Genomic DNA, 72,089 nt, shown 5'->3' with positions numbered 1-72,089 from the left:
ATTTTGTCAAAAAACGCACTAAAAGCTCTTCATTCCAAATTTTCAGTTATTTGTTACATTTTTTGATCCAAAACCTCCCATATCTGACACAGAGGATCTATAGCATGTCTACAATCAATCGGAAAGGGAAAAAAATGCTCAAATTGATGAAAATGTAAATAATCACGATTATTTATATTTTTGTCCAAATGAGCCCAAATCTTATCTTTGACCTCATGGGACCAAAATAGACTATGTGACAAGGGGATTTAACATTTGAGAGTTTTTCATTTCATGTTTTTTTGACAATTTTAGTAATCTTTAGAGTTTTTTTAACCAAACATGTATCATAGCATAAAGTATCTATTTAATGTAATTTTCAATCATCATAAGACTCCATATATGTGTGGTTGACGGAGAGAGATAGTATCTGTGCACGTTACCATTGGAAGAAGAGATCATAAATCCTCTTTTAAAATCTTAAGAGAGACAAAGTAAAATTCTAGAGTTGTATATCACTATGCAAAGAGAGAGAGAGAGCAAGAGGGCATAACGATGTGAAAATGTAAACCAAAAAAATCACCATTTCACAACTCATGCCATTAGAGTTAAATATGTTCGCAGTACATGTCATCAGAGTCAAATAATCCACAGCATATATACATGCGATAAAGTCAAAAAACATGCCAAATAGAGACAATACTATTTTCAGAGTCAAATAATCCACATCATATATACATGCGATAAAGTTAAAAATCATGCCAAATAGAGACAATACAATTTTTCTCAAGCTTGAGCTTTTTGAAATAACGTAAGTTTGAGGATGTAAGTACATTTGTTAAACTACCACAGAATAAGATCAAAATTAGAGTACAAAAAAGGCATAAATTCCATAAATATAATGGTCACTCTAAAAGGCAAGTAATTTTCTCCCAAATAGCTTGCAAATTGCTTCTAGCTTTTGCTTGAAATTTGAAATCTTGTGCTGCATAAATATTGTTTTTCCAAGATAAATAATCACAAGTGAAATAAACTAAAATAAATGTAGAAAAACACTTTAATATCATAGAACAATATTCTAGTTTAGTGAAAGATGCATATCAAACCAGTTGTAATTAAATGGAGAGAGAAATCCTCCTTGGTTGTCTAAGAATAAAGGTGATGTCCATTGGTGAGAGGGTTGGCTGATGAATAATCATGTGTTCCTTAGGTTCAAGTCCAAGCACTTTCGTGTACACATAATACATATGTTTGCATGCCAAAAAGGATTTGTTGGTCTTCTCTCGCTTTTGAAAATTCGGACACATGCATGTTGGACTCCCTTTTATATGAATCTCATAACTATTTTCAGTGAGAACTCAGAAAACTACATGCTCTTGAGACCTTTTCACTTCATCCAAAAATATAATTGTCATACAATTACATGCTTCCAATTTCTTCATGGCCTCTTTAGAGATTCCATGCCTCCACTTTTTCTTCCGCAAGCTTCCACCACCTTCTTCACAGTCTCCAGCCGAAGGTTGCGCATTTGCCATTGAATTCTCTGTCCTAAATCCACTCTGATGCAGCGCTGCAAGTTCCTGTGTGGAGATATCTGTTCCTCTTGCTACTAGCCAAACATTCGGAGCAGGAGGTAAATCTTTGACTTGTCTTTTGATTGATCGAGTATGCAAAATATCATGATTACAAAACCATAACCATTGCTCAATTGTTTTACCCTTGAACATTCTTTCGGACCATATACATGGAGTAACAAGACCAATAGAGCGATATGCAAGATATTGTCATAATTTTTTCTCCCTACTATTCCAAAACACTTTCTTTGACTTCAAATGGGCATTCTCCTCAGGGCCCACTGAGTGCGTGGCACATCACTCTCAAACACATTGTTTCTTTGAGATGACAAAGGTGTGGTTGTTTCTTTTTGAGATCCAATATCATCATCAATGTCACTAATTTGCAGAGGAATGTTAGAAATACCTAGTCCTTGGGTATCAAACCTGATTTTTTTGGGTCAACCGCGATGGTTTCATTGCTTAGATTCCATGACATATTCCGGCCAATGGGAGCTACTTGTTCCTGTTCTACCCCTCTTTTTGCATTGTATTGTTTCTTTGTGTCCATGCAAAATTGGTTGCACATACATTGGAGTCCCTGCAACAGCCTCGTGTAATAGATGGGCCACGTTGGTTAAAGTTGGACTTTGTTGAGATTCAACTCAAGAAAGAAAGGTCTCCATTGTGGGACTCGTTCCTCTATAACGTCCATTAGTATATCCCAAACGCTTTGCACATTGAATATATGAGTTTATAACATCTGTTACACACGCATCATACAAGGATATTTTTCTCTTTCCACCTTCACCCGCTAACCAACTGGCATGCACACTTTCTGGTAGATTAACATTGGGAATTTGTGCCCGCTCCCATGGACTTAGACCAGCCTATGAAATTCAAACAAACATGAATTAAAATTTATAAATTTCATCTATGCAAAGTTTTTAAATTTTGCATAGATGAAATTTATAAATTTCATCTATGCAAAGTTTTTAAATTTTTGCTAAAAATATAAATTGTGATAAAGGTACTTACATCTGTTCCAATTCCTTCCCATTGTGAAATTTGTTGCTCCCACCAATTAAACCATCTGCTCATTCTTGTGATGCTCTCTGTAGATAGATGTTGTCTCCACCATTTTTTAATTGAAAGTGCCTTTTGAGATACAAGCACAATGGTCTTACAAGCTCTCCATTCCTCACACATATCAATGTGTTGATTTGTTAGATGTTGAGGTATCCACTTTTTAGCATATTTGTGGAGACTCTGCTCCCAATGAAATAGGCATGACCATTCACGTCCCTCCATGATATTATCTAGCCCGCCATTGAAGACTGTTCGAATAACATTCCAATTTGCACCAGCCTCATCAGACATAAAACCTGCAAAGTCAGTTGCACCATGTCCGTACTTTTCCATTGTTGAATTAAGGTTCTCCCAATAAACAACTTGAGTCTTTTCATCCTCCTCTTTAGTTTCACATATAGCAATAATTTGCAGTGATCGTATACGTATGCTGCAAGATATTCAACATAAATATTTTCACACATCTTCTCTTATTAATGATGAAAAAAATACGAGATATTTAAATACTTAAATATTACCTTGGATCATAACCTGAGCATGGCATTGTTGCCCACCCATCTACTCTATGGGTAAAATCAAAATGTATCCACGCATTTCTTAAGTCACCAGTTTCAGCCCCTTTAATCCGATTTACTAGATCAATCCTAGAACCTGGTCCCCTAGTGGACATTTTAAATAGGAAGTACTTGTCATCCTCTTCACCTTGTCCAGGAAATCTACTCCCATGGATAAAAGAAAACATGCACCTTTTTTGAAGCAATAAAATACTATCATATCCATCCGCAATAACAACACCTTGACTCTTCCTCTCATTAGAAACAATTGAAGAAAATCTACATGATGCATCACAAGAAAGTTAAATCCATAATAGTTAAAAAAATAACAAATTCAAGAAACAAAATTGAGTTTCTCATACACTTTGGTTTGAACAAGTGGCATCATTTCTTCCAAAAGATCATTGAATTGTACATCGGATGTAACTTCAACTTCCTCACCAATCAAGGAGTGGAGCAAAAGTTGTTGAGCCACCAACATTTGAATTTTTCTTGGGCCACCCTTTTCATTTTTTAGTACTGCACCTACCAGTTTCCGCACTCTTGAAATAGCAGCCCTGGAGGTTCCTGCCTTAACATTATGACAATGTTTACCAACATGTATTGCCAGTCCTGGCGACATTGTACCATCTCTAGGCAAAACATAATAGATTTTACAAGGACAAGCAGCAACACAAGTAGCAACCTTCTGCAATAATGACAAGTTATTGTTGTTTTCTCTTCCATTGCAAGGTAGTCCTTCTTGACCTGTCTGTCCAAATATCCATGAAAATCTCTATTATTAAATTCTTATGCTTTAATATAATGAGGACATGTTGAATAATTGCATTGCATGCATCCCGAACAGTGGCTTAGATGAATTGTGCATGATATCGCCATGGTTGTAACAGATGGGCGAGTCCACAAGTGACCATCAAAGCGTTGTTCCATCCCTGACATTTGTTTCGTTTTATCCTGAGTCGCAGGCAACTCAAAGCACAAATTTCCATCATAATGTTGTGAAAGTTCAGCAACTTGCAAAGGAGCTCCACATAATGTTAATAGATCATTTAACTTTTTTGCCCCTGGATTTTGTTGAATCCAAATGACGATTGACTGAGTTTTGAGTTGTCCAATATCATCACCGCTACTTTCAAGATGCAAATGCTTAAAACATCTTTAGATATCTCTTTATCATTTTCTTTCTCACTGTCAGATACTTGTATAAATGTGTCTGAAAAATGAAGCATCTCAAACAAGCTCGACAAAGATCCATCTATTAAGAAATGGTGATGACCTTCAATATCCCACTATGGTTACAATAAGACTTTTGTTAGGCCACAATCACTTTCAATAAGAGCAGATAGTGATTGAAAATGGCAAGATGGAGGCAGCAAAGTCTACAAATAGTAAGCACTAAGCAACAATGAGTTTCCCTTCAACTGAATGTCGTGGTTGACTATCTAACCACCAACCTTCCAAGTTATTGTCACTTTCATGTTGGACATATTATCTCAAGCAAAAGATTACAGGGTGGAGATGTGAGAAAATTGTGGTGGATTAATTGAAGGTGGTGAAGGTTAATGAAAGTTAAAGATGAACTGAAGGTTAATGAAAGTGGTGAAGGTCAATGAAAGTGAAAGATTGGTAGGTAGACGAAAAGACCCATGGATTTTTTTGTATAAGACAGTTGCATAAGATCTTGTGACGGCTCAAAGAATAATTGAAATCATAATTGAAGAAGTGCATTTAAACTGGCTCGTACGCCATTATATATATGACGGTTGTGAATGTATGTGCATTCAAACTAGTAAGTTATAATTTTTAAATATGTACCAATGGAATATGTCATCAAATTTGGAGGGCCATTTAGTTTCTAAATGGTGGTTCAATGACTGCATTTAATGCAGTCTAATAGTGCCTCCATCTTTTGCGTGTGTGTGTGTATATATATATATATATATATATATATATATGTATATATATATTTATATATATGTGTGTGTGTGTGTGTGTGTGTGTGTGTGTGTGTGTGTGTGTGTGTGTGTATATATATATATATGATTGTGTGTGTATGTGTGTGTGTGTGACTGACTTTGTATAAAAAACGTAGCATTTTTTTTAGTCAAGTGATATATATGCCTCCATCTTCTGTGTATGTGTGTGTGTGTGTGTGTGTGTGTGTGTGTGTGTGTGTGTGTGTGTGTGTGTGTGTGTGTGTGTGTGTGATTTTGTGGGTGTGTGTGTGTATATATATAATTTTCTTAGTTAAGTTATATATATGACTCTGTGTGTGTGTGTGTGTGTGTGTGTGTGTGTGTGTATGATTTTGTGGGTATGTGTAAACAACGTAGAATATTTAAAGTTAATATATATATATAATTGTCTCTATTGTGTGCGTGTGTATTATATATATATATATATATGTATGTATGTATGTATGTATGTATGACTGTGCACCTAGTTTTTCTGCCTAGTTGCTAATTCTCACCATCTTGTGTGTGTGTGTGTGTAACTTAAATAAAAAAATTGCCAAGTGAATAAGAGTACTCACAATTTTAGGGGGCTTTTATACATTGCTGAAGCGAATCGGGAGTAGATCTGCGACTGTCACGGTCCTGCTACAGAGTTAGACGCCACCCATACGGGCCAGATACTCAGGGATAATCCCCGCTGAAGATCCGGTATGACCTTACATCGGTATTTGCGACTATACTCACAAGCCACCTCAACCCTAGCGCAGGCAAAAAATGTGTTGCAGGCAGCCCGACACAACAGAGAGGCAGTAAAAATACACTACAGAGTGTAAATGGAGAGAGAGATTCTATTTACCTTAAAGCAATGTCACATCATAAAATATCTAGTCTTATAATGTATACCTACTAGACACACCAAAGCCGTCGATACCCGGTTCAATTCGACCCTCGAGATTTTTTAACCTGGCTCAGGTTTAGCCACACATCCCAATCCAAAATCCACACACCATAATCCTCGGCACATGTCATGCATCAGCAACTGGGTATAGTAAATAGAGATGTTTATTTACCTTAAAGCAAGGTCACATCAAATATAAATCTAGTCATATACAAAATACCAACTAGAAACCCCAATGCAGTCAATACTTGGTTTGAATCGAATATCGAGTTTTTTTTTTAAAAACCAGGCTCAGGTTTATCCCACACATCCCAGCTATCCACAAACCATTATACTCGGCCTAAGTCAAGCATCCAATAACTGGGGTACAGTATCCAGCAAGGAACTAAACAGTGTACGATATGCTGCATATTAACAACACATTTTTTTTTATTAATTCATACTTCCAATTTTGATTCAAAGTCAGAAAGTGAGTCTATTAAAGCCAGAAGACACTAATATATAAACCAATCAAAGGTAGCAGTAAGGAGTAACTGTACAAGGGTAATATACATATCCGCATGTTTGCATATCAGGAGTGCTAAAAAAATGGCCTACAATCAAGAACTGGTTTTTTCCATAGCAAAAGCACACCTTTATCAATCAGGTGACTCTACACGGAGAGCAACATTACTCCGTTATGAACTATATCTATTCCCACAATGAGGAACCTCTGTTTCCCAGACTAAATGGTGGTCATACAAAGATCGAGTGACTCGTGTAACCCTTTGGGGTTGTGAACATTTTAGGAACAATATCAGATTGGCTATGGTTACAGAGGCACTGGACCTAGGGCCACAGAATTATTACGTAGAACATTCAATGAAGCCAGGTTTTTCAGAGCGGTTATACCTGCTAGCCCAATTCCTTCCATCTCAAAAGATCTATTTGTATCGAAGTTATGGTCATCAATTAAGAGGTTATTTTAACAGTACTCCACGCACACGGGAGTATGGGTTGGTCTTGGCAACTCGTATTTTGCCTTTAACAGAGCGCCCAAACACCTTCTATTACTGCGATAGCTGTTTGTGTGATCACGTAATGGGTGGTTTAATAGAGATGTAGATGAGGAGCCACAAAAATACTTATCAGCCCTGCTTCTTTTTGTCCCTTGTGAGTCAGAAGAAAGAACTCAAGCTATTTTGTGTGTGTGTGTGTGTGTGTGTGTGTATTAATTTAAAAAAATGCTACGTTTTTACACACACATGCACACATACAGTCATATGTATGACTATGTGTGTGAGTGTTTAAAAACGTAGTATTTTTTTAATATATGATTGTGTTTGTGTGTGTGTGTGTAAAAAACGTAGCTTTTTCTTAGTAAAATTATATATATGCATCCATTTTGTGTATATCTGTGTGTGTGTGTGTGTGTGTGTGTGTGTGTGTGTGTGTGTGTGTGTGTGTGTGTGTGTAAATACACAACGTATATTTTTTACTCTATATTTATTCTATTATTTCATTTAGTAACTTGGTATAGAATTGTTTATGTGTTGGTTTAATGTACATATTTTATAAATATCTCACATTTTAATTGAGATGAAAGTGGAGTTTTGATGTGAAGAAGGAGGAATGGAAGAAGAGAAGGTACTGTGTGTGTGTGTGTGTGGGAGTGTGTGCACGTTTTCTACTCACGTGTGTGCGTGTGTGTGTGTGTCAGTGTGTGTGTGTGTTTGTGTGTGTGTTTTTACCTACGCTCGCCCAATCCGCCTGAGGAACTCCAATGGAGCTCCTAGTGGAGCTCCTCAGGCGGATCGGGCGAGCACACACACACACACACACCCTTGCATTCACACACAACCATGCACACACACACACACACACACACAGTGACACTCATGCATATACACACACATTGCACTTGCATACACACACACATTACACTTGCATACACACACACTCAGTAACAATCACACACACACATATACACACTTGCATTCACACACATCAACACACTTGCACACATAGCACAAACACACACACAATCATGCATACACACACACATTACACTTGCATACACACACACATATACACACTTGCATTCACACACATCAACACACTTGCATACATGACACAAACACACACACAATCATGCATACACACACACACATTACACTTGCATACACACACATACATTAACAATCATGCATTCACACACATCAACACACTTACAATGATGCATTTGCATATTGCACAACTCGTTGTAGTACTTGTTGTACAGCATAGCTATACAAATGTCGAAGTGGATTTGTATTGACACATATTAAAGTGGAGTTGTATTTTTTCTTGCCGTGAGCAAGTTGAGAATGGGATTTTTTTTTAATTTGTATTTTACGCTGTTATGCTGCCAAAATTTTGAAGTTTATATTTGTATTGTCGTTGCTAAGAAGATTTTTGTTGTTTATGGTTGATAGATTATGGTTCGTACACCATCTAAACGTGGCAAGACAGGTATCTCTCAAAGTAAGTTCAACTACATTAAGCTATTTGTGTTCTTTTTTTGTGTCTCCACATACTCACTAAACTAGTTGTGTTCTTATTGTTTATTGCTTTTAGGAGTAGGATACACATTAAGGTATGGCACTACAGCGCATAGGGCCAATGCACGATTCCATTGATTCCTCCAATGTCCGTCAGAAGGAGGATATTTTGGGTGACATGCATGAAGAAGAGGATATATTGAGTGATGTGCATGAAGAAGAGGAGCTCATAGATATTCATGCTACACAAAGTGAATTGGTGGCCCAAAGCGTGTTTGAAGCAACGACAATTGTTGCTAAACCTGTCGATCATCCAACAGTGTTTGGAAAGGATGTTCATGGTCGCATATTGGAGGAGATTGTAGAGGGTTTTATTGTAAAGAGAGGTGGGGAACCTCCTCACATTCCTCTCTGCAGATTGATGGAAAATGAAGCCATTAGAGCGGTGGGTCCAAGCACTGAGGGCTTGGTGAAAAGGTTTGAGATGTCTGGATATAGTGTGCTTGGAGCTCCATTTCTTGTGTCATTTAAAAAGCAAGGCCATGATCAACATTATGTTTTCGACTTAGACAAAGATGAATGGGGGCCTATTTGGCGATAAATAAGCGATGATTTTGATAATTCCCTTCCCCTTGAGTGGAAAGACTTAAGGGGAAAAAAAATTATTGTTTGGGATGGCAATCACCGCTTGAAAACTTGGATGTGCTTAATAAAAACACGTAAGTGATTTGTTGTTTGTTTAATATAAAGCTGTCTTGTATTACTCCATGCTTTCTAATTTTCCTTTTTGTTGTTGTAGAATTTTCAATGATAAAGTGGAGACATTGTTCTGTCAAGTGTCAATTTGTCTATGTTAATAGAAGTGCAGAGGGGGAGCTTATGCTAGCTTTGCGCTCTCAAAATGAGTAGGCTCATTTGTTGTTTTTAAAGATATTGCTATTACTTTATCTTGCCATTTAATTTAACATATTGTGGTTTAGGATTGGTAAAACCACTGTGAGCACAAAGTTTGGACAGGAAATTTTCTTGTTCCAAAAACTGACTGTGGCAAGCAAAGATTCTTTAATGAAAGACTTTCCCCAAGATTGGGTTCGATGGATAGAGATAGAGCTTGCTTGCAAGAAGAAGGCATCTAAAGGGAGTTGGTACAACGCTCCTGCTCTTTTATTGGCAATGCTCATATGGAAGGTATATTTTTTGGCCTTAAAGTATACTTTTTATGTAATTTCTAAAGCTTGGCATAATTTTGTAAAATCTTACTCTCTTTTTTTCACTTGCTCTACAAAAGGAAGAGTTTGACTTGTCTCTTATCAAAGAGATGCAAGAGATCAATGATCCCTCGATTTCATTGCCAGAAAAGGAAATGGTTGCTCGAGGAAGAGTAGAAAAAATATGCAAAGAAAGAGTTTATAAGGTAAAAACTTTCTCTTCTCACCATTCATGTTTGAATTTCTACAAAATTATAAGTTGACATCTCATTTGGTTTTGATTTATTGGATTGAAAATTTGATTTGATTTTGTTTCATGCTAATGCAACATAGATGTTGGCCATTGCCAACCCCGCCAATGGCCAGGGGTTCTTCTCTTTGTTATTTAACTTCAATTGGATAAGAGAAAAGGATCAGGTGGGCCTTACGAGAGACAAGGTCCACTCTTTGGCAACTTCTAAAATATCATCGGAGAGGTAATAATCTTTGGATAAAAAATACACATGAAATCATCAAATGAATCTTTATGGTTTGTTTATTGTTTTCTCTATAGGAAAAAGGAAATATTTCACTCTTTGATGCATTGTCGTGTAGATGATGTTACTTCTAAGTGTTATATTAGTGCAACGAAATTTAGAATGTACTTGCATAAAGAGTGGTATTGGGGAAGTATCTTGAAGCAATGCTTGAGGATCAAAGGGAAAATGATTGAAGCAAATGCCCGAGGGCTTTGAAGCATGGTTTCATCATTGGTTGAGGGAGCACATTGATAAAGCTTTTGTGGAGCTTTGGAGTAAGCTCAACACAAAAGAGTCGGATGAAAAAATTCTAGAGCTTATGGAATCTTCGAGGAGAGTATTATTCAGGTAATACAATTGATATCTTTATGGTTGTTATTCTATTTTGCACTTAGAGTTTGTAGAATAAATAAATCACTCGGTAAAGGAGCTCAAATAAAGTTAACTGCATTTTATGTCGATGGCTAATTCAGCTTTACGAACAAACTTTGTTGGAGAAGTTGCCAGTTGTTGTTGAAAGTTGGAGGGACCTCTCTTGGGAGGAGTGTATGTATCCACTATGGATGAGAGATTATGGTTTGATTGCTTTGGAAATTGAGTATTGCCCTTGGTGGCTAGATTACACTCGAGGCATCTACCCACGTGACAAAGGGAACTTATATAAAGGTTATTTTTTGGCATTTATAAAAACTACAATATTGTTAAAGTGCTCATACTAGTTAGACTATGTTTGTGAGAAACATATTTTTGTTTTCTTTAGAGCACGTTCTTGAAAGAAATGAAAATGGTATTGAGGAGATTGGCTCGGCTTCCAAGAAAGCCACCTCTCGAAAAGAGTAAACAATAGTACAATCTCCTTTATAAAGAAACAATTGGAGTTTGTTAAATCCAAGAAGCCCAAGAAGTCTCCCAAAAAGAACAAAAAAGGTGCTCAAGGCTCCACAGGTAAACTTGCTTGTAAAGATATCTAGCTATCACTTTCTGTCCACTCAACAATTTTGATGAAATATTTTATTTTCTGATTATGCAATGCCTTCCATAGATTATGATGTGACTGTTATTGGCAACATGCTAGATGTTTACAAAATTTCTCTCGATGATAAGAAATAGTAAATACATGTGAGATTAAAGACTGACTATGTGTGGTGTGTGTTGTGAATGTTTGAAATACATGTATTTGATCGTATGTAGGATCTTGGATTTTTTTCATTCAGCCCATGTTGATGAGGAAAAGAGCAATGAAGTGGCCTCTCTTTTGTTTGCAGATTTTCCAGCAAATTTTAAAGTTGAAAATTTTCGGATAACGAGGTATGCATTCGTCAAAACCTCAATGGGCAGTCTATGATAGTTTTGGAACTTTAATTAAATTAACAATGTGTGATATGCAGGTCCCTCACCCATGGAATCAATTCTCTCAAAAATTAAGTAAGAAGGTGCCATAACAGCTTCCAAGTATGTGGCAGACAAATGGTGGTACATCACCTTAAGCTCCACTGATCACTTTGGCATTGTGTCTAGCCATGCCATCGAGATGGGATTAAAAATGATGTGCACCATCCTTATTTTGATCCCCGATGGTTATGTGCGAAAGGCCGTTGAGATTGAGAGAGTAAGTAAATTTATTTGTTGATTGAAAGGCATGCTCGTAGTTTTCTTCAATTAGATCACATTCTAATTGTAATTTGTAGGTGGAAACACTATTGCTAGGATTTTTTTATCATAAGGGTCAACGTTCTATCTACGATCGATGAGATGGAGAGAGCGTGGACAATAGCTCTTTCTATGCCAAGTTCGGAATACTGGTGGAGCGTGCCGACGGAGAGTACATTGGAGGACGCGCTCTTAGAGGTGCCGCCAAGCATAGCCTTGACTTCTTTTGGTAAGAAGATATGCTTCCTAGTATGCGTTATTAGGCTATGTTACATAAAGTGAAAATACGCATGTCTTTTTTCTTTTTTTAGCTAGCTTGTGCGGACATTTACTACGGAGCACACCTACATTATTGATATGTTTTCTGGATGTGGTGGCTTGGGCCATGCTTCCACTCAGTTTTCTAGACACTACCTCTGCATAGATAGTGATCCAGAGGTCTTTCAGCAACATCTTTCACGCTTCAAGGCTCCATGTGCACGTGTTATTCCAGCAGTTGATGCAGATAGCAATGAGGAGACTGACTGGCAACAATATGAGCCCGGATCACGCTACCCTTGATTGACATCAACATTGGTATTATCTATGGTGTTTTCTAGTTTGTGATTTGTATGGGACGACATGTGACCATGGTGTTTGGGTGCCACTTTTTTGGTATTATTGAAGACATGTTGTTGGTGTTGACCGTCCTTATCAATTCAGCCATGATTTCATATTTATTATGCTAGATAGAAGTTAGTTGAGAGCTTTGGATTTACCAAAGTAATATACCAACTCATGTTTTTTTGCGTATGTAATTTCTTCTTCCCATGAGCATTAGGCTACTGCACAGAAGCAAGTATGGAATGGGGATTTTTTTTGTATGAATTTTCATACCGTTACGCTGCCAAAATTTTAATTGCTTGTGAATATAATCATGCTTTTTGTTCATGTTTGGAAACATAATCATGGTTTCATGTATACAAAGCTTAACGAAAGTTAGGCAAGCTTTCACGAAAGCAAGTATGGAATGGGGATTTTTTTTGTTTGAATTTTCACGCCGGTATGCTGCCAAAATTTTGATTTCTTCTTAATACAATCATGCTTTTTGTTCATGTTTGGAAACATAATCATGGTTTCATGTATACAAAGCTTAACGAAAGTTAGGCAAGCTTTCACGCAAGCAAGTATGGAATGGGGATTTTTTTTTGAATTTTCATGCTGTTATGTTGTTGAAATTTTGATTGCTTATCAGTATCTCTTTACACTGTCGGTCTAAGAATATATATAATATATTTATATATTTATATATATATATCTATCTATTTATTTATTTATTTATATGCGTGTGTTTATGTACGTAAGCAATTCTTCAACTCGGTAAGTGTTTTTAAGTACTCGTTTATATACTATATATATTTATATATATGTGTGTGTGTTTATGTACGTAAGCATTTCTTCAACTCAGTAAAGTGTTTTTAATTACTATTTTATCTGCAAGAGTCTATGCGTGTATCATTACTTTGAGGTCTCTTCCCAAACAAGTACAACCATCAATATTTTTTAGATTCCTACTTTCAAATTGTCTTATTAGGCATTCATCCTTACTTGCAACAACACCTACATGGACAAGAAACAACATTCTACTAAAAGTAGGGTCAATACTAAAGACATGCTTATCTTTTACTTGATATATATAGAAAACTCACATAGATTTGCACAATATATAGTACATTACGTTGTGGCTTTCAAATAGCTTGTAGTTACATTTGGCGGTTCAGTTTAGCTACAAGATATCAACAATACTCTAAGCTATGACAGATCTTGAAGATGTGTTAGTAGACCAGCTATTTCAATAATATTAAGTCAGACAGAGAGAGGGGGCGGTCCCAAACCTTGACATATGAATTATTCTCACCAAGGCACAGAAGAGTGGAACACCATCATATAATTAAAATAAGTTGTTTACATGATTAGGTAGGGAATCAAACCTACAGACACACACACACACAGTACAACTTGCATCACACTAGTACAAGTTATTATGTGCTAGTGCATATTTATTTAAATAAATTAACTAGTGCATAATTATTTAAATCTTGCCTCAATCTTTTACCAGATTCGAGCCAAAGATGTCGACCAGGTTGATTGTACGTTTGCAGACAAGCAAATGGTCAATCTCCGCCTGCAAAGCGGCCCTTCAAGAGCTGTCTATGTACCCCTATGTCTCCCACTTGCCCAGAGCTTCTCGCATTGTTTCAAAGCCTTCATTGAGTTCCTGGTCTTCGGTGTTGCGAGCGCGATTAAGGTGGTTGAACATCCGGATCGCCTTGTTTGTGTCACGCTCTCTCTGCGTAAACATCTTCTTTTCTTCAAGGGGTGCGTTGGAGGGGGAGTTTGTGAAGCTCTTCATGGATTTTACCAATGACCTCATTATCAGTAGTTGCATATCCTACAGGCATTGTATAAGTACACGAAAAATAAAAAAATCTCTCTTGATTGGCACCTTCGATTCACTTATGTTGCATATGGTGCTTGCCTCGTAACCTTTATATAGGCTGAAGCAGCATGGTCTCAAAAAGCATTTAATAGTGATAGATAAGTGGCATGTGTTAGTGATATGAGGGGTCCCACTTCTCAAAAAGCATATGCTAACTGCTAAAGTGGAGCGTGCAATAATATATGCATGATTTGTCAATATGACTATTATGCCCCTATGAATATTATAATCATCTACTAGTCCACCACTAACTTTTAAAGTGGAGCGTGCAATAAAATATGCATGATTTGTCACTATGATTATTATTCCCCTATGAATATTATAAGCATCTACTAGTGCAATGAGTAACCACCACTAACTGCTAAAGTGGAGCGTGTAATAATATATGCATGATTTGTCTTTTCCCAAACCCTACCTCTCTCAGGGCTCGGGAAACATTATTTGTGGACCCGGCTTTAGAACCTTTTCACACGCATATGAACAAGCTAACTCTAAATTTGAGAGGGATAATCACACTAAATATCTCATATTATAACTAAAAATCTCATAATTTGAACCGGCTTGAGAACCTTCTTGCCCAAACTTGAGTCGGACATTTTTCATTTTGAACCTATCTTTTCTCTAGCCCTACCCTGCCCTCTCTCTCTCTCTCTCTCTCTCTCTCTCTCTCTCTCTCTCTTGCTCTCTTGTTGTTGGTACTCTCACACCCCTATCCTATCTCTATTTCACAAGTATGTTTTTCTCTCTCTGTCTAATCCTTCTTCTCTCTCCTTCCCTCGGTACTTATTTCACATACCACAACGCCACCTTAGAGAGCATACATATGAGAGAAATCCATGCTTATATAAACTCGTAAAAGCATCACTTTAGCCAAAAAAACACGAATTGATTAACTCACAAATAGTCCATGATGTAGCAGCTAAGCCAGCTACAAAAGAAGCCAACAGGAGGTTGGGACTTCGAGCATTTTATGATCAAGAACCATGTGGAGTAGACTTCGAAAGGGCTTACAAACTACTGTCGATGAATAAAGAGGATGGATCTGATGGGGAGGAGCTGGGAGCACAACGGAAGAAGAATACGCACGCACACACTCACGCACACACCACCATAGCCACACACAGGTTGAAGGGGGAGAGCCAACGTATTGTATGCCCCCTTTCTTTCTTCTCTTATCTTATGCACTAAGGCACAATACACATTGTACTTAGTGTTAGTGGCTCACACAAGTGTATAGCTGTATACTTAGGGTTAGTGGCAGTTAGTGATGGGCGGTCAGCCAAGTCAATAGCACTTTGACTGTCACAATGAAGAACTGGTGTACACTGCTCTAATTCAAGATCTTTTACTAGGCAAGCAAGCCAAATAGCTTCTTTGCATGCTTCACTCAATGCAACATATTGTGCCTCTACGGTAGAAATGGATGTACAATCTTGAAGAACAGATCTCCAAGAAATAGCAAAACCAGCAAATGTGTAAATCCAACCTGTTGTTGATTTACGATTGTCAACACAGCCTGCATAGTCACTGTGTACAAATCCCTGAATGGATGACTCTCCACGACCATAGCATAATTGTCTATCTGCAGTGCCACTCAAGTATCTGAGAATCGACTTGACAGCATCCCAATGCTTTTTACCAGGGTTAGACATAAATCTGCTGACAACTCCCACTGCATGTGCAATGTCAGGTCTTGTAGCCACCATGGCATACATGAGACTACCACAAGCTGAAGCATAAGGAATTTTAGCCATTGTAGCTTTTTCCTCAACAGATTTGGGACAATCGTTCTTGCTAAGTTTCAAATATGCAGGCAATGAAGTACTCAAGGCCTTCCCCTTCTACATGTTGAAACGATCAAGAACCTTGTGCACATACTCTTTTTGAGAAAGGTACAACAACATCTTCTTACGATCACGAGTAATGCGCATACCCAAAATGTGATGGGCTTCACCCAAATCTTTCATGTCGAATTGACTTTTCAGCTTGGTTTTCAAGTCAGCAATGTCCTTCTTAGAATGACCAGCAATAAGCATGTCATCTACATAAAGGATAAGCATAATAAGCTGTCCATTTGGTTGTCTTTTCATGTAAAGACATGGATCCTCATTACTGCGCTTATAGCCTAGGGAACGCATAAATGCATCAAACTTTTGATACCATTGTCTGGACGATTGCTTCAAGCCATAGAGACTTTTCAGAGGCTTACAGACCAAATGTTCCTTTCCCTTGAACACAAACCCTTCAGGTTGCTGCATATAAATCTCTTCCTCAAGATCACCATGTAAGAAAGCTGTAATGACATCCATTTGATCAAGCTCCATATATTCAGTGGCAACCAAAGCAGTTCTTTGCAATACTGGATAGCTCCCTCTTCATAGCATGTTCCCATTGAACCTTGTCATTGGCTAGTATAGCCTCTTTGTAACAAGAAGGCTCACCACTATCTGCCAGCAACACAAAGTCCACGCCTGGAACAAACCGTTCTGGCGGATGTGAGACTCTTTGAGGTCTCCTCGGCTGATCAGAGCTTGTACTAGCATGTGTAGTAATTGGCTGTGGAGCTATCTGTGCAGGAGGTGATACATCGAAAAACGTCACTTTTCGGAATTCAACCTCTTTCGTTGGTTGCCTATGCATCTTGGTCTCATTGAAGACAACATCACTGCTACGGATTACTAATCGACTTTCCGGATCCCATAAACGATAGCCAAATTGACCATCTACACCATATCCAATAAAGATGCATTTCCTGGACTTAGGGCCAAGCTTAGCACGCAACTACTTGGGTACATGTGCATAAGCTTCGCAGCCAAATGTACGGAGTTTTTCATTAGACAACTTATGTCCTAACCATAACTCCAAAGGTACACGAAACTATAATGAAGCATGTGGTGATCTATTGATCAAATACACAGCAGTGTATAATGCTTCAGCCCAAAACGCTTGCGGTAAATTAGCCTGTGATAGCATAGACATAATCCTCTCTTGGATGGTCCTATTCATTCGTTCGGCAACACCATTTTGTGCAGGGGTATAAGGAGCTGTAAACTCGCGTTTAATTCCCCTACTTGAACAGAAGTCTGCAAACTCTTTGGAGGCATATTCTCCACCATTGTCTGAGCGTAAAGCTTCCAACTTATGTTCAGACTGAGTTTCCACACTAGATAAGAACTTTTTGAAACAAGAAAAAGTCTCATCTTTAGACTTCATGGCATAAACGCAAACATGTCGTGTTGCACCATCAATGAATGTAACATAATAAGACACACCACCATGGGATTTAGAAGGCATAGGCCCACATAAATCACTATGCACAAGCTCTAAGGGCTTTCGTTCTCTGTCAAAAGACTGTGTACGATGTGCTCGTGTTTGCTTACCATATTGACAGTGTTCACAAAAGGGAAAATCAAAAAATGATAAAGACGGTAAGTAGCCGAAACGAGAAAGAGTTTCCATTCCCTTCTTTGACATATGACCTAACCGGCTATGCCACAAAGCAACAGTTGGCAGCTCGGTTACAGAAAGAACACTGTTCTTGTCAGATATATAAAGAGGATAAAGTGGACCAACTTTAGAACCATGGGCTAAAATAAGATGACCTTTCGCAATATGCCAAGACTGTTGATGAAAAGTGACTTTGTAACCCAAGTCATCAAGACGTCCAACCGAAATCAATTTCGTGTCAAAGCTGGAACATGACGCACATTATGTATGGTAAACCTCACCCCATTTGCCATAACCATAGCAATATCACCTATGCCCACAATGTCAAAAGAGTAGCTGTCACCTAGCGTAACAGTGCCAATGGTTTCCTCATATGTAGTAAACCAATGCCTATGAGGTGTGACATGCAATGAAGCACAAGAATCAAGAATCCATGTATGGGACACTTCACCACTAACAAGTAGCTCTGCTGGCATAGAATTTTGCAAAGATAGAGTTTCTTGTGCATCATAAAATACATCATTATTTTCAGTCAACATATTGATGTCTTGTGCATCACAATCATCTTGCACTATGTTCAGTTCTTCAATCTTAACCGAACTCTTTGGTTTCTCCTCTTTATCATCATTGTCTTTGCCTTTGCCTTTACCTTTGTCACGCTTCCAAGCATAACAATCCTTCTTTATGTGACCAAACTTATCACAATAATGGCATTGAACATTGCGACGACCAGAAGACTTTGATCTACCCTTTGAAGCATCTCTATTGCCCTCTTTCTTAGATTCACGATTCCAAGAACGACCTTTACAATGTTTTCCATCCTTTTGCACATAATGAGCTTCGCCATGATGCGAGCTATCCATAGCCTTGCGACGCATTTCTTCTGACAAAAGAGAACTAGTGACATCAATGTACACTAGCGTACCATTAGGAGCAGAGTTACTGACAGCTGTGCAAAAGATATCCCATGAGGGTGGCAACGAACAAAGTAAGAAGATTGCTTTCATCTCGTCATCAATATTGATCCGTTGTGCACAAATCTCGGCAAATAGAGAATCAAAGTCATTAATATGACTAGCAACACTGGCTGACTCCTTCATGCGAAGGTTAAACAGTTTTAGCATCATGAAAACCTTATTACTTGTCGTATCCTTCTCATAAGTGTTGCATAAATTTTGCCATAAAGCATAGACCGACAGTGTAAAGAGATACTGATAAGCAATCAAAATTTCAACAACATAACAGCATGAAAATTCAAAAAAAAATCCCCATTCCATACTTGCTTGCATGAAAGCTTGCCTAACTTTCGTTAAGCTTTGTACACTAACTCAGCAAGGTGCAATCTAATAGTAGATCTGCATAGCTCATCAAGCTCCTCCCACTGAACTGAGTCAAATTCATCTCTTCAGTCCGTGTCGCATAAATAATAGGCAATTTCTGTTTCTTTTGGATAAGCACATCTTGCATCTGATTCTTCCAAAGCTGAAAATTAGTGACATTAAACTTCTTTGTGTCATAAACGTCACGGTCTTTGCTAGTAGACATGGTGACAAAACTACCAAAAGATTCTGGAAAAATTTCGGTAGAGTCTCCTTTGTATTTGGGACTATGTCAACCAAAATACAAGACAAAATGACCAAGTATATCACTCACAAAGCATAGAAGAGAGCAATGCCTCTCAAAAGCACACTGTATAGAGACCAACTGAGACGCATAAACAGTCAAACTGACCATAGACCGCCAACTCGGCGTCAAAAGCACCTATACCACTCTATACATATCCTATGGCGAGGCCTCGTAAGGGATGCTCCAGCTACCTGTATCACTGAAGGTATCTCCACATTTGAGAATACCCCAGCTCAATGAAAACCTCACGCTATCGACCCTCAACAATGTAGGTTATGCAGCAAAAAACATATAGCCAAGTCTCAGAAATGGCTATCTTTCAGACCAAGTCTCAGAAGTGGCCGGGACTGCCGTACTAGCCAAAAGATGGCTCCACAAAAGCGTACAATGGCAGTATCCACGAAGACGTACAAGTCTGTTAAGACGCTCAAACAGGCGTCAAAAGCATGTGCCTGCAACTAAACATCCCTTCGGGGAGTCAATCCGCTCTCAAAAGAGCTCAAACACTGTCAAAAGTGTCAACATATGCATGTACGCATAAACAACTACTCCCACTAGAACCATAATATCGCAAGCACTGAAACATGTAGCATGTACCTGTACCTATACATATACCTGTAGTCGAAGAAGACAATGTTGTCAAGCTCCCACTCTATGTGTGTGTATGAGGCCACTCCGAAAGCGGCTACACACTCCCGAATGAGCCGTGGTCTCTCATAGATGAAAGAGACTGCAACAAAGGTACCTGTAACTAGCTATGGAAGCACTGCAGCACAAACTACCACAAGAGGGCTGAAAATTTCAGCTCTTGAACCGTAGCTCGAATGGGGTTTCTGATGGCTCGAATGGCTCCGAAAGGGGGGTAAAACCTCCCGAAATCTAGTGGAAACGCTCTTGGGAAGTTGAACTTGCCAATGGCGAAATCGGAATCCTGTTTGCACTCTTGAAAGTGCGCGCGCACGCACGAAAACGGTTTCGGGAATGAAACCTGGCTCTAATACCAGATGATGGGGAGGAGCTGGGAGCACAACGGAAGAAGAATACGCACGCGCACACTCACGCACACACCACCATAGCCACACACAGGTTGAAGGGGGAGAGCCAACGTACTATATGCCCCCTTTCTTTCTTCTCTTATCTTATGCACTAAGGCATAATACACATTGTACTTAGTGTTAGTGGCTCACACAAGTGTATAGCTGTACACTTAGGGTTAGTGGCAGTTAGTGATGGGCGATCGGCCACATGGCCATTAAACCTAACAGGATCTGTCCAGATCACAGATCAACAAGGACAAAAAGTCAAGGTAGTCATTGTTGGAATTAGGGTTGCAGAGAAATGCACACAGCTTGGAGAAGATGAAGGAAGCTCAAGGCACACAATAGAGAGTGTGTTACTTAGTGTGCAATTGAAAGATAGATAGCCCTAGAGTGATGGGCGTATATACAATGCACGGGGAAAAAAACCTCCTAAAGAGGGAAAAAATTCCCCGGTGGTCCTAGTGTGTTCACACACATCACTACCACATGTATATGGTAACAAATCACCCATGGAGTGATACGATGAATGAGAGCTGGCACATGAGTAAAGGGAAGTACCATGCCCTGAGTACATGATCAGTCCATAAAGGGGAGTAAGCCCAAAGTTTTGCGGAAAGCTTAAAACTTCTCATGAGGCAATGCCTTTGTGAAAAGATCTGCAAGGTTATCCTATGTTGGCACATAAGCCAAGCTGATCTAACCTACTGAGAGCCTCTCCCTAACATAGTGGTAATGCACCTCAATGTGCTTTGTGCGATCATGAAAAATTGGGTTCCTCGCAACTGCTAATGCGCTCTGACTGTCAGTGTAGATAGTGTTGGCAGTGTCCTGTCCAACACCCAAATTAGTCATAAGGCGTCTGAGCCATACACACTCAACCGTAGCTGTGAAGACTGCCCTGTACTCATCCTCACAACTCGAAGTGGCCACAGGAGGTTGCTTCTTGCTCAACCATGATATACATGAACTGCCAAGCATGAAACAAAAACCACTTGTGGATATACACATATACACAATTAGTCTTGTGAATTGGGCCTGCAATCCTTTAACCGGCAAAGTCAGAGACTATAACAATCGTGAGCAAGTAACAAAAAAATTAGTCTATGAGGGACCTCCTAACACCAGCCAACCAATCAAGGGATTACAGATTGTGGGTCCAGGTTAGAATTAAGATTCAAACTAGTTTCTAAAGCCAGTGTCCTGGTTTATCCAAAAAGTATGGAAAAACCTTATGTATAGGACATGTGTGTAGCTGTTTTTACTTAAATAATAAGACATAATTGAACTTTAATATTCAAAACACAACTGGCTTTAGAGAAAAGGCAATGATAAGTACAAAACAAACTCAGTCTTAGAATTATATTTGTACAAAGCTTATTAGAATGAAGCCTCGTTCCAGTATAAATTTATATTAAAAGTACTTCCCAAGCAGTAGTAGCAAGTGTAATCATGAACAGAGATTTCTTTAGGCCAAAAAAATTCCAAGAAAGGATAGAGTCCTTACCTGCATCCATCCAAACAAGACAACACATATGTTAGTCTTGGATGTGTTTAACAGGTGTAAATGGACTACATCAGTTGTTATCATGTCCAACTTACAACTTTTTAAATTAAAACCAATGTGCAGAATTTTTTTGGGTGTTCTAGATTAGTTTGTAAGAAAGTTTTTATAGGTTTAGTTCCTATCTATTAGTTAAACATAACATATTTCCAGGAGGTTACGAACCTTTTCAATCCAAGCAATTTATTTTAATGTCAAATTTTGCCACATTTGTCAAGCACTAATTCCTTTAGTTTTTTTTTAAGTATTTATGAAGCTATGAAGTAAACCAAAAAAAAAGATCTTTTAAATGCCTCTTATCAACCCAAACTTCTAGTCCGCCGAAAAAAGTTAACTGACTCAGCCATGTTCAAAACCTCAAAAATATAAGTCCGCTTGGGCTAACTTGAATTATTCTTCTCAAGTTTAGTATGTCCAAAAATTATACCAATCTTTTCATCAAGTACATTGTATCAACCTATTGAACGAGGTGTCAATCCCTTCAACAACACCGGCTCCAATACCACCACTTTCTATGTCAAAAACGAGCTAGAGTTTTTTTAAAGAACAGAAAACACCTAATTAAAGCTTGTCCAAAAAAAAGTACCTTGTATTGTCAGCGTATCTTCCAACTGTTACGCTATATGAAACAGTAAGTGAGTTTTTTTTGTATATACAATAATCTCAAAGTGGCACAAACCTTTAAACCACGCATTAGTATGTAACTTTATCCTCGTTGTGAGATACAGAGTTCAGAATTTAGACAGAAAAATGTATCATTAGTGTAGGAGGTTCTACTAAATACCCAGTACCCAAGCCGTGTGTAGTATTGTCAGAGTTCAAGCCATACAAAGAGTTCCCTTCTAAAGTATAGGCAGATTGTATCAGTTGCGAGTAATGAAACATTCCTCCACCATGTGTGGTTCCTCCATTGGGGTAGGAAGGTTACCTAATCAAGCAAGGAATATGCAGTTCATTTGTTTTACACAGGGCCACTTAATAAGCCATTTTATGCATGGCTTGGTTCAAAGTACATAACAATGTCAAAAAAAGTGGGTTAGGAACAAAACAATGCTACCAAATTGTTCCTTCATCTCAACGCCTTTTACGACAAGGAATCGACCCAAACACTTGTTAAATTAGCCATTAACAATCAACCATACCAAGTGTTAACAGATAGCCTTTAATTGCATTCACTATCGAAATTTTTTGTTTGGCCACACACACAGTGGGCCTTACCAAGCCATGCCATTATCAAAGATGTTACATAAATGTATACAAGTAGAGGTGCTTACATCACCTTAGGCCCACCCTTTCAAAAAGAGAGATAACCATACTATAAAGAGATCTTTTGAGTCAATTACCGACCTGCGTGGGCTACACTGTGAGCTCCATACCACCACAGAAAATAGTAATACACACAGTCCTCTCTTTCAATTACACAAATCAACACACACAAGGCTAAGTGAGAGGCAAAATGCACCCTCACCTGTTAAAATAGAAGAAGGTTGATCACAAATAATCATGACGTGTAGCGAGCGGTATACTCCATCATTCCAAGCTTGGAGTAGGCAAGGTGCCATTTTTACTAGGTAAACAAATGCAACCGCCTCTAATGGGGCTCAATTATGGTAAACAGAGTTGCCTACACGTCATTAACACGGCAGGAAGAGAGAATGAGTGAGGCAAAGAGGTAGAGCGTGAGGCTGGCCTCGTTAAACGAGACCTTTTTAATGCCCACGTTTTAGGCTTTATTAGTATTCCTCCTTAGGGGTACCACCCCATGGTGGGTTTTATCCAAGGGTAGCCTAAAAAATAGGCACCATAACCAATCCTCTAAAGTTAGTTGTTCAGATGCTATCAACCCTAGTTATAGCATGGGTGGATACCCATAGAAAAAATGAGAGCAGTATGGGGATGTTTTTATAAAGAAAAGTAATATGTGAGTCAAACCTAGGGTTTGATTTAAAAGACAAAACATAGTTGTTAAATAAGTACTTTTGTGTGTGTGTGTGTGTGTGTGTGTGTGTGCGCGCGCGCGCGTGTGTGTACATCCACAAGACAGTAAAACCATCAACTCCATTATGCCTAGCATAAGACAGATTCCCCCATTGACGGAAGTGAAAGGTAAAGATTCACCCATGAGATAATGTAACGAGAATCCTCTCAGTATAACCCAACCACTATAAAGAGCTGAAAGTTATCAGGAAGTAGAAAATACAAAGGCAAACCTCCATAAGGTTATGGTAATCACATAACAGTATAGCCATTAGCTACATCTTGTATAATAGAGCAAGATTCTCCTATTGAGGCAATAGAAAGGTAAATACCCATGGTAATTACCCAGAAGACAATATAACCATTAGCTCTATCAAGCATATTGAAAAGTAACTACAAAAGCTGCAGGATAGTAGGCAAAAGCAGTTACTTTACACCAGTGCAATAATGGACAAAGGAAACTAGTAGATTTTAGTTGGATGTAGCAATCAAAACCAAGTTAAAGTGACCATGTGTGTGCCCACGTGTGGTTATGTGTATGTTTCAAGAGGATTCACATTGTGGACTCTATTGTCACAATGTGTGTGTAAGTGGAAAATGATTGATGTTTAAAAGGGGATTAATAACGGGAAATCATGCCATGGCTTCTCTCTGTTCCTATTAGCTTCTAGCACTTTCAAGCATCTTCTTGTTAAAGCATCTAATAAGACTTTCAAACTTCTTGTGTGATGCTCCAAGCCCTAGTTGGGTTATTACTCTACGGATTGACTTATGTAGTTGATTATGTTGGTTGGTTGCATGTGGATTTTGGCCTATGCTATTCAACACCCCATCATTAAAGCCACTATCGAGGATGGTAACCTAAACAAGTGGAGTCGAGGATGCAATAGAAAGAATCTTTTTATCACAAATTCTTTTGTATTGAGTGTGTAACCCAGTTTTGGTTTGATGTTTTATGTGTGCAATGAGTACTATTGGATTGAGTTATATTACTCCCTAGCCAAAATTGTAGGATCACCCTTGTGTATGCATCGGCATCTATTCGTGGAGCAAGTATTGCTCGGAACGCTTATCAACATGTGAGTGCTCTTACTTGTTCAATTGATTTTTAATGATTTCTAATTTAGATGCCAAAATGCACTAAAATAATGCCAAAAAATTATGTATGCGTTTTCTTTTTCTTTTTTTTCCGGGGGGGGGGGGTGCATTTTGATTAGTAGTTGATTGAGGAAAAACTAATTTTGGGTATTACAAAGAGTAGAAAATTGACATCAGTTCAAGTCTGTGTACAGACTTAATTTTGAGCCTGTTCATATCAAGAAATTAAAAGTTTGACAAAATTTTGTGTGCACTTCCATTTAATGCTATGTGTGCTATGCTTTAGGCCATGAAAATTGGGCAAAAGTATGTATCCATGATATAGTCACATTAATTGGATGATTTGTGGTCTTTTCGCTTACAAGTGCTATGATAATTTCAACAGTGCATCAGATTTAATATTCAAAAAGTAGGCTTAGTGCCTAATTGAATTGCCAAAATTGAGCCTAAAGAATTTGTGCACGTTTTGTGTGGGTGCATTTCCCAATTGAGTGTAAATTGAATTCATTTTGAATTTTGAAATGTATTTTTGAGTATTCATGCATTTTGATGTGTTTAAACAAGCATGAAATTGAAGGGATACGATTAAGGGATTAAGTGGTGTTATGCACAAATTTATATGTATATCATTGGATATTCGCACATAATCAAATCTACTAGAATTTCATAATCGAATGATTGAATAATATCGTGTATAATTTGGTGAGAACGTTTACTAATGATGACGATTAATTGACCAAAATTTTGGGTGAGTGACTCATTGTAGTGCTAGCCAAACCTTGCTCAATCACAAGAGGGGTGCCTATTTACTTCGCGGTACACTCCCTCTCTCTTGTGATGTATGTATAAAATTTATACTGCAAATTTTTCATGCTTCTCCTCAGTCAAATACAAGTGAGAATCAGGGCATACAAATGGACCTTGTCAGCCATCTGTTGGAGGTCAACAGTATCAAGACAAACACTGCTAGTTTGTGTAAGCAAAAGGCAAAGAAAAGATGACACTTTCGACTCTCGTTGCCCTAGCTTGATGGTCAAGGGGTGGTTTGTGGCAGGGCCTCCTCCTTGGTGACAACCTCCAGGAGTCAGGCTGTGTCTCCTGATGCTATCTATGGTCTAAGGGTGGCTCCCTCTATCAACGGATGTATGAGGTGATCCTTTGAATTGGTGGTTGATAGACGCCATGGCTTGGATGGAGCATGGCCTTCATTGTAAGTTTTTGTTTTTTATATATATAAATATACTCACTATTGTGATTTTGGTTTTTTTTTTCTACTTCAGCAAAACATTCAGGAGCTTAAACCTAAGGCACTTTTTTCCCTTGGATTTTCCCCGTTGGTATATCTATGTATTGAGACCTTAGACTACGCATGAATAAAGTTATTTGTTTAATCAATAAATGGTTTCTTGTTTGTGCTTTGAGACTAACCTTTTATGCAAAGAAGTCTTGAGAAATAAAGAGGAGGTCCAGAGAAGTGAACAAGAGCATGTCACTGCCCACCAAAAATGATTCAATGAGCATAAACAACTATAATTATTTCATAATTTGCTTCATTTATGCATATACTCTATTGCTTTACGTGCTTTGTATAAGTGACAAGTGTTCCATTACATCCTTTTGTGCATGTCAAAACTAGGCTTTCATAGGGTTTCAACAAGCGTTGGTGAGTGTTAAATCATTGAACATTCATACTTATTTTTGCTAATCGTAATTGCTTGGCATTGAGCTGTAGTTAATTAAAGTTCATATCTTGCTAGCTTAGATGACTTAATGGTGCAACTCTAACATGATCAAGGATTATGGCGGAGCTGAAGAGCATGCCAATGTGGAAGCTTTGTGGTATGGGGGTGTGCGCGGTGAGTGTAAAGTGACAAGACTATGTGTGGGTGGAATACTTACTAAAAAATGAATGAGACCTCTTATTCTTTTATGTAGAAAGAATAAGGTCACTGGTTAACGAAGTCAATGGGCAAATGTCTGACATCAAGGCAAGGCAAATGCCGCCTTTACCCTCTATACACAAGTATAGATCTAGCCTTCCAAGCATAAGCTTGAAGCTCAAGGATAGGCTACTTTCTCAAGAAGTATAACTCTACACAAAAGCGTCTTTACATTAGCATGGACTTCAAGCTCTTATACAATATGCATCAATTAAGCCTATCGTACCATAGATTATACAAAGTGGAACTCCTAATGAGCCCAAAAGCATACAAAATCAATGGGAGAAATTAGTAGCTATCTTCCTAGTTTGGTTGCATCTGTTGGCATTTAACAACAACTTTGAATTCATTGAACATACCTCAATATTAGCTATGAGCATATCATCCACATAAACGACCAAAATCAAATGACTACCATCTATAGCTTTCTTTGTGTGGATGCAACACATCACTAATATGGATAGTTTTATGACATAATCGATCTCAAAAGCTACAACCCATTTTGCCACTTTATCCATAGCCAATGGACATGCACTTTGTAGACATTGGGTTTAGCTTCTTTGTAAACTCTTTGGGTACATAAACAAATGCTTCACAACCAAGATTCGCAAACAATCATAAGATGGCTTTTGACCACTCCAAGATTCTTCTCAAATTCCATCATCAAGTGCCTTATTCTATGATCAATTAACAAAGTGAAATGCACTCTAACGCGCTTCAGCCCAAAAACCATCAACCAAGTTAGCATGAGATAAACATGCTACAAATTCTCTTTTAAATTGTGTGATTGCTTTTTTGATAACTCCATTCAAACTATGCCACAAAGAGGTATTTGGTTGCTTAGCAATATGTATACGGCATTATTTTGGACAATTGTCTCCTCTAGCCAATGCCAAAGATGCTCTCTAAATCTTCTAAGTATCACGGTCAAACCGTGTATGGTAGCCACAATTAGCTAAGTACTCAACGACAAACACTTGGTGAGAATAGGCACATGTCTCACATACTTTAGCACAAATGGAAAACCAAGAGCAAGTCTCAAATGTATATTACCCACATCAACGATATCACAAGCAAAGTTATTATTCCAATGCATGCATCCATGTCTGCTAACGTCATAAATAAAAAACCATTCTCTATGAGAGGAAGAGTAACATGAAAGGATGCACCACAATCTAAGATCCAATCTTGGACTAATGAACCATCTTTGCTTATCAAACAACTTGCAGGTAAAGAGAAGGCAAATAGAATATCTTTGTCATCATTGTGACAATAATGATTTCCTATATCTTTGTTTTGCCTTTGTCCTCTTTTTGGTGATTCTCATGCTTTTCTTTCTTCTTCCCTTCTTTCCACTTATTGCAGCCCTTCTCATGTGACTCTTCTTCCCACAATAAAGGCATTCAAGGTCCTTTTTATCCCAAGATTTACTACAATCATCAAACTTCCCTCGAAGCTTCTTTCTCCCTCTATCAACAATGAGAATGGCACTTAGCTTGCCTTGATCCATAGAATCTTGTTTTATCTCCTCAGAAAGCAAGCTATCAACTATCTCATCAAACTTTAGGATAATGGTATCTGGCATAGAATTACTAACCGCATTAGTGTATGTATCCTATGATGAAGGCAATAAGCATAAAAGACATATGGTTTTCACTTCTTCTTAGTTCAAATTGTGGACTTATAACTAGTTAAGAATGACATTGAGCTCATTTAAATGAGAAGCAACTATGATGCTTTCTTCCATCTTCAAATCAAAGAGCTTCTTTATAAGGTAAGTCTTATTCATAATAGTTTCCTTCTCACAAGTGCTACAAAGACTTTTCCATAAGGGTGCAATTTTTTTTCTCACTAATTAGATTGAAGTATAACGTGAAACTATGGAAAAGATCCAACCAAATTTTGGCAATATTTTGACATAAATCTCAAATCATGACAACCATAAATAGTGCGTAGACAATCTATCAAAATATGAGCATAAAATTAACATCGAACTAACTCAAAACCAATGTCAAGCCAACACTGCTATCGAGCACCTTATCCCATCTATACATGTTGTATGGCGAGGCAACAATCTAACCCACCTCACTAAGTAATACAGCCCCAGTGCTCGGCTTCCTAAAACCTCACGACGACCCTCACAAAAGGTAGCCTCAAAACTCATTGACAAATGCCAAAAACGATCCCACTCAAGTATACAAGACATTATCCCACATTATGTACAAAAAATGTAAGAGATAGACCACATTTGCTAACATATTAGACACTACTCTCCAACAAACGCCAAATAAAGCAACAAACTCAATATCTAATCATCTCCCACTCAATATCTAATCATCGCCAAATAAAGCAACAAACTCAATATCTAATCATCTCCCACTCAATTGAAACCTACCAATCACACACGAGGCATCGATGCTCAAGAAAGCAAAAGAACAGTCAAACATACATCAAAGCTACAATAAATAGAACCAAAACACCATAAATTGGCTCAAATCACCATAAGCATACCATAAAACAGACAAAGCATCAAGAGTGATCATCGATCGCCAATGCTAACATTTCTAATGCACGAATTTGGTATCACAAAATTCTCACAATTATATTCTACAAGGATATATTTGACCTACAAGACAATGATGTTGCATGCAAATGGTATTTAGCTCATGTTCAAGGTGAGACATGGACATTTTGTGACTTGCTTCATCTCATAGGTTGATTAGGGCTCTCTCTCTCTCTCTCTCTCACACACACACACGCACACATAAGCAAGTGCACTCACTGCCTTATTTGACATGGAATCTTATTTTTTTGGCCTGATGTGAAGCATGGCACTCGTGGGAGCAATTGTAAACTGTTGGATAAAGCTTGTTGATTAGTTCCACATTGCAAGTGAATGGTTTATCTGTCTTTACTTCACGGGGCCTTTTGCAAATGTAGGAGGCATTGGAAGCACTTCCTTTTAGAATATGATATTTCTCTGCAAGGGCTGCTTTGTGCACAATCAATATGATCAAATGACATTCATGGCACCAAAGAGGAGTGAATGGATTATTAGAACTAAGAACTGGACCAAAAAACAACGATCTTTGCAGTCAGCTTAGATATAGAGAGAAGAAGAAGAAGCGAATTTTAACGTCATAGGAAACTATTCCAAGAGGCCTTAAAAATCTATCTGACGAGGAGTTGAACTCGACTTGGTATGAGAGAGAGAGAGAGAGATGAAATCTAATCAAATTTATGACCACATGAGACGTGAAGCAACTATTTAGAGAACCATAATAAGGAAAAATTTTGATTCCTACAATAAATCTACTAGATAATGGAGCTTTTTTTTTTCTTGGGGGGGGGGGGGGGGGAGAAGAGAGAGACGATTAGTTCATAAAGCTTTGGTCACCCTTTCCCTGAAATTTTGCACTTGGCAATACTGCAGTACAAAATTGAGAAACCTGCAAATGCCAACTTCAAGAGGATTAAGGAACCACAAGAATTATATGTGCATCATGTGGTATTTACAAGGGGCATATATACTAATGCCCTAGATTGCTCAAGGTACATAACAACCAGGTAGCCTAAAGGCAGATAAACAGAGAAACAGCCCTCTTTGTTTGGTTGCCTATCATCAACAATGCCTCTATACCATGAACTGCCTTAATCACTTGCAAATTGCTTCAATAATCACCATTTTCACAACTGTGTCCCAATATCTACTAGGAAGGCGGAACCATCGCCCTCCTTTGGCCTCATTTTGGATAAAGCACGACCCTTTATCTGTCTCACTCTCTCTTTCGACAAGCCATATCTGTTAAACAGATCAAACGCATTATTTAAACATGGCCGAACCACGTCTTCACTATGCTTTTAGATGCTTTGACTACGATGCAACGAACAGCTAAATTTCCAACCACATCTTATGACCAGAAAGATCTAATGACAGCTTTGCCTAAGAAGCCATCGTTTTGTATGGTTCACCATTTTATGCATTTCCTTCAATACAATCTTTTTCATCCAAAATTGCAGTTAAAGTTGAAAATGTCACCTCTTCCTATGAGCCCAACACAAAGACCAAATGACCAAATGCACATTTTCCTTCAACGCAACCAGCAGACTAAGATATCATACATCCAAACTCACTTGCTTCCTCTTCCATTACACCTTTGTGAAATCTCAAACAGATAACAAGGATTGTGGAACTTCGGAAGAAGGATGTTCAAACCAACTTACTTTACAGCAATGCACGTCATGTTTGCTCGGGCGCCCTCCTCCGTACCGATTCCGAAAACCCACCGAATAATTGCTTGCTCTCTAGAGGTTAAAAGGGACAAACGATCCCTCACGAAACCCTGAAAAGTTTCGATTTCTTATTACTCCAACAATGAAATCACTATTCTTTTGAAACTGAATGGTTCCATGGTTTAAAAAGCCATACAGTTAAATTTTCTTCATTACACAAGGACCAAGGATCATTCTTCCCTGTTGGATCAGCAACAAGCTGCAAAATAACTCACCCAAAGAGGAACTTTAGCAAAAACCATCATGATCGCAACAGATATGTAAGACCCTGGACATGTCCTCATTCACAAAACATATTCATAGAAAAGCCCAAATTCACCTTTGAGGCAAAACTGCAAGTTATGGAAAAATGATAGTCACATAAAAGAAGAGTATCAGCTCCACCCATCAGGCATTGTATTGAATAAAAGTCACGAGATCTCCACAACCCTTATCAGTGCTAGTGTAGAACTAGTAATCATTCAATCAACATACTTCAAGAATAGCAGCCACTTTTCATTGCTATTCAGTACAAGTCAAAATTCAAGGTTACTTTTCCTTTGACATCACCCTAAACCCAGTGTATAAAAAAGGGCGGGACAATTTTAGAAATGATGAATCTCTAATATAGTAAAGAGGCAGCAGCATATGCATACATGTTTCAAACTTAAAACTTCCTATGACTAACTAAAGTAGGATGACGAAGTGCCCCCAGCCACAGGTGGTGAAAGATGACATCATGCATATCGTCTCAACCACAGTGGCCAAACAAGTGTTTCCATCAACACAGCCCATATTCGCATGTCAAACCCTATACATACAGCCAAATTGCACCTAAATAGTAGACCCCTCACGATGCATTAAAAACCATTGCAATAAAATGTGCAGAAACCTGTTAACAATTATCTATTATCACTAATAGCATACAATGAGTCTCCTTATAAACTCTGAAAATGTACCAAGGAGAGGGGTCAAAGAAAGGGAAAAATCCACTGGGTGTAGTCTTGTGAACACACGAAAGACGAACCGACTTAACCATAAGAAGCATTTGCATAAGAAGAGAAGCAACCTCATGTAAGCCATTATATTCCATCTTTAAGCCATATGAATCATCACTTTTGTCGAAAGATACAATTCTGGTCTTAGCCTGCAGTTTTATATAAATATATCAAAGACCATTATATGTTGACAATTTAACAACCATTATACGTTGACAACTTAACAACCAAAGAAATTAACAAAAAGAAACCTGACTCGTCCGCAAGGCTCTTGTTATCCTTTCAGTTGAAACATTCAGCATTGAGGATAGATTCTGCCAGCAGACTACAAGCATGTTATTTATGTACAAAGACATGACCAACTCTGAATAACGCATAAACCTAAAGAATGGCCTCCTACACAAACTGGTCGAGGCCTATCTCTTCATTCACTTGCTACTACGACACACATGGATTCATACTTCAGCCCCAGATAATAGTTTCTCTTGGTTGCATTGCATTTCAGAATTTGTGTACCTCCTTACACTCTACCAGATATCCAAGCCTTAAATTAAAACCTATGCTTGAAACTTACACCTTGCCTTCAAATGAGAAAACCACGTCTTTTTCGTCTTTCACTCAGACTACCAGTTTATGGAGCTAAGTAATCATTAAGAGCCTAAGCACACGCACAATAAATACAGACATAGAAAATATTATAAAACAGACCACAACTTTATCTTCCTAAAATACTATGTTCTATTCATTTAACCAAGGCCATCTTCATCATACTGGACAGCAATCATAAAACAGATGCTGGAATCTCCATCCTATATCTATGCATTAAGCAGAGCAGTTGTTCATATTTGCATATAGAGCAATATTGCTAACATGCAGTCCATGGCCAATTGAGCCTCCAGATTAAAATACACTGATCTTAATCAATGGAGGTTTAGTTTAGACTAGGGATAATACCTCCACTGTCACAGGCTTTCCTTGGACCCTCAATGAATTCGTTGCTACTTTGACTGAAACCATAATCTCATGCAAATAGACAGGCACTCGCAACAGCCTTGAATGCTCAGCTATTGCTCTGGTGATGCCCTGCCATAACCAGTATCTCTATCAGATGGCACTCAACATGGAAATAATCACATACGAAACGTAAACTTGCCTGCCTAATCCACCAATGAACATATGTGGAAACTTTAAGACCTTTCCGATGATCAAACTTCTCCAAGCCACGAAGGAGACCTTTCGAACCTTCCTGCAGTCATAAAGGAAACACTCGTGTAACTAAATTTTCCTTGAAATGCCAAACACAAAAAGGACCAAGGTTTTCTATAATATTTTAGCTACAACTACAGATAAATGAAAATGATTTTTGTGCACACAAAATGAATTTATGAATTTATTAGTACCAATTATGAACGGGTAAATTTTCCGGTGCAGTGTGCCATCTGGAAATTTATCCATGTCCCAATAGTATGATAAGTAGAACAGTAGCTGACGCAATGCAAAATAGTTCAAAACAAGCACATGAAAAAGATGGTGTCCCCATTTCGCTCAGAAAAGCTGTAATTTAATAGTTTTTGCGCCAGCCAAACGCAGTGGAAATACGACCTGACGAGAGCCGACAAACTGAGTCGGGAGAGTCATGAAATCGGCAGAGTTATTAATGCTCGAGATTGGCCAGAAACCCGGATTTAAACGCTCGTTTTGACGTCTAAGGTTTAAAACATTTAAAAAATGAGTGGCCGTGTCAGTAGAGGGTACCCGGCTGGGGAAAATCGAAAAAAAGAGAGAATCACGCAAGATCCTGAATGGGAGGTATCATCTGCCGTCGAAGCAGGCACGGGAACGTCCAAGCGAGATCTTTTTTTTGTTTGGGGGGGGGGGGGGGGGGGGGGGGGGGGAACCTCAACAGGGGCAGCAACAGCCGTGCGCAGGGAAACCGGAAACTGTGGGCATATGATCCTTTTTATTTGTAAGGGTTGCAGTCCTGGACAGCATGCAAGTCAATGTTGGGTTGGCTACGTTAGCACCTCCTGAAATTGTTGCGCGCAGCTGCTTGTGTTCGATCCCTCCGCCTTCTACCTTTTTGTAGGGATGAGGCCCATGAGAGAGATCGCAGGTCAGAGCGGATCTCGAGGAGGTATCGCATGAATGAATGAATAAAATATCGAGAGAGCCAATTGATAAAACATTAAAATAAGGCTAAAAAATCAGCAACTAGCATAAAATTTAAGAAGAAGGCAACATGGAAAATTTTGCGAGCCCTCTCTCTCTCTCTCTCTCTCTCTCTCTCTCTCTCTCTCTCTCTCTCTCTCTGGCGCCATCTGGCATAAGAAAAATCTAACGCTAGGCTTAAAAGGAGGTAGCGTTATACATACAGGATACTTTGCAGCACTGTCCCCCCACGCATAGAGTCCCCTCTCTCGATTCTTAGCTCAGCCAATTCTCTCTACAAAGGGTTGACTACAAATTCCACTCTAATGCAAGGACATTTGAATCTGAAGATTGGGAAGCACTCTGATCTAGTCTTTCCTAGCTGCTCCAATACAAGGCTGCGATGTTATTTTGGGAATGCCTTGGCATTACAGAATTCATCCCCTCCCAGATTATGTAAACAAGAAATTGTTCTTTACTTTCAAAGGGTGGCAGTATGATGTAGATGCAAGCCCTAGTGATTGGCCTATACCCATGGTCAATCACATCACTGTTGAAAAAGAAATAAAAAAGTGTCTTTTTGCTTACTTGATTTTTGTCAAAGACAGAGAGATGAGTGCTGAAAATGTTTTGTCGAATTTAGATAAAGATCGGCTAGCTTTTCACCCCCCACCCACCCCTGCAAATAACCATTCAGGTCCAGGCCATGAGCTTTTCAACGACTCCCTCGGCACTCCTCCCGCAAATAACCTAAAATGATCCAGACCATGAGATATAGAGGACTTTTAAAACCAGACGCCCCCCAGACAGCGGCCTCTGTCATTTGGAGCTGCTCAGAGTAACCACTACTCAGACTTCTTAATACTCCCCCCGTAAATAACCATCCACGTCTGGGCCATGAGTGACAACAATAATACTCCCCCTGCAAATAACCACAAGGGTCCAGACCATGAGTAAAAACAGGACTTTTCAAGCATTGAATACTCCCCCCGCAAATAACCACAAATTCCATAAGAACAAAAGGAACCTTGAGCAACAGTTCGGAGCACTCATCTTGAGCAAAGCACAAACAATTATTCCGCTGCACCTAACATTCGTATCAGAGCTTTGGCAATGTTCTGTATTACTCAAGGAAAGAACCACAAGAACCACATATTATTTTTTTGCTTGTTGCAATCGCACGAACCCAAGTTCGCTTGGGCGCGTCAATTCCTAATCGTGTTTTTGAGTGACACGAATCCCAGGAAAGAAGGGCTTGTCCAGCCTCCCCTTGTGTCTCTTTTCACTCATTGAGAGCAGAACGTGCACTTAGCTGCCGGCCAATCGACGTGAGGTGGGAAAAAGCAACCTTGGTGTGAGCGCAAGGCCGCCAAGGGGTGCACCCGCATAAAAGAGCAGAACTCAGGTGAAGAGAAGATCCTTCTCGAACACAGATTGCAAGCAAAAGAACCCAAGAACCAAGACCCGCAAGAACCCAAGTTCCTCGTGAACTTAAAAACCCACAAGAAAACACCACTTCAGAAGGGTCATCACTCGAAGAAGAATGGATACTTCGCTTGGCGGTGATGAGAATGAGAGAGGCGAAGAAGAATTTTCCTCACTAGAACGTCTTTCCGACCCTCCCCCTTCCCCATCTACGACAAGGATTGCACTAACTCCTATGAAGGAGTTGCCGCAGTTGTTTATAGACAAGTTAGACTACGAAGAAAGAAGGGCAGCCATAGATCGTGTATACGACGCAAGAATGGAAGCCATAGATCGTCAGTACGACTTGGAAGAAAAATAAAGTCAAGCCAAATTTGATCGCGAGAACAAAGCAAGACAAGCAGAATTTGATCGCGAGAACAAAGCCATCAAAGAAAAGAGCGACCAACACATGAAAGAGTTATTGCGACTCTTTTCTCAAGTGCAAGCACAAATGCAAGAGATTCGGGCATAGGAGACTCTTTCAGTCTCTTCTTCTCCAAAGCATGACACACAGGATTTGCATGATTATGAGAAGCATGATGGATTGATTGATAATGATGAGCATGATGATTTGAATGCCAATGATTTGCATGATGATTTGGATGACACTAACAAGCATGATGAATTGCATGATCAAGATGTGATTTCTCACAAGCATGATGAGTTGCATGAAGATGGTGTGATTGTTCACAAGGAGGTATGTGTTAGTTGATGCTTTTTCTAGCGAAGCTAACCTCGTTGCAGATTCGATCAATCACGAAGAATCGATCTTGACTTCCGAGTCGAGGTCCACAGAATCCCCACAGGAAGATTCGATATATTCCGAAGAACTGATCTTGGCTCTCGAGCCTATGTCCAAAGAACACTTACAGGAAGTACTATGTGTTCGAATGATTTGTCGGCACGCATTGTTCGAGTGTTTCATTCGTGATCGTTTCCTGTATTTTAGTCAGCGTCTTTATGTGATTCCTTTTCCTAGACATGACATATTGTACGTTGAGCACGTTTCACTCATGAATGAGCACAAATATATGCGGATTTTTCATGAAAAGCTGAAAAGTCTGCATTCAAGGAAGTCACATTCCACGTCTCTTCCTTGGCACGACACAGTGGTAGAACGAGCACATGAGAGTATGAGCACCAAGCATGGGCATTTCCATTGTGTTTTGTCACAGTTGATTGATTTAGATCAGAAACACAAGATTCGATCTCATTGTTTGCGTTTGTGTGGTGAACAGTGTGGCACTCCGTCTCTTTGTTCATCTACGTCGCATGCACAGTCTTTGAGAAGGACAATATTTTTTTTCCAGTCACTTTACATGGAATGGGTATGTTCATGGTTTTGTGTTGGAAATGGTTTCAAGAATTTTCAGCCATGGAGATTCTTGAAGAAGGAAGAAGCATGACTCTCGACGAAGTTGAAGCATCGAAGGAGCCACAGAAGACTTTGTGTCGCTTTCGGCGCGGCCCAAAGAAGCAAGCGTTGCAGACCTTTATGAAGTTCAAGTACCGCACGACACACACATCAGAGTGGGCCGGCGAAGAGTCCCTTTCAAGATTCCACATACTATTGGCGATCTCCCTCGACACCATACAGTTCGGTACCAGTACCTCGCTTTGAAAAGGAGGGGATGTAACGTGACACATACAACCCTATGTGTCCATGGACAAGCTACAACATGATCACGGTTCAGTCAGTCCAGTCAGTCTAGATTAGAAGTGATCTTGCACTTCCGTGAGTCTATTCGTAGACGGTGCATGCCCAGTCACTTAGTGTAGATGCATATCCTCTGGTTGCACACAGCATGATCATCAGTATTCCCACCAGAATCCATCAGATTCCATCAGGGGAATTTTCCAGTGCATTTAGCCTATTTTCCCTATTTTTGACATTTTTCACTTATTATTTTTAAGTGACTTTTGTTGGAAAGTAGGTAGGGCAATTTTGCTAAGTTTGTATATAAGCAAACTAGAGCTAGCACTATTTGGCAGAAGAGGCAACAGGAGCCAAACTCATCAGGCAACTTCTCAACCAGACCAAGCCTTGGTGGTTTCCCTCCGAGGAGCAGATTCCCCCCATCCTAGCGTTTCTTCATCAGCCATTGCCTGGCGTTTTTGCACCAACACACCATCACCAACAAGCCCCAGTGCCTAGCGTTTTTACATCAGCATGCCCGCCAGCATATCACAGCTTGACCTAGCGTTTTGGAAGTTCAACAGCCCTAGCGTTTTCTCCAACTGCTAGCGTTTTTGGACAAGCTTTCCCTAGCGTTTTTGGATCCCAACATATGCAGAATTTCAGCGATTTTGAGCAATAGAAGAGTAGCAGATTCAGCCCATAAGGAGGTAGCCGATTCAGCCCAGAAAGACCATCAGTTTTCAGCCTTAAAGAACCTCAGTTTTCAGCCCTAAACCTGCTGATTTTCAGCGACAAAGACCCACAGAAACAGCCCCCCAAATCAACGTTTTGGGATTGTACCAGATTTCAGCCCATAGCGTTTTTTGGACAGCAGATACAAGATTGCAGATTTCAGCCCTTAGGTCGGTCTCGTCGTCATCGCCGACATAGCCTAGACTTGCATCAGTCACATGCATCACCATTGTACCAGATTGTGCAATCATAAGTAGACCACTCTCGACGACGAGAGTGGGGCCTTCGGAGGAGGGTTTTTTACGTCGTCTCTGGTGTCGTATCTCTCTTCTCTCTCTATCTCTCAGTCTCATATACTTTCACGCACAGTGTCCATTCACTTTGTTTGTGATCATAGCATTCTCTCATTAAGAACGGAAGGCTCTACCTTCCATAAGAACAAAAGGAACCTTGAGCACAGTTCGGAGCACTCATCTTGAGCAAAGCACAAACAATCATTCCGTTGCACCTAACATTGATATCAGAGCTTTGACAGTGTTCTGTATTACTCAAGGAATGAACCACAGATTATGTTTTTGCTTTTTTGTGTTCGCACGAACCCAAGTTCGCTTGGGCGTGTCGATTCCTAATCGTGTTTTTGAAGAGTGACAAGAATCCCAGGAAAGAAGGGCTTGTCCAACCTCCCCTTGTGTCTCTTTTCACTCATTGAGAGCAGACCGTGCACTTAGCGGCCGGCCAATCGACGTGAGGTGGGAAAAAGAAACCTTGGTGTGAGCGCAAGGCCGCCAAGGGCTGCACCCGCAGAAAAGAGCAGAACTCGAGTGAAGAGAAGATCCTTCTCGAACACAGATTGCAAGCAAAAGAACCCAAGAACCAAGACCCGCAAGAACCCAAGTTCCTCGTGAACTTAAAAACCCACAAGAAAACACCACTTCAGAAGGGTCATCACTCGAAGAAGAATGGATACTTCGCTTGGCGGTGATGAGAATGAGAGAGGCGAAGAAGAATTTTCCTCACTAGAACGTCTTTCCGACCCTCCCCCTTCCCCATCTACGACAAGGATTGCACTAACTCCTATGAAGGAGTTGCCGCAGTTGTTTATAGACAAGTTAGACTACGAAGAAAGAAGGGCAGCCATAGATCGTGTATACGACGCAAGAATGGAAGCCATAGATCGTCAGTACGACTTGGAAGAAAAATAAAGTCAAGCCAAATTTGATCGCGAGAACAAAGCAAGACAAGCAGAATTTGATCGCGAGAACAAAGCCATCAAAGAAAAGAGCGACCAACACATGAAAGAGTTATTGCGACTCTTTTCTCAAGTGCAAGCACAAATGCAAGAGATTCGGGCATAGGAGACTCTTTCAGTCTCTTCTTCTCCAAAGCATGACACACAGGATTTGCATGATTATGAGAAGCATGATGGATTGATTGATAATGATGAGCATGATGATTTGAATGCCAATGATTTGCATGATGATTTGGATGACACTGACAAGCATGATGAATTGCGTGATCAAGATGTGATTTCTCACAAGCATGATGAGTTGCATGAAGATGGTGTGATTGTTCACAAGGAGGTATGTGTTAGTTGATGATTTTTCTAGCGAAGCTAACCTCGTTGCAGATTTGATCAATCACGAAGAATCGATCTTGACTTCCGAGTCGAGGTCCACAAAATCCCCACAGGAAGATTCGATATATTCCGAAGAACTGATCTTGGCTCTCAAGCCTAGGTCCAAAGAACCGTTACAGGAAGTACTATGTGTTCGAATGATTTTTCAACACGCATTGTTCGAGTGTTTCATTCGTGATCGTTTCCTGTATTTTAGTCAACGTCTTTATGTGATCCCTTTTCCTAGGCATGACATATTGTACGTTGAGCACGTTTCCCTCATGAATGAGCACGAATACATGCAGATTTTTCATGAAAAGCTGAAAAGTCTGCATTCAAGGAAGTCACATTCCACGTCTCCTCCTTGGCACGACACAATGGTAGAACGAGCACATGAAAGTATGAGCACCAAGCATGGGCATTTCCATTATGTTTTGTCACAGTTGATTGATTTCGATCAGAAACACAAGATTCGATCTCATTGTTTGCGTGTGTGTGGTGAACGGTTTGGCACTCCGTCTCTTTGTTCATCTACATCGCATGCACCGTCTTTGAGGAAGACAAGATTTTTTCCAGTCACTTTACATGGAATGGGTATGTTCATGGTTTTGTGTTGGAAATGGTTTCAAGAATTTTCAGCCATGGAGATTCTTGAAGAAGGAAGAAGCATGACTCTCGACGAAGTTGAAGCATCGAAGGAGCCATAGAAGACTTTGTGTCGCTTTCGGCACGGCCCAAAGAAGCAAGCGTTGCAAACCTTTATGAAGTTCAAGTACCGCACGACCCACACATCAGAGTGGGCCAGCGAAGAGTCCCTTCCAGGATTCCACATGCTATTGGCGATCTCCCTCGACGCCATACAGTTCGGTAACAATACCTCTCTTTGAAAAGGAGGGGATGTCACCTGACACATCCAACCCTGTGTGTCCGTGGGTAAGCTATAGCATGATCAAGGTTCAATCAGTCCAGTCAGTCTAGATTAGAAGTGATCTGGCACTTTCGTGAGTCTATTCGTAGACCGTGCATGCCCAATCACTTAGTGTAGATGCATATGCTCTGGTTGCACAGAGCATGATCATCAGTATTCTCATCAGATTCCATCAGGGGAATTTTCCAGTGCATTTAGCCTATTTTCCCTATTTTTGACATTTTTCACTTATTATTTTTAAGTAACTTTTGTTGGAAAGTAGGTAGGGCAATTTTGCCAAGTTTATATACAAGCAAACTAGAGCTAGCACTATTTGGCAGAAGAGGCAACAGGAGCCAAGCTCAGCAGGCAACTTCTCAGCAAGACCAAGCCTTGGTGGTTTCCCTCTAAGCAGGAGATTCCCCCCATCCTAGCATTTCTTCATCAACCATTGCCAGGCGTTTTTGCAGGAGCACACCATCGCCAACAAGCCCCAGTGCGTAGCGTTTTTGCATCAGCATCCCCGCCAACATATCACAGCTTGACCTAGCATTTTGGAAGTTCAACAGCCCTAGCGTTTTCTCCAACTGCTAGCGTTTTTGGACAAGCTTTCCCTAGCGTTTTTGGACCCCAACATATGCAGAATTTCAACGAATTTCAGAGATTTTCAGCAATAGAAGAGTAGCAGATTCAGCCCATAAAGAGGTAGCCGATTCAGCCCGGAAAGACCATCAGTTTTCAGTCTTAAAGAACCTCAGTTTTCAGCCCTAAACTTGCTGATTTTCAGCGACAAAGGCCCACAGAAACAGCCCCCCAAATCAGAGTTTTTGGATTGTAGCAAATTTCAATTGTTTGCCATGTCAACATGTCAACACAAATTGTGGGGTTCCATAGAGCTGCCATGCCATAAGCTTCTACGCAAGAGATTGTGTGTGCGTGTGATCCTGCTTTATTTTAATGCCTTTGGGCCCATCAAACGAGGTCCCATAAGTTAGCATGAACTCCTCTTTAAAAATAGGCCACTCAACAAGACTTTGCAAGTCGGTAAAACTTCTTATGCTTCTTCTTCTTAGGGTTTAGGTTCCTCGACCAAGATCTACAGGTTGGCTCCATTCTTTAGTGGCATGACGCATGTGACATCCCCCCTTCTTGAAAAAAAGTAATGGTCCAAGATTACAGCATACCTGCAAAACAACTCAAATTAGCTCAAAAATTTCGGACGGACAATAATTTTTCTCATTCCAGATTGGAGCTCTTGATATCCTGGCTCATTGGCTTCCCAAGAAAATCTCATCCAATAAGGAGTCTCATTCCAAATTGGAGCTCTTGATATCTTGAGCCATTGGTTTCCCAGAAGTATCTCATTCAATAAGGAATATACAATGGTTGACACCTCACAATGCAACACAAATGCTCACATATGCATGTTACAAGACAGAGAAACATAAAGTCGTCGATGAACAATCCCCCGCCAAATAACTGTCACAAATGGGTGAGGTGGCAACAAACCTCGGACGTGACAAGTGGTAGACAGTATTGTTCTCCGTAAAACACGCCGACGGGCTGACATGGCACGCGTACGGAATCTCCGTGAATTGCGACGCAAAAAGCAGACAACAGTACGGAAATTATAATTTTGCGCTGGCAGAAATTACAATGGCTGATTTGGCAGCTTTTGGGGATAGTTGCTTTATTTTTGAAAGCTTTTCATATACTGCTTTTGGGGCTCTGCTTTTGGGCATCCCTTATAACCAATGAATAAATGGTTAGGCCCTCACTTCTCAGAGTATCTGGACGCAGAGTCTGAGAGTGAGCACCTACCCACTCTCTTGTACTTTGAACATAAATTAATACCAAAAAAAAAAAAACCGAAAGGGGCGCAAATCTTTGGGGCCAATATCTCTAAGCACGGAACTACGCCGGGCCATGTCGACTCGTGTGAATTGTAAATTGTTTTGAAGTGAATCTCTGCTATGTCGCGGTAGAATCTTGACTTGGAGTGTTCAAGTTTGTTACAATAACCATCCAGATCCGAGATCCGAGCCATGAGTTGTTCGACGACGACCCTCATCACTCCTCCTCCGTAACCTAAAAAGTTCGGGCCGAGAGATATAGAGGCCTTTTACAACCCAACGCCCCCCCAGACCGCAGCCTACGTCGTTTGAAGGTTCAAGCATACAACGAAACGCTCCCCAGACATCTCGTCGTTCCGAAATTTTAAAGCATACAACGAAACGCTCCCCAGACATCTCGCCTGCGTCGTTCCGAGGTTTCCAAGCATACAACGGAACGCTCCCCAGACATCTCATCTGTGTCGTTCCGAGATTTCCAAGCATACAACAAAACGCTCCCCAGACATCCCGTCTACGTCGTTCCGAGGTTCAGACAATACCAAAACAATATTTCTCACTACTCCACCCGGAAGTAAACCACCAAGCATTGAAACCAGTATTAAACCAAAGTCAAACACTTCAAATCGGCACCAAGACAGGTTCATAACAAATACCATCCATTTCAAACAAATTCCGAACAGAATCACCAAACAACTTCTCAAATCGAACTCAAACTTAAAAAGCAATCTCGACATCGGTCGAGCTCGAAAAAAAAAATTGGTTTTCCACCTTGAAACCTGCACCAAAATTAGAGTTAGATTTCTTCCATAAGGTTGTAGCAGTGATGGTAGCCCCAAGATATATTGATCACACTGGACTCCAAGATTATCAACTCGAGAAGAGACACCTGTCGAGAAATTTCAAGTTTTAATCTGCTAGGGTTTCTGTGGCAAGCCTTTTAGCATACCCCACTTTGCCAGAAGTTGCAATCCAAAGAAAGATGTCTGAAGGCATTTAATTTCGAGCAAAAAATTTCTTAAAAGGTTGCCAAGTCCTTGGAGTGTGCAGCTTGATAGGTATAAACAGTCACCATTGCATGGCACTGCCTCTTGAGAAAAACAGCGAATTGAAAAAAATTCCTTGATCCTTCTTTGCAAGTGATCTTTAAGGCTTATGCCTTGTAAGACAAAGCGAAAGCGATGAAGACGGGAGCACGCCCCATGCACGATGAAGTAAGAGTGAGAGTGGCTAATATGTCTGAGGTCGGAACACAAAGATTCTTTGATTAAATTTCATGTAAAGCTTAAAAGCGCCATATTGCTTTGTATGCTCTTTGGGAGGACCGGTATGCTTTTAGAAAAGCACACGCCTGAAGCTCTGATACCACTGTCCCGGGAGGGCACCACGCGACAACGGAAAAGAACAAACTGAACAACTTTAAGCACTTCAAATAACAATTGAACTGAAAGAGATGCACAACACGAGACGGGAGTGGCAGAGTTCCACCCAAAGAGAGCACTCGCCCCAAGCATTGGCGTCCCTTTCAATATTTCTTCATATTGCTTGAACTCAGTACAACTCCCATGGCTCTGCTCTGCATTCCCCGCGGGTAGACTGCCAGAGTGAGAGCCCATGGGTCATATTTAAAGAACCTTGGCCTCTAAAAACAGTTTACATGAAAAGTAGTCACATTCAAAAGCTTATGGTCCAAAAGCGGCCAGCACCAATTGCGGAAATCCTTACAACTGCCACGTCAAACCTGCGGCGTAAAACGCGAAATTCCATATTGTCTGTCACGTCAGCATGTCAGTGCAAATTGCAGGGGATCCATGCAACTGCCACGTCATCAGCTTCTACGCAAGAGATTGTGTATGTGTGTGAGTGTGTGTGTGTGTGTGTGATCCTGCTTTATTTTAATGCCTTGAGGTCACTTGGGCCCAATCGGAGAGGATCCCATAAGCTAGTGGGAACTCCACTTTTAAAATAGACGACTCGACAAGACTTTGCAAGTCGGTAAAACTTCTTTTGCTGCTTCTTCTTAGGGTTCAGGCTCCTCGGTCGGGGTCTGCAAGTTGGCCCCGTTCTTCAGTGGCTTGACACGTCAGCAGTTTGTATGATCGCCATAAGACTCTTGGCTTGCTTCAGCCACTATCAATACCTCAGGTACCCTGGGACAGTATTGCCATGGATTTATAATGGATTTGCCACGAACCCCGATTGGAAATGATGCAATTTGGACTATTATAAACAGATTTAGTAAGCAAGCTCATTTCATTCTAGTAAGAAAGACCATTAAAGCTAATCACATGGCCAAGATCTTTCTATGAGGTCCTGTTGCAATCACTTCGCGAGAAAGAGAGAAGGGGGGGAGGAAAGAGAGAGAGAGAGCTAAATGCTATTAGTGCAAAAGGAGGGGCAGAAAGGGTGCACGAGGAGTGCTGGTAGAGGAGAAGTGCATGCGCAGGTGAAGAGCAGAGAGTAAGGAGCATGAGATGCAGGGTGAGAGAGCACGTAAGTTATTTGAGAAGCCCACGATTTTTTTCGTGTTTGGGTTATCTTAGCCTTATAAACATTGAGACGACTTTTTTAATGTAAGTGCACTTTCACATGGGCAGGCACCGGACACAGGCATAAATGCCTTTATTTCCAACAACCTCCCACCTAAAGGCAATGTGCCTTTAAGATAGAAGAAAGAATCAGCTATCTATGTAAAGGAGCTAATTTCATAAATGTAGTCAGTCATCCAATGCCCATCATCTAGCGGCAATATACGAATCTCTCTGCTGGCAAACTCTTCGTCGATAGATCTGCAGGATTGTCATTTGTATGTACTTTGACCAACTCAATGGCTTTGTCATCAAGTACATTCCGGATTAAATGGTACTTCACTTCTATGTGCTTTGTCTTGGCATGAAAGATTGGATTCCGGGCAAGTATGATAGCGCTCTAGTTGTCGCAATGTAGCACAAGAACCTCTTCACCAAAGCCAAGTTCTCCCACCAAATGGCTTTAGTGGCAGACACATATTCAGCCTCAGTGGTGAACTCTTAACACAACACACTTTTGCAATCAAAATCCAAGAAACTGCAACTCCTGTTGTGAAAGTAAACATATATCCAGAAGTAGACTTTCTACAATCTGGATTTCAAGCAAAATCTACATCTGTAAAACCTGCCACAGATGTCTTGTGCTTCCCAAAACATATGCACAAATCCTTTGTGCCATTCAAGTATCTGAGAATACATTTCACCGCTTCCCAATGTTTCTCGTCGGGATTAGTCATGTATCTACTCGCCACTCCCATTGCAAATGCAATGTCTGGACATGTGGCAACATGGCATATACCTAGATGAATCCAGGATAAGCCTGGATTCACCCTTAAAAGGGAAGTGCAATGTATAGACCCTATGGTAGTCACCACAAGACAACATAACCATCAACTCCATCATGCATAGTATTGACTAAATACCACAACATCTCCACTAACGTCGTCAATGCCCAATAGTGGGTGTAGAACATATGCTCCCAAACACAACACACACCACGCGCGCACACACATGAGCATATATCAACACATAGATCAACGTATTGAGTTTCTGTCATGACTTCGGAGATCAAGGGCAGACTTAGTCATAATGAAGCCATTAAATCGGAAAAATTAGCACAAAAATGAAGTACTTGACAAGGCATACGAACCACAAAAGATAGAAAGAATTAGCACAATATCAAATGGTCGCAACTTGGAGAAAACTTCACAATGTGAACTCTGCATGTCCGCTATACGACTAAAAAATATACCTAGATGAATCCAGGATAACCCGCGATTCACTTTAAAGAAAAGTGCAAGGTATAGACCCATGGTAGTTACCCACAAGACAATATAATCATCAGCTCCATCATGCATAGTATAGACTAAATGATCATTGCTCACTCTAGAGTCTAGAGTCTACCTAGCCCTTTGTACTTTTTGTTATTCTTGAGGCTTGTCCTTTTTGAGCCCTTAAGGCATGCACTTTTCATTTTGTATCCATCGATGTTTTATTAGCACATTTGCGCCTATATGACTCATGCTCTTTGGTCTATTTAGTGTAAAATTTGTGGTCAAAGTGATGCTTTGTGTGTGGCATGTGTGTAGGTTAAAAAATACCAAAAAAACTCTTCTTTTTTTTTGTCGTTCTGACCCCATCCCTGTTTCCTCACTTTTGTCGTCCCGTCCCCGACCTCGACCCCGACCCATGTAACTATGCTCTTCGTATCTACAAAAGAATCAAGTAACAAGGTAATACCAAGACAAAGAATACGTCACAATCGTGACATTTCCTTCCATTTTAAATAAAACCCAGGGTAGTAGAAGAAACTCCGGGAGAAGCAAAATAAATTTAAGTTACCTCATGCTCGTTTGGGTGTGTATACCACCTTTCTTCTGCTTCTATACAACGCCGGGAGAGGGGGGAGAGGGTAGCGGCGAGGGTGAGAGGCTCACAACCTTCGGATCCTGGGAGAAAAATTTGCTTTGATACCACTGTAAGGAATCTAGTTACTAATCCTTATTTAAGTACTTACTCATGATTAAGACTTAAGAAACTTGAACTCGACTCAGAGATAAGACTTAGAAGACTCTGTGTTTGATTCATGCATTGCTTGAAATGTGTTACAAGGGCGTTCTTATATAGAAATTGAAGAAACACGATGAAAAGACATGACCATAGGTCAAGAGACATAACTCTAAGCCAATAGTCATGTCCTTCTGCTGTAGAGTCGTAACCCTTTGGCGTAAAGGTGTAGCCATTCGCTGAAGAGGCATGGTTATTGGCCGAACAGGCGCGACTCTTGGGCAAAGGGACGCATCCTTTGGAGAATTAGGGGTCTCGGATCTGGTACGTCTTCGTATCTGCAAAAGAATCAAGCGAGAAGGTAATACCAAGACAAAGAATATGTCACAATCGTGACAAAGTGTGTGTAATACAGCCTCGTGGTTTTGTCAACAAAGGACAAGAAAAGAAAGCGTGCAAATCTAATAAAACATTATACCGTTTGTACCAATCTTTTCGTGCTTGGTGTGAGAAGATGGATAATCATCTAACTACATGTGGCTTTTGAAATAGTCCAACTTAGAGCACTTTGTCTATAAAACGTGCGAGTCATCTATGACCTTATCATTGTTGTATATGTGGATTATTCATTCCTCGCACTTCCCAATGAGACACGTACTACTGAATTTAAGGCCGATTTGAATGTCACATTTGAGACATCAAATGTCATGTGCGCACTTCACTTGCGCTACGTGGACATGCTTCTGCTACAGTCTAGCATGAGTCATTAGCTTAAAACTGAGCCAAGCACTTTGTGAGCCTCTAGTAGGACGTGCATGTCTAGGCCGGTCATAGTTGCATACCCTCTCTTGCACAGGACAACATTTCATCATGCAGGCATGTTACCGGTGAACCACCTCTTATAGGTCATTTATTGATAAGTGACTTTTCATTTACCCTCGTTGGAATGTAGGTAGGGCAAATGGCTAAAGGAACTATAAAAGGAAGTAAGGGGCGCCACAAGAGAGCAGATGAATGTAGAGACACAAGGAGGTAGACACCCGATCGGTAGCACCTCAAGAGCTCTAGCATTCTCTCCAAGATCAGCCCAACGTTTTCGACATTAGAAGATGAGCGTTTTCAGCCCATAAAACCAGCGTTTTCAAATCAGCTCTGATACCAATGTCAAGTGCAACGGAAGTGTTTAAGGATTTAGCTCGGATCTAGTACTCCGCACAAACAAGGGACACTTTTCTCTCTTGTCGCTCTTTCTTTCAATTCAGTCCAGTTCTTTCAAGTGAAGTAAAGTGTCCCTTGTGTTTGTGCGGAGTACTAGATCCGAGCCTTAAACACTTCCGTTGCACCTGACATCAAATTTGGGGCTTTTGCATCATTACTTGGGCATTCAATTTAAGCCGTGTGATGATGGTATTGCATTATGCAAACAAAGTATCAACAAACTTTGCTAAGCAAATTTGGACTTCATGATTGCGAGCCAATTGCCACTACTATGAAGATAGGTTTGAAGTTAAGCCTGCATGATGTTGGAGATCCTACAGATGTTACCCTCTACCACACAATTGTTGATTGCCTCATTTATGTATGCGTTACAAGGCTAGATATTTAGTTTGCAGTCTCATAGGTAAGCAGAGGCATTAGCACGCATTTAAGGGGATCTTTCGCTGGTTGAGAGGCACTATACATCTTAGGTTGTTTTATTTATCCCAAGAGGGGGTCATTGCCGCCAACTTTACATGCTTTTTCTTGCTCGGATTGGGTTGGTTGCTATGACACACAATTATACACGAGTGGTTTTTGTTTCATGCTCGGAAATTTATGCATATCTTGGTTGAGCAAGAAGCAACCTATTGTGGCCATGTCACAAATGGGTGACGTGGCATGGCCCTGGACACACTTGGACACGTGGCAGCAGTACGGACCCCCGCACCATGCGCTGACAGGCTGTACAGAGTGTGTACGGATCTCTCGATTTTTGCAGCCCAAAACGCGGAAGTGCTGACGTGGCCTACCGTACGGAAATCTGTTTTTGCGCTGATTTGTTGACGTGGCAAAGCGTACGGATTTGCTGCTTTTACGCTAGCTGATTTTAGCAAGGCTTTAGGATAAACTGCTTTATTTTTAAAAAACTTAAGAGCTTTTGATTTTGAGGCTCTGCTTTTAGGCATCCCTTGTAACCAATAAATAAGTGGTTAGGCCCTCACTTCTCAGAGCATCACGACGCAGAGTCTGAGAGTGAGCACCTACCCACTCTCGTAGTTTGAACACAGATTAATACAAAAAGAAATACCGAAAGGGGCGCCAATCTTTGGGGCCAATATCTCTAGGCACGGAACTACGCCGGGCCGTGTTGACTCAAGTGTCAATTGTGAACTGTTTTGAAGTGAATCTCTGCTATGTCGCAGTAGAAGCTTGACTTGGAGTGTCCAAGTTTGTTACAGTGGTATCAAAGCACGGCCGATTTCTCTTCTACCAAGAAATCAGATCCTTTTCTCGCGACACTTATGGATTCCAACAAAGAACAATCGACTTCCTCTGCATCTAGGGATGTGGGAAGAGATCACGAAGAAGATTCTCACGCAGAGTATGGCCCACCTTGGCCTACTCACACAGAGATTGAAGAGATGGAACGTCGACAATTGGTTGACGACGCGACAAAGATGATGATCAACATTGCGAAGGATCCGAAATTTGCAAAATTTTTGACTCGGACATCTTTCGACGAGGTGCACACCCAATGGCAGAAGGCCACAAAGCCACCCCTCAAACCGGCACTCAAGAAACCTCCTACTTCGAGGATGTTTACAGAGCAAGAATTGGAAGAGGTGGTTGATACACGGATTACTCAGCTTTTTGACGCGAACAACAAAGCCAAAAAGCACGACAAAAAGCAGAAGAAAGGAACTGACTTCCCGGGTTATTTGGGTCGTCAATTTACTTTTGCCTTGGCAAGAAAGCAAAAGAAGTGTGTGCGACTTGAAGGAGTATCTTCTTCTTCTTCTTCTTCTTCTTCTTCTTCTTCTTCTTCTTCTCCTTCCCTTCTTCTTCTTCTCCTCCTCCTCCTCCTCCTCCTTCTCCTTCTCCTTCTCCTTCTTCTCCTGCTTCTTCTTCTTCTGCTTCTTCTTCTTCTTCTTTTGCTTCTTCTCCTTCTTCTCCTCCTTCTCCTTCTTCTCCTCCTCCTCCTCCTCCTGCTCCTGCTTCTACTTCTGCTTCTCCTCCTCCTCCTTCTCCTTCTCCTTCTCCTTCTCCTTTTGCTGAAAGATCTTCTAGCTCTTTTGACTCGAGCGAAGAAGACAGGAAAGGAAAAAAGCGAAGCAAAAAGCAAAGCTTCGGAAAGGGCAAGAAAAAGGCAAAGAAGCCTAAGTTTCGCCGAGTTTCTGACAGTTCTACAGAGGACTCATCCTCATATAGTTCGGACTCCGACATTCACAGATTTTACGCAAAGAGGAAGCATTTTTATAAAGCCAACCAATATGACTTCCTCGAAGATAAAAGCAAGAAAGTTCGAGACTTTAAAGAAGGTGGACAGTCAATTAAGTTTGACACTTTTTTTGGATTCCGAGATGCTTCAAGGGCTTTGGCCTTCATACAACAGTTTAATATAGCTTTCTCTGGAGGGCATTACTCAAAGCACTCCAAGATTCGGATGGCTACCTCTTTCTTCAAGGGAAATGCTCGAACATGGTGGTCCACCCTTCTATTGAACAAGGAAGCGCCAGTTATATGGTTGAAATTCAAAAGGCTTTTTATTTCTTCTTGGCCGACTCGAGAGTACGAACGAGATATACGAACTACTTGGAATCATCTCCGAATGACCAAGAGAGATTCTTTGGACACATATTGCGAGAGATTTTGGAGCTCTTTTCTACCAGCTTCTTCATTTAGGAAGATCTCGTTTAAAGAACACATTGAGCAGTTTTGTTGCGGACTTCCTACAGAGATCGGAGATCACTGCTTAGAACAAAAGTCAGATTCTATTCAAGAATTGATAAGTCATGCGAAACGGGGTTTTGCCATACATTCAAGCAATATAACTTACCCCACAGATGAGATCATGACTAAGAGAATCGAACGGACATCTAATAATGAAAGTAGAAAGAAGAAGAGCCCCCAAGAAAAGAAAGATAAGGATTCACGACCCCGGCTCACTCTTCAAGAGAGAGCCAACTACATCAAAGAGGGGACATGTTTTGGATGCAGGGAAACATGGGCACATCTCCCCGAAATGCCCTAAAAAGGCACAGCAAGGACAGAATGAAGAAAGGCCAGAGAGTTCAAAAGCAGCTCAGGAACGTGGACGAAAAGGCAAGATGAAAGCAAAACTGGTTCCAGATTGCATAAGTATTGACTGAAGCACGATTGATGGAAGTACAGAACTTTGTCGAGCTTGGGGCAAAGTGAGAGATCAAGAAGCCCTGATTTTCTTTGATGGAGGAGCCAAGACCAACTTCATTTCACCTAAATTGGCGGCGTAGCTCGAGACTACACCCAATCGGATGGGACCACAAGCAAAGGCAATTCTAGCAGCACCCGGCAGGGACGTGGGACGTGGCCATTACACCTGTCATTGGCAAAGGAGAATGTGCATCAATTATAGAGCTCTCAATAAAATCACCATCAATCCGATTCCAAGGATCGATGATATTCTTGACCAACTACACGGATCCTCTTGTTTCACGATCCTCTTGTTTCAGAAGGATCGATTTGAAGAGTGGATATCATCAGATCCGAATCGCGCCGGGAGATGTCTTCAAGACAGCTTTTCGGATGACCTTCGGTTTGTTTGAATTTTTGGTGATGCCTTTTGGCCTTACCAATGCTCCAGCGACCTTTAACCGAATGATGGACAAGATTTCAAAGAGTACAAATCTTTTGTTGGCACTTTCTTTGATGACATTATTGTCTTCTCCAAGGATGAGGCAGAACATAGAGAACATCTGCTGCAGGTCTTTCAGGCATTGCGAGATCACAAGTTGGTGATTAATGCAAAGAAGAGTAAATTTTTCCTACCAGAGATACACTTTTTGGGACACATCGTCACAGCAACAGGAGTGCAGATGGACCCGGCCAAGATTGAGACTATACGTGATTGGCCCGGTTTGAAGAATGTCCATGAAGTTAGAAGCTTCTTGGGCTTATGTTCTTACTACCGACGGTTCATTAGAAAGTTTGCAGAGGTTGCTTCCTCTTTGCATATGACACAGAAAGGAGTCCCTTTTTCGTGGGGACCCACAGAGGTGACTACCTTTCAGACATTGAAAGAGAAATTGACTATGGGACCAGTTTTGACTTTGCCGGATTTACAGAAGTCATTCGAAGAATATTGTGATGCTTGTGGTCGTAGTCTAGGTGCGGTCTTAATGCAAGAAGGCCATGTCATTGCCTATGAGAGCCAATTGTTTTCAAGGCCGGAATTGACAGCATGAGAAAGAGCTTTTGGAGGTTATCCATGCTCTTACTCAGTCGCAGCATTACCTACTCGGAGCCGATTTTACGGTCTTCACTGATCATCAGAGTTTACGCTACTTCTTGTCAAAGAAGCAGCTATCGGAAAAGCAGATGCGGTGGGCGAACATCTTGTCACAGTTTCACTTCCAGATTGTCCATGTGCAGGGACAAAAGAACTTGGAGGCAGATGCTTTGTCTCGGAAGCCGTTGGTCTTGGCTATTTCCGCGATACATCATAGAAGCTTCGACGATATGGTTGATCAATACACCATAGATCCAAATTTCGCAGATGTATTCAGTCGAATACAGAATGGGGAGATAGTAGCCGGATATTCCATTGGGGATGGCTACTTGATGAAGAAAACGATGTTGTGCGTTACACAGCCGTTGAGGGAAAAGGTTCTAACCGAATGCCATTGTCCACCATTTACGGGTCACCACGGCATTGATACCACCTTGAAAGGTGTGGAGAGATACTTCTTTTGGCAGAGACTCAAGGACGTAGACGATTTTGTACGCAGATGCTTGGTATGCCAGAAGGTCAAGTTTGACAGGCATAAAGCACAAGGATTGTTACAGCCTTTACCCATTCCCACCCGCCCCTGGGAAGTATTGCAATGGATTTCATTTTTGATCTCCCGAAGACACAGAGTGGGCACAATGATATATGGACTATTATTGACAAATTTAGCAAGCAAGCTTATTTCATTCCAGTGAAGAAAACAGTCAAGCCGGATCACTTAGCGAGAATGTTCATTGCCCATCTATTCAGATTAGATGGCATTCCTGAGACAATTGTCTCTGACAGAGATCCCCGATTCACAAGTTTGTTTTGGAAGGCTATTTGGGAGGTTGCAGTTCTCGTCATCTTTCCACCCGTAGACAAATGGGCAATCTGAGATTGCAAGTTCAGCCGTACTGGATTTATTGAAGTCTTACATCTCAGATTAAAAGAATCAATGGGAAAAGTATTTTCCCTTGGTGGAATTTGCCTATAATAACACGATTCACTCTTCGACGGGGAAGGCGACATTTGAGATTATTGAAGGTGTTCTGAAGGTTCCACCCTTCTTAAGCACGAACGATAACATTTTTGAAGCCGACCAATACACGAGGGACTTGGACACTGCTTTGCCAAGGTCCGGGAGGCTTTAGAGAAATCTCAAGAAAGACACAAAAAGATAGCAGATCGACACCGTCGCGATTTGAAATTAAAGGAAGACGATTGGGTGCTCTTACATTTTGAGAAGGCACGCCTGAGAAAGAAAAAGAGAAAGGAGCGGCTTCTTCCAAAGTTTAGCATGAGATACTATGGACCTTTCCAGATAAAAGAAAAGATAAATGATGTCTCCTTTAGACTGAAGCTGCCCGATACTTGGAGAAATCACAATGTTTTTCATGTGAGTCTCTTGAAGCCTTTTAAAGGCGATGTGCTCGATGACGGGGAGCCAGATGAGCAACCCGAAGTGGAGGAAAGCGAGGAGATACTCATTCCAGAACAGATATTGGCACATGAAGATGGAAAGATAAAAGGTAAAGCGATAAGGCGGTTCTTGGTTAAATTCAAGAACTATCCCGGCAATCCCGCATTGGATGGAAAGTGGATGGAGGAGGAGGACCTGTCAGATACTCCTCAGATTGTGAACCTTTACCTTGAAGCATTCAGTTTAGCATAGTCTACTTCGATAGAACCCCAATTTCAACATGGGCTATACACAAGAGGGGAGTCACTCCGCAACTTTGTGGACAGATTGCCTCGATACTTTGATTTGATATAGTCATTAATGTCCCTTTGGGTCTCAGGGATATTGTTGGAGCTGACAGTAATCTGTCGTATGACTTCATGAACTGGAATTCTCGAAAATGATATTGATTGATTTGTACTTGACTTGTTTGAGTGAGGAACTGAAAGACGAAATGACTGCAGCATTTCGGTCTCATAAATCTCTATAGACATGATTGCAATAAGGATTAGTTAATTGAACATCTGTGAGGTCCCAACTGGATCTAGATGCAGTTACTAAATACGTTGCCGATTAGTCATGGTCTGAGATTTGGAATGATTTTGAATGTGATTTGTCATGTGATGGCTTGTGATGTCAAGTGATGTCCTGTGATGTCTTGTGATGTGACTGTTGATTGGTACATGTGCTAGATGTGTTGTTCCTAGTGCGTCGGTACTAACAGTCAATGTCTGCTAAGACAGGTTATGGCCTCTGTCTGTCTTGCAGGCGCAATCGAGGGCGATTACAATGCTTTCAAGAGGGAGGTATGTCACAAATGGGTGACGTGGCATATCCCTGGACACACTTGGACATGTGGCAACAGTACGGACACCCGCACCATGCGCCGACAAGTTGTACGGACTCTGTACAGATCTCCGGATTTTGCGACGCAAAACGCGGAAGTGCTGACGTGGCCTGTCGTACGGACATCTGTTTTTGCGCTGATTTGTTGACGTGGCAAAGCGTACGAATTTGTTGCTTTTACGTTGGCTGATTTTAGCAAGGCTTTGAGATAAACTGCTTTATTTTTTAAAAGCTTAAGAGCTTTTGATTTTGGGGCTTTGCTTTTAGGCATCCCTTGTAACCAAAAAATAAGTGGTTAGGCCCTCACTTCTCATAGCAACTGGACACAGAGTCTGAGAGTGAGCACCTACCCACTCTCTTGTACTTTGAGCATAGATTAATATAAGAAGAAATACTGAAAAGGGCGCCAATCTTTGAGGCCAATATCTCTAGGCAGGGAACTACGCCGGGCAGTGTCGACTCAAGTGTGACTTGTGAACTGTTTTGAAGTGAATCTCTGTTGTGTCACGATAGAATCTTGACTTGGAGTGTCCAAGTTTATTACAGGCCACCTCTAGTTGTGAGGTTAAGTATAAGGCAGCTTTATAGCTCTAGTTAAGCGTGTCGCTCAGACCCCTTATGGATGATATGGGAGTTGGACAAGAGTCTCATGCCCTCATCTACACTAAAAATCAGAGCTCATTGGAAAATGCGAGCAACACGTCTTTCATGCAAGCACAAAGCACATCGAGGTACCTTATCACTATGTCGGGGAGAGACTCTCACTTGGAGAGATCCTATCACAAACTGATGATGTGGCATGACCACCCTGGCCATGACCTAATGAAGTGGTAGAACTATACGGATAGGCCCGTAAAAAGCGCAGACATGCTAACGTGGATTGCCGTACGGATTTTCGAAAAAAGCGATGTCATGCTGACATGGCAGGCTATACGGATTTCCACGATCTACACTGGTTGCTTTTCTGGCCCAGTGCTTTTCAGTTTGAAAGCTTTTCGTGTAAATTGCTTTTGTAACAAGGCCAATTGAACCCAAGGCCACTTCTCCTCTCAGTTAGCTGACGAGCTTCTAAGCAGAGAGGCTCGCAGGAGTTGTAACTTTGCCCAAGCATTAATATAAAAATAAATACCAAAAGGGGCGCCAGATTTCAAGGCCAATACCTCTAGGCACGAAATTAGGGTGTCGACTCAAGTGAATTGTGATTAAGTTTGTGAAGTATTTTTGAGTGATTCTCTCGTGTGTCGTTCCATATTTCCGACTTAGGGTGTCCAAGTCTGTAACAAATCTACTTGGCTTATGAGCCAACACAGAACAACCTCGCAAATCTATTCACAATGGCATTGCCTCGTAAGAAGTTCGAAGTTTACGCAAAGCTTTGGGCTTGCTTCCCTTTGTGGACTAAGCATGTCCATAGGGCATGGCACTTCCCTAAATGTGCCAGCTCTCATTCCCTGTATCACTCCCAAGGAAGACTTGTTACCCAATATATGACAGCGATGTGTGTGACCACACTTAGGGCCGTCAGGGCACTTTTTTCTCTTACTAAGAGCTTATTTTTTCCCATGCTTTGTACATATACCTATCACTCAAGGTTCAGTGTTCACATACCAAGTAATACATTCTCTATTGTGTACCTTGAGCTTCTTCTCCATTTCCAAGCTATATGCGCATTCCTACAACCCTAAGTCTAGAATCAACCTCTTTCTCTGCATATGAGAGAATGAGAGAGAGAGAGAGAGAGAGAGAAAAGCCGATAACCTCTAAAACACCCAACACAAAAAATCCACAAACATATAAATGGGCAAAACGCGAGGTGCAAACCCTAAATATGCCTACAATCCCTACCCTACAGGAGGGTGAAAGGGTGGCCAACCCACAACCAATGGCTTGAGTGCACGTGAGAAAAGTCGTAAGCTGGAGTGAAAGCATCTGGAAGATGAATGTAAAGCTCTAACAGATAGATCCTAAACTCTCTTTTCATGCATATCAATCCTTTCCGATCATCATGAAGGTAAAGGATGTTTCTATGCAATCATTTGCTCGCACAATGCATAATGTATTCCATGCTTCTTTGCTTAAATTGTTTTGAGGTGACCCTCCACACCACATTTGTCACAAACGCGAGCACATAACAATATAAAATATACCGGAAAAATTAGAATTTATCGCTTAATATTGAAGCCACAAGATATAGAGAAAAATAGAGCGAGCCAGAGAGATAGAGAGTGAGAAGATAGACACAGTACTAGACCAGAAGATGAGTTGCCCCCCCCTCGTAAAAGTATCTTTATTACTCGGGAGAAGTCTATACAAGCCCTTGGATCGAACCTCTACTACCACGTTCATTCTTAGAATCAAACTCAATAGTTCTTGGAAGCCTCAAGTTCCTATTCCTAGGGCAAAACCCTATTCCAAGGAACTTTCGTTGCTTATTCTGAACCCTATTCCAAGGAACTCCAAATCTTAATCTGAATTCTCGCCTCTGGATCTCACCTTCCAAACTCAAGGCATGGCATCCCTGCATCTCTTTTCCAACTCTATTCCCAGAGTTCTCTTCCTGCAAATTGACTCTACTTTCTTGGAAGCAAAGTCCTTTCTTGGGAATCTCAGCTTCTGGATCACAACTTGAGAGACAAGCACGAAAGAACAAGCTCATTGCTACAAAAGAAGCACAAGAATACACTAGCTCTAGAAATATATGCAAAAGAGGTAAGAATGAAAGAACAGCAACGGGATGAGAACAGTACAATGAACCCCCAACTCCCTTGGCTACCCTTCCATCACACCCTAACCCCAAAGACTTATGAGCAGACAAGAGAATTTTTGTCTGCCATAGCGAGTTCTTTGAGTATGTGGTTCCATTTAAGTAAGGTCTGTTAAAAGTGCAAATTGAATAAAACAGGACCAAATTCAAGGGATTCTACTACTAGACATTGAAAGAAACTTACAGACAACAAAGAGGAATCTACATGAATAATTAATCTTTTTCATGACTTTACCAGAATGAGATCTGCCACGTCCATTCCAAGGTTTTCATAAGCCCTTGCCACAGAAACCACAAGCCGTAAGTGACAACGAACCATTTTGTGTCTTGCAATCTCACCCTCTCTGACCATAGAAAGGAGCTCTGCCGTAGACATACTGACAGACTGTGCCCAAAGCTCGTACGATGGATCATAACCAAGTTTTTTCTTTAACCTGGACATCAAAACATCCCACCATTACCAAAACCACAATCTTCAACGACATGCAGGCAAATAACTGGTGAGAAGTTGGCAAGGCGGATCACCCATCTTCACAACACATGCGACACAAATGAGATATACAGTAAGAGCTAAGTAACTCTGAGATACAGTTTAGATCAACCTCTAACAAACTGTCAAGTGAAAGCTGAAAGGAACCAAAACTGGAATAAATTCAATGGACTATGCATAAAGCATGCTTACTCGCGCTTGGCCTTCTCAAGACTTTGGCAAACTCTCATCTGCTTTGTATAACCCCTCTCTTGATCCTTGGTTAGCATTACACACCCATTCGTTGATTTGAGGTATGTAGATACGAAACTTCGCACAGGATCATGTTTTACCTTGCCTCTCTTTTTATTGACTGGAACATTCAAAGCTTTGCAGTTATCAAAGCCACTGTTGCCACCCATTGCATGTGCTCTTGACCTGGCTGTTAACCGACGACGTCTTGCAGAAGCCTGGCCAGACCTCACCACAGAACTACCCAATTGCTGTGAGTGTGTGCACAAGTTTACGCTCTCCTCGCTATTTCTGGCAGAGACGTTCTCCAAACTAGCGGTTTCATCAACTTTGCATAGATTACTCTGAGCAGATTGCAAAGCCCACTGGCTTTCCAGAAGAGAGCGTTGCAGTGAAGAAAACACTTCTTCTGTCCACTGTGATTTTGTTGAAGAAACGGCATCGTCAGCATCATTGCAACGGTCTAGAACGGTGTTTGCAGCAGTGCAAACAATCACACTTCGCCTGCAATTCTTTCTCCTTCCAAAGGAGTACAAATTCTGCATCACAAAGGCACCTTCATAGTGTTCCAACAGGGGAGTCGCCATGTGAACGAAGTGCACACAGGCACAAGGCTTGCATCCACAGTGCAACGATTCTTCTTTGTCGACGCACTTGCCCAACAGAGGTTTTGCTGAGGAGCGCACGATACAAGTTCGAGGGCAAGACTGTCTTCTCGAGCGTGGCGGTGGTACAAGGCATGCTGCTGTTGCCTCCGGAGGAACCGAGAGCTGCAGCTGGGCATAGCTGCTGTCGGGAAACGAGGTCGTGCAAGTCCGCAGCGCCACCAGTGAGGAGCCAGCCATGGCGGCACCTCTCCTATCTACCCTGAGTCCGATTAGAAAATGCCACCTGGCTCTTCGACTAGGGCTGAACCCTGGGCTCGTTGGGACACGTAATTGAGGGCTCAGGGAAGTGCCTCTGCGTTGGCAAGATTCATTGGACAAACTGACGGAGGGTTGGCCAGTGGCCTCGTTACTGAATCCCACGGGGTCTTCGTCATGGCAAAATTCATTGGTGAATCCCACGGGGTCTTCGTCATGGGATCGACGGCAACCATCTGCATGCGAGAGATCCGATACAAAATCGGCCATCGATATTTTTTTAAAGCATGTTCGAGTTTTTTTTTCTTCCCAGTTTACTTTTGCATGTCAAAATTCACTTTATATATTAATGTTTAAGCTTTGTGTGCACCAAAAAGCCACGCGCACATGTGGTTAAGGCATTGGGCTCTCACAGGCCACACCCAAATTCGAATCTAGGGGAGCCCTGTCACACTACTTTTTTGTTGGCCGTTCAATCTCCTCAAGATCCGTGAACATTGCTTTCGGCCGTCAATCCCATGACGGGGTCTTCATTAAAGACCCAGTGGGCTTTAGTGCTGAGGGAGGGTTGGGCCCACCAGAACTTGAGCGGCATCAACACCTTGGACATAGTCCTAGGCGAAGCTCTTTTCCACGGCGTCACATGCAGGCGGAGTGTTGAGCACAGGCCAATAAGCTATCCAGACGAGCTATTATTGTTGAATCAAAAATTTACATACAAAGTAGTAGTTTCCGGTCTGTGTGAACCAGGCGTCCTACATATCTATGTTGCACCCAATATTCTACTTGGAAAGCAACCAATAGAAACCTTGCATGCACGTCCTTGGCATCGAGAAGGTACACAGTATCTAATATGACGAGTGCCATATCCAGCTTGTTGGCTTCCACCTCCGCGCCATATTTCACAATGTTTTGGATTGCACATCTTGGTTGCCCATATTTGGCGACACATTTGGTCTCAAGCTTCCAACCAATCAAATTACTTTCCCTTCAAAGTTCCAAAATGGCATTCTGTAACTATAGCTCACAAAATTGCGCCCACCATTAGTAAGTTGGATGCCATGTTTTGGGTACCCATGTTTTCGCATATGGCAGTGTGTAAACACCCTTAGAAGTGGTTCAAACCGTGTAGACAAGAAGAAGGGAAAGGGTATGTGGCCTTCATGTCACATACCCTTAGAAGTGGTTCAAACCGTGTAGACAAGAAGAAGGGGAATGGTATGTGGCCTTCGGGTCATTTGAGGGAAAAGAGGAACCTCGCTTATACGGACCGACAAAAGTACGAGCGACCTCCCCCCCAAAAAAAAACATAGAGTGTCCATGCACTTTAGCAGCACAACACAAAGCACGGTGGCATATTGATCTCGCAATTTGACTAATGGCAATCATTTGATCTATTTGTTGTGCCACAGGTGATTCACTTTTTATATGTGCAAGCATAAATGTTAACTTGTGTCCCACATAGTGTGAACCGCCCTGCTCATGAAAAGGCTTGAGTGCGGACAATGCCTTCGAGTATTTTGAACAGAGCCTTACATTGGATCCAATTCATCGGGATAGGGCATTTGTCCAACATGGTGTAGAGTGCTTGGTCTAAACGGAGCGAGCTCGTTTCCAGACCAACCAAAAATTTGGGCAACATGCACATCTATCATGCTCTTTTTTAGCATGAAGTGCTAACTACGTAGGTCAAGACCACCTCGTTGACAACCTTCAAGGCGGACGAATTACCATTGATCTGTTTCACAAATGAATCCTCAAAGACTACCTCCATCTTTTAGTGTCAGAAAATAGTATGCACTGCCTAGATATATGAGACACAACCAATTAAGTTTAGGGTTGCATAAAGTGAAAACAGAAGGTGAAGAAGCTCAAGAGCACAAAACACTATGTTTTGGCTAGTGGTTATATCAAATGGGTTCCCTCTACTCAAGGATGCATATATGATGCACATAGGAAGAAAAACTCATTGATCGGTGGAAGAAGTGCCCTGGTGGTGCTAAGTGTGTTCATCGATATCACTACCATGATATAGTACCATACGCCCCCTCAAGTGATGTGGTGAGCTGGCACTCATGTGTGTGGAAGTGACATGTAACATAATTTGTATAATACTTAATTACTCTTACCAATAAGGATCGTTTGAATGTCCAAATTAAGTAAAATATTTTACACACAAGAGATGCTTATATTGATAATTGACACAAAAAATGGGGCCCATTAATTGGCCACCACGGTGGTCGGATCCCCACTAACCTTACTAACTCTATTCATTTTTTAGCCTGCTCAAAGGGCAAAGGCTATAGAGATGCCTTCTCTTTCTGCTGACTAAGATAAAAAAAAATTGAGTTCTATTTTTAAGAAATTTTTAATAGATAAAAAAAGTTGATTGGTTGAAAGAAGGTAGTGGGCATTAATTTATTCCATGTACATTGAATGTGGGCCTTTGAAACCCTTTGCGTTTCTATGTGGGGAGGTAGGACGGTAGGAGCATGATTCATAGAGGATTCTCTTTCTCTCTCCATGTGTGCCCTTTGTCGGCATGTCTCCCTCTCTCTCTCTCTCTCTCTCTCTCTCTCTCTCTCTCTCTCTCTCTCTCTCTCTCTCTCTCTCTCTCTCTCTCTCTCTCTCTCTCTCTCTCTCTCTCTCAATATTAGATTGGTTTGCAGACACAGAGGATACTCATTAGGAAGACATACAGCATAGAAGACGTGGAGGATACTCATTGCGAAGACTTCCACATAGGCACACAATCAAATTCCCGACATCGCCCCCTCAGCACTGGCATGCAGCACGAGTAGCTTGCACTAGTGGGAGAAGGGTAGCCTTCCTTTCACAGCCTGCATCTTTTGCTGACGAGATACTGCGGCCTTCTTCATTTGATGATCCATTTTGGAGTTGACAGATTTTGACGACAGCAGGCAGGGCGACGGGTGGAGGAAGGTGGGGGTAGCAAGGTGACATGCAGAGTGTAGAAGAGGAGAGTAGTGGATAAGGTCGGCCCTTGGCTTGGAAACCTAGATGGCACACCGCATGCCCCAACAGCACCACAACTTGCTTACATCCTTGTCTTTGCTTTGAACTACTCGCTTAAAGGCTCTCTAGCTCGGATGGAAACTGGTCTAGTGGCTGCTATCAATATCGAAGTGTTGATGGTGTAGATAGTTGAATACATAAGAGGCGGTGGGCAGATCTGAGGTAAAGAGTGGTGTGGGGCTTCTATGGTAACCGGTTGCAAGTAATCAAGGAGGTTGAGGATGAAAGTGTGGGTGCAGGGGCAAACTCTCCTCTTGGTTGCTGAAGGTAGTGGGGAATAATTGCATGGATCAAGCTGTAAAGAGAATGATTAGGGGGTTCTCAACACCATGATTCATCACTAGGAGTGTGGTTTCATCACTAGACTTTGTTGGTCTAGCTGTCCGCGTTCCACCTCCGCTTGAAACTACCTCCATGAGGCCATATGCAACCTCTGTGTCTTGTCTTAACATCGCTGCAGTCTATATGGGCATAAAGTTGCAACTGTGACAGGATCCATTATGACTTTGCACCTCTTGATGGCTTTGTGGCTCTTAATGACAGTCATATGCATCTCTTCTGATCAAAGCCATGCCACCTCGACAATGTTGTACCAACGTCCAGCTGCATGGTGGCCATCTTATGAGAAGGGTTCATGGTGGATCTATGGGGTGGACAAGGAAATAGGTAAGAGGTTGGTGGGTGTGCAGTGGCAGCTACAAGCGAGGTGCCAATGGCTTCAATTAAAGCGTAGCGGGGAAGAAATATGGTATGATAGTGTAAACATGTGATTGCACCTGAAGTGGCTTCATGCCAGTGGAAGTGGCCATGAGGGTGGGTGAGGACGTTCGCATACCGCTACAAGCAAACTCGTTATAGCGTTGCATGAACCGCTAGCAGCTTGTCTTCTCTAAACATCAAAAAATTTGTGACGCCCATTACTTGCACTTAGCATTTGGGCCAACTCAAAAACTGCATTATTATCCTCTTATGATGTCTGCGCTGCAACAGTTTCCCCTCACCCTTTTGGGGTAGGACTAGAAGGAGTTTTCCAAACCCCCACCATTACAAGAACAGCCTCAAGGCTCAGGTCGAGTTTTGCATTCTCTATGTTATGCAGTTGGAAGTCTCTATGAGGAAGGCTATGTGGATGTGCATTGGCCATGTTTTTACAATTGTGTATCTATGCAAACCATGGTTTGTTGCTACTTAAGCCAATTATTGTATGCTTTTCTTCCATGGATGTGCCAAAGCATTTGGTGTTTTTGAATGAACAAGGCAAACTATTATGAGTTGAATGAACGAGGCAAATTATTATGAGTTGAATGGAATCACATACATGCAGAGGCCACCAAATCCATTCAATCCAGAAAGCAAATTTTCATTTGACATTTGAAAGGAAGCTATCGATGTTTTCTTGCTTTTTATTATGGCTTCTTGTTACTTGAGAGGGTTTGTGAAGGGTAGTCATTTTATGTTTGCAGACTATGGAGAGGTGATAGGTTATAAAGGGGGTGATGTGAGATGTGACAGCCTATAGAAGATTGTGCTAGACTCCTGTTTGGGTTGGAGCAAGTTTAATGTAGGCTTATCTATGCTAGTATGGCTCTGTCTCCAAGCCTTCATTCTCAATGGGGTTTGTAGGTGGACAAGCCCTTTGCTCTTTGTAGGTGAGTACTTTCTGCTTTATGTATACTGATGGGCTTGGTTCTCATTAAGACCTCCCATATTTTGCTTTAGCTAATTGCAATGTGATTGCAAGCGGATGCTGAAAAAAGCTACACCAGAACATGCCCCAGGTAGCTCTTCAACTATGCCCACCTACTTACTTCGTATAGAGTTGTTTGGAAATTTGTGAATGATGATTTTTCTACAGGCTCACCAAAATTTTCCTGCAATTGACAATACTTTTTACCTTCTTGGCAATCAATGGTTTAATTAATTGAATCTTAACAAATCAAATTTTGCCCCTGTCTGAATTGCAGCAGTTCTTTTCGACATCGTTGTTGCTCTGCTAGCAGTGCAATTTATGCACCTTCATCGTGTTTCCAATCATGTATTAGGGTTTTTGGTGCGTTCCCATGTGCTCATTCTAGGGTTCTATTTGTCAAAATTTTGGGCTCTTTTCTGCCTTGCATTTTCCTATTTTCTATTTCTGCCTTTGGGGCCGTGTTAGGGCTCTATTTGCTCTCTATATTGTATGACACTATTCAATATTTGGAATTTCTAGCTCATACTCGACTTGTTTTTGTGGGTTCAAAAGAGCATTCCTAATTATGATTGCTTTGTGTTGGGAAGGTAAAAAAGAAAGTATCTAGTCCAAGACATTGCTGCCGATCACAATGGATGCTCACGAGCGACCATGGGCTACATGTTTTTGCCGCTGTTGGCACTTAAGACTCGTTTCAAGCATGCTTGTGTTCTATCGGGCAAGTAAAAATTGTAAGGTCCTGATTTAGTTATGCATGTTGGTTAGTGTGACCAACAGGATGTTGATTTTGCATTGCGGCATGTGAACAAATTAATTGATTACTGTTGCTCCTCATAGTATACTCTTCTTTGTTTGCCTATTGGATCATGTCTAGGGGCTGTTTTTTACAAGAAGGATTTTGTTTGAGGAGCCAATCATGGAATTCATTTTCTTGGATCCAAGGTGAGGCTCAACGAATGGCTTGTGATGATGTTATTGAGAATCTTTTCGAATGCGTTATGCTTGGCAGTAAGATGTATGCCAAGTGGGATGTATTGGCAAGAAAACAAAAGTTTTTTAATGAGCTTCTAGTCCTCGATGTCATTTCCTGGAGTGCATTGGTTGCAGGACATGCCTGTTAGAGGTAAAGCTTAGGAAGTTCCGAACTATTTTTAGAGGATGTGAAGCAAGGGATTGTCTGCAGATGCAATCACCTGCAGCCGTCGTTGAATGGTTGGGTTGTTCATACTCGTATCATTTCTACTTTACTTACTACTTCCCTTGTCTCCATGGATCGTGAAACAAAGTTTTTGGGAACCAGGTTTTGAGCAGCTATCCACTGGTGGGAGCCAAAATCAAGATTTTTTGGTTGCCTTTTGTCTGATGGTGCCTCCAGCATCTATAGGAGTTGAAGCAGATGGTTGCAGTAGGTTTTGATGAATCGGGTCTACAACCCTTCCGATCGGTGAAGACTTAGCAATAGCATGCTTGAAAGATCCAGCATCAATGTAGCTTCTCATCCTCAGGAGGATTGCTCTTTTCAATGCTTCTTCCTGGCGTTCAGAGAGGTTATTGACAATCGCAACCCAATACCATTAGAAAAGTGATTGGTAAGTCTATACTTAGGAATAGGCAAGTACTTGGTTATTTGTATGTGGTAATGAGGAAACCCCGAACCTCTTTAGTTTTCAGGCATAATAATGTCATTTCAGGCTTAATTTCCAGCACACTGATGTATGTAGCTGGTTTTCTCCTAAACTCATTTTGGACTCTACGAATAAATTGGACACTTCTATGCTTTTGTTTTATGCAGTGCTGCAAATAACATATTTTTCCTTTGCGTCAAGTTGCTACCTTGGATTATGCGGCTGGCATGTTGTCCATTGAAGGCACGGTGATGAATTAATGTTGTGCGTCTTGTATGCCCTTGTGCCATTCCATTGTGTGAAGCCTTGTTTGATATCCATCTTAGCGGTACTAGTTTGCTTGGGCAAATAATGCACATGATGAATCCTTAGTGTGCTCCATGCATCGTCAGGCTTTGGTCTATATTCATTCAATTTTAGTTATTCTGGTGCATTGCAGTGGGTTGCTTGGCCCTAAGCCTTACTAAAGCGCCTCAGCATGGGCTAGGAATTAATTTTTGGGGACAACATTAAAGGTCTTAGGAGTGTTGTTTTAACTTGTGCATATGACGCAAAAGTGAATCGCAGTCCCTGGGTGAACAACAATTTGTTAATTTATATAAAAGCAGGTCCCCCCCCATCTATTCTAAGGGTTCTTTTCCCTTATTAATGTTTGGTGCAATTGTGCATTCACTTTGTTTGCATATCTCCAAATTGGTGCTACTATCTTGTGTGTATCTTAATGCACGAGTTCGCTATTTTATAATAATACACATGCGTCGTCTCCGATGGTGGCTCTCTCTCTCTCTCTCTCTCTCTCTCTCTCTCTCTCTCTCTCTCTCTCTCTCTCTCTCTCTCTCTCTCTCTCTCTCTCTCTCTCTCTCTCTCTCTCTCTCTCTCTCTCTCTCTCTCTCTCTCTCTCGCGCGCGCGCTCATACTGACTGTTGAGCACTCAAAGACGACCTGCAACGGCAATGCGACGTTGTCTCCCTCTAGGTCACTTTCTTGCATATTGGGCCAACCCTTGCCATCCTCACATAGCCCCCCTCCCAACTAACCCCTTCAACAAAGGCCCCCCCTAAAAAGAAACAACAAAAATCAAATCTTAGTTTTCATTAGCAAAAAGGATGGTCTCCTCCAAGGCCTTAGTTGGGCAGACCAAAAACAGTGGAAAGGATAAAAGCAATCATGCGTAGTTCATAACTTTAATCTATGTGCAACCCGATTTGTCTAAGCAAATATGTCGTATTGATTTCTAAAGACTGTAAAAGTGTAGCCTCAAGAGCTGAGGAACCCCTTATTGATGGTAACAACCACAAGGAGAATATATGTCAAAGTTGTCGTAATGCAGAAGAACCAAAAACTACACTTGGGTCATGAACTCCACAGAGTTGCCTTCCTTTTGATGCTTAGAAATCCAAATCAAACCCCCAATTGCTATTTGAATATCAAGGTAACATAGGTTTTCTTGGATTGTAGGTCCTGACAAGGCCCTTTGTCGCAACTGCTCCTCCGGCACAGAAGCCCTTGCCAAACGTGATATCCTAGCCCTCAACATGAAAACCTACCTGCACTTTGGAGGGTAGAAACTCATTGCAACGAACCTTTATTCTACAAAATGAACCCATGGCAAGATCTCTCTCTCTCTCTCTCTCTCTCTCTCTCTCTCTCTCTCTCTCTCTCTCTCTCTCTCTCTCTGTCTCTGTGTCACACACACACACACACACACACACGAAATTAGATTGGTTGGAAGACACGGAGGATACTCATTAGGAAGACATACACATAGGCACTTGATTTGGAACTTTGTAAACTCCAATAGAGAACATTAAACACAGATGATAATTTGATCGGCCTCGATACATCCCAACATCAACTGATGTGTGCTTGCCATCTCATAAATCCTTGGTTTGATTGTACATCGAAAATAGTTTTCGTGAGAAAGAAGCCTTAAGTTGGGAGTTTTTTTTTCTTCTGGTAAGACTAGCTTAATGTGCTCTGTTCATTGGGGGGCCTTGTAATTTTATCACTTGTTTATTATCCAACCGACTTTAACATATGAGTGTGTTTTGGAGATTCCCTTTCAATGCTCCAACTATGTAAGGTGCAACTCTCCTCTTGCTCTTTCTCATGAACTTGCATCTGCATCACACACCAATTGTCACTTATCTTTTTTTTTGGGGGGGGGGGGCTTATAGTGTTGACTCCCAGCGAAACAAGGGAGGAGGTGAGTTGAATTTGGGTAGGTCTAGAAATGCTACCAATTCCTTCCATCAAAATCCTCTTGCCTTAATATTGTAATATTATGGCATAGAATTAGGTTGTATGCCCCTTTCCTCTATCAATTTTCTTCTCTTTTTTCATAAATGTTTTTGTTGACATTACCGTACTTTTAAAATGTGCCACTGTGAAGAAAACTAAAAAAAAACACCAATTCTATTTTGGAAAAAAAATAGGTGCCTTGCAATACTTATATATTTCTAACTCATTTGCACCATCCATGTAATCAATGTGAAGTAGCTACATTTCTTGTGTTTGATAGAGAACAAAGAGAGTGGAGAGCAACGAACTTTTCTTTCATGCTAAGCTTGAGCATTGATGGTTGAGAGATATTCTTATGGAGTTCCTAACTCAACGTTAAGAAGATAGCGTATGAGTATATATATTTTCAACTTAAAACAAAATGGCACATTTCTTTTGTATTTTCTTTTGATTACAAGAAGTAGATAAAGAAGGCCATGATACCAAATGGATTTAGAAAGCTTTTTACAAGGTTGATGACTCATTGGAAAAGTACAACTTAAGTTAAAAGTAGCACATAGTTTTCACAAGTTGTAGATTTAATGTTAGGGAAACCTTTACTCCAATATTTTGCATGGCAATCATTCGAAAAGTACTTGCTTTGGCTGTGCTACTGATAGTTGGCTAGTTTTTTAAGTGGATAAGAAATTACATGCAAGGAGTAGGTATATGTAGCTCAACAACTAGTCTTTTAGTCACCCATTCAAACATAAGGTTTATAATTTGGAAAAGGCTTTCTATATAGTACCAAAGGATAGAATTGTTTTTCCAAAAATTTGGTTTCAAAAGGAGTACTTTTGATGAAAATTTGTCTGCGTTAAGGATGAATGAGTAAGTAGGTGACTTGATTTTAATACGTGATCCTAAGTAAACCAAAGGTGTAGGTGGGACAACCATTAGAGGTGTTGCAGGTGTGTAGAGGGGATAGATCAATGGATGGAGAGCGGCTCAAAGGCAAGGCAGCACTAGGGCACATGTATCGAAGTGGTGGGGCATAGTGAAGAAGAGATGGATAGATGCGAGCGTGTTTTGCAACATAGATAGGGCTTGAGGTAGAGGGTAGATGGTTTGGATACTTTATAAAGGAACTAGTCCAATTTCAATAAATTTGTAGATAAAAACCTCTTGGTTTTGAGCTTTCTAGAATGGATATTATGCTTATGTACTACCACTAGGTGAAAACTAGTGGAATCCTTGAATATTTTCAAAAGATTTTTAAAGTTTGTTATTCTTAGGTCTGAAATACATGAATAAGGATCACTTAGTAGGCTACATGGATGTATAAATCTTGAGACTTGATACTTGATACTTACATTAAAAGAACTAGTATCGCTATGGTTTCACCATTCACCAGGTGCTTTTGCGGTTTTATGGTTATGGATTTCTCCATTCTCTAGGTGTTGTTTTTAGGTTATGGTTGTTCTCCATGTCATGTCTTGGTTACCATGGTTACAATATTTGCAAGTGGCTTTTGCCAGGTTTTATGGTTATGACAATTTGCTAAGTATTTTTTGCATGGTTATGGCTTTTGTGCTATTTGCCTAATGTTTTTTTCCAAGTTGTGGTGAACTTGTCTTCACATTTTTTTTGTAAGGTTATGGTTCTTTGTTATGGTTCTGGATGCAAGTAATGGAAAATTGGTTATGGTTGCTAATGTTTGGTGATCAGTTGTGTGCTAGGCAGAAATTGTTTATGTTATCTTATGGCTACTTGCATATGCTCTTATGATATGGTTATGACTGCCTTCTTATGTCTTTATGCTATGGCTTGGTTCAAGCTTGGTTTTTTGGTAATCCGTGATATCGCTTACTAGTATTGTAGTGTTGTGCAACTGTGTCATGAATAAATTCCTTCTCAGTAACTAGGGAATGGAACTAAGTGGATTCTTTGTCCATGGTAGATAGCAAAGACTTATAGTGCTCATAAAGTGCTTGGTAGGCCAAATTGGACTCTCAGCTAGTCATTTGTATCCCTATGTGTGCTCACACACCAAATTGATGGTTGCGCGGCTTTAAGATTCACTAGTTGTGTTTGATCCAACAGTCTTAACCTCCTAATGTACACAAGTTGTATGTGAGTTTAGGTGCTACTTGACTGTGTTTAAGCAAGGTCCTTACCTCCATGTTGATGTAAAAATATCTCCCTAGGTTCTCTTGGCGTTTTGACTTTCTACTCTTACTTCTAAGAGATATAGATAGTGTATTATCAATTGGCGTTACTTCGTAGCCTCAAATGTCAATGTTCATTGGTGAAAGTTGTTTGGAAGCAAAACTATAGTATGTCTAAGTTACATTGCATGTTTATAAAATTAAGGGTAGTTGACTACTTTTAGTACCTTTATTGATGGGAAAACTAATCATAGTATGGATAAACATTGTAAGAAGGACTAGAAAAGCTTAAAGAATATAATGCGCAGAATGGAGTGAACTTACATGCAAGAGCTTAAGCGTGGCAAAACTATCTCCAAGCTCCAATGCTTGACTCATGGCCATCTCTTCAATCGCAATGCAACTCGCATCAAGGAGCACTTGTTTACTATCGCCAAAATGTGTTGGGTTGTCCAACACCACTTTTGTGAACATTTGGATTCACTTTGTATCTTACGTAAAGATATGCAAAGAGAAAGGTTTTCCCTCTAAAAAAATGCAAGGGTGGGCCAGGTATAGCTAGACCATCTAACCAAGCTTCAATAGATGCACTTGAGGACAATCTCTCTCTCTCTCTCTCTCTCTCTCTCTCTCTCTCTCTCTCTCTCTCTATGTGTGTGTGTGTGTGTGTGTGTGTGTGTGTGTGTGTGTGTCAAATCACCGTTTCACTCCGGTGCCGGTGTTGGAGATGCGTGTACCTCCCCGGGCCTCTGTGTGTGTGTGAGAGAGAAAGAGAGAGCGGTGTGTGCTGTGGCACGATCGTAAACGGGATGAATCGGTGTGGATTGCTGTCAATTGTGCAAGTTTTGAAGGTGAACTCTAGTGGATTGGGGTGTAGTGATTATCCTGGGCTATAGAGAGGCAAACTGTTTGGGTTCCGGGTGTATTCCCCTTCCCCCCATCCAACGTTGATGGAAAGCCTCTTTACCCTCATCACCTATAAGCAAATTTTTGCATGCCTTTTTGAAGTCTCTCACCTCATTGTTAGAGGATTGACTCTGTGGTTAGAGTTTGGGTTTTGAGACAAATGATGCCCCATGAAAATGTGTATGCATTTGGGTTCAACTTCTTTATGTGCCTTTTCTCTAGCATTAAATTGGTTATTTTATTTTTTTCGTCTAATCGCTCCAGATATCAACCAATAGACCTTGCTACTTACAAATTTGTCACTATCATCAATCCTCAGGAGTTCCACATAAGGCTTCATAACAACACATACCTTCTCTATATTATGCCAAGAAATTGGCAATTGCATAAGATACACACATCTTTGGACAATAGTTTGTGGGCAGCACCTTAAAAACTTGGATACTTTGAGAGCCATCCATCCCATATCTGTTGGAATTAGGGTTGCAGAGAAACGCACACAGCTTGGAGAAGACCAAGGAAGCTCAAGGCACACAATAGAGAGTATATTACTTAGTGTGCAATGGAAAGATAGATAGCCCTAGAGTGATGGGCGTATTTACAATGCACGGGGGAAAAAACCTCCTAAAGAGGGAAAAAATGCCCCAGCGGTCCTAGTGTGTTCACACACATCACTACCACATGTATATGGTAACAAATCCCCCCTGGAGTGATGCGGTGAACGAGAGCTGGCACATGAGTAAAGGGAAGTGCCATGCCCTAAGGACATGATCAGTCCACACAAAGGGAGTAAGCCCAAAGCTTTGCGGAAAGCTTCAAGCTTCTCACGAGACAATGCCTTTGTGAAAAGATCTGCAAGGTTGTCCTGTGTTGGCACATAAGCCAAGCTGATCTCTCCTGCTGAGAGCCTCTCCCTGACATAGTGGTAATGCACCTCAATGTTCTTTGTGCGAGCATGAAAAACTGGGTTCCTCGCAACTGCCAATGCGCTCTGACTGTCAGTGTAGATAGTGTTGGCAGTGTCCTGTCCAACACCCAAATCAGCCATAAGGCGTCTGAGCCATACACACTCAACCGTAGCTGTGAAG

At 40.9% G+C, this 72,089-nt stretch overlaps 1 protein-coding gene across 1 annotated transcript; it reads right to left on the bottom strand.

Moving 5' to 3' along the window:
* Window positions 1–30,469: 30,469 nt before the first annotated feature.
* On the bottom strand, window positions 30,470–59,434 carry LOC147449485 (uncharacterized). The gene is made up of 9 exons (XM_086521930.1): window positions 58,455–59,434; window positions 58,008–58,206; window positions 33,515–33,607; window positions 33,316–33,444; window positions 32,613–32,675; window positions 32,433–32,510; window positions 31,521–31,583; window positions 31,316–31,434; window positions 30,470–30,893 (listed from the first exon to the last, which is right to left on the bottom strand). Exons 1-9 carry the CDS (start codon window positions 59,336–59,338, stop codon window positions 30,779–30,781), a joined length of 1,743 nt encoding a protein of 580 aa, XP_086378056.1. The 5' UTR covers window positions 59,339–59,434; the 3' UTR covers window positions 30,470–30,778.
* Window positions 59,435–72,089: the final 12,655 nt, after the last annotated feature.

Source organism: Adiantum capillus-veneris, chromosome 10, assembly GCF_014529385.1.
Source record: "Adiantum capillus-veneris isolate H3 chromosome 10, ASM1452938v2, whole genome shotgun sequence".
Classification (NCBI taxonomy): Eukaryota; Viridiplantae; Streptophyta; class Polypodiopsida; order Polypodiales; family Pteridaceae; genus Adiantum; species Adiantum capillus-veneris.
The sequence above is the reverse complement of the archived record's forward strand: the minus strand, read 5'-3'. Positions and strand labels throughout refer to the sequence as shown.

Bases quoted from the DNA above. Each gene is read 5' to 3' on its own strand.
- LOC147449485 (XM_086521930.1), bottom strand. From the start codon at position 59,338: ATGGCTGGCTCCTCACTGGTGGCGCTGCGGACTTGCACGACCTCGTTT. The intron at 33,608-58,007 runs GTAAAGTCATGA...TTATGACTGCAG, and splicing joins ACGTGGCAGATCTCATTCTG to GAAGGTTCGAAAGGTCTCCT. The intron at 32,511-32,612 runs GTTTCTTTTTGT...ATAAAACTGCAG, and splicing joins GAGCCTTGCGGACGAGTCAG to GCTAAGACCAGAATTGTATC.